Here is a 72,089-nt window from a genome sequence, read left to right on the forward strand (position 1 = left end):
ACACCACTCTTGTGTGCACTCTCATATGTACTCCTACACCACTCTTGTGTGCACTCTCAAATGTACTCCTACACCACTCTTGTGTGCACTCTCATATGTACTCCTACACCACTCTTGTGTGCACTCTCATATGTACTCCTACACCACTCCTGTGTGCACTCTCATATGTACTCCTACACCACTCTTGTGTGCACTCTCATATGTACTCCTACACCACTCTTGTGTGCACTCTCAAATGTACTCCTACACCACTCTTGTGTGCACTCTCATATGTACTCCTACACCACTCTTGTGTGCACTCTCATATGTACTCCTACACCACTCTTGTGTGCACTCTCAACTATACTCCTACACCACTCTTGTGTGCACTCTCATATGTACTCCTACACCACTCTTGTGTGCACTCTCATATGTACTCCTACACCACTCTTGTGTGCACTCTCATATGTACTCCTACACCACTCTTGTGTGCACTCTCAACTATACTCCTACACCACTCTTGTGTGCACTCTCATATGTACTCCTACACCACTCTTGTGTGCACTCTCATATGTACTCCTACACCACTCTTGTGTGCACTCTCAACTATACTCCTACACCACTCTTGTGTGCACTCTCAACTATACTCCTACACCACTCTTGTGTGCACTCTCAACTATACTCCTACACCACTCTTGTGTGCACTCTCAACTATACTCCTACACCACTCTTGTGTGCACTCTCATATGTACTCCTACACCACTCTTGTGTGCACTCTCAACTATACTCCTACACCACTCTTGTGTGCACTCTCAAATGTACTTTTATACCACTCTTGTGTGCACTCTCACCTATACTCCTACACCACTCTTGTGTGCACTCTCAAATGTACTTCTATTACCACTCTTGTGTGCACTCCCAACTGTACTCCTACACTACTCTTGTGTGCACTCTCAACTGAGCCTAAACATCACCCAGTTTCCCGAACATCCTCCGGCATCCCCCAGTATCCGTCATTATATCTCAGCATCCCGCAGTATCCCCCAGCATCCTCCAGCATCCCCCCAGCATCCCCTAGCATCCCCCAGCATCCTCAGTCATACCTCAGCATTCCGCAGTATCCCCCAGCTTCCCCCATTATACCTCAGAATCCCCCAGCATCCCACAGCATCCCCTGGCATTCCCTAGCATTCCCTAGCATTCCTCAGCATCCCGCAGTATCTTCGGGCATCCCCCAGCATCTTCCAGCATCCCCACATCATACCTCAGTATCCCGCAGCATCGATCCTCCAGCATTCCCTAGCATCCCCCAGCATCCCCCAACATACCTCAGCATCCCAACGCATCCCCCAGCATTGCCCAGCATCCCCAACGTACCTCAGCATCCCTAACGTACTTCAGCATCCCCCAGGATCCCCCCAGCATCCCCCATCATACCTCTTCATACCGCAGCATCCTCCAGCATCCCCCAAGATCCTCCATCATACCTCAACATCCCAAAGCATCCCCCACATCCCCCATCTTACCGTAGTATCCCGCAGCAACCGCCAGCATCCCCTATCATCCCATGCATCCCCCCATCATACTCCAGCTTCCCCCAGCCTCTCCCAGCATCTCCTATCATACCTCAGCATCCCCCAGCCTCCTCCAGAATCCCCCAGCATCCCCTAGCATGCCCTAGCATCCCCCAGCATCCCCCACCATATCTCAGCATCCCCTAGCATCCCCCAACATCCCCTAGCATCTCTCAACATCCCCCAGCATCCCTTAGCATCCCCAACATCCCCTAGCATCCCCCAACATCCCCCAGCATCCCCTAGCATCCCCCATCATACCTCAGCGTCCGGCAGTATCCTCCAGCATCCTCCAGCATCTTCCAGCATCCCCCAGCATCCCCTAGTATCCCTCAGTATCCCTCGTCATACCCCCAGCACCCCCCAGCATCCCCTAGTATCCCTCAGTATCCCTCGTCATACCCCCAGCATCCCCCTAGTATCCCTCAGTATCCGTCATCATACCCCCAGCATCCCCTATTATCCCTCAGTATCCCTCATCATACCCCCAGCATCCCCCAGCATCCCCCATCATACCCCAGCATCCGTCATCTTACCTCAGCATCCCGCAGTATCTCTCAGCATCCCCCAGCATTCCCCATCATACCAATAGCATCCCCAGCATCCACATCATCTCCCAGCATGCCCTAGTATCCCCTACCATCCCCCAGCATCCTCCATCATATCTCAGCATCCCAAAGCATCCCCCAACATCCCCTAGCATCCCCTAGCATCCCCCATCCAGCAGAATCCCCCAGCGTCAACCAGCATCTTCCAGCATCCCCCAGCATCTCCCATCATACCTCAGCAACTCCCAGCATCCCGCAGCATCCCCACATACTACCTCAGCATCCCGCAGCATCCTCCAGCATCCCCGATCATTCCTCAGCATCCCAAAGCATCTCCCAGCATACCCCATCATCCCCCAGTATTCCCCATCATACCTCTTCATCCCCCAGCATCCCCAAATATACCCCATCATCCCCCAGCATACCCCATCATCCCCCATCATACCCCCAGCATCCCCCATCATACCCCCAGCATCCTCATCATACCCCCAGCATCCCCATCATACCTCCAGCATTCCCCAGCATCCCCATCATACCCCCAGCATCCCCCAGCATCCCCATCATACCCCTAGCATCCCCCAGCATTCCCCATCACACTCCAGCATCCTCTCCCGCACACGGATGAACTGTCCCGTATATATACCACAGAAGAGCCCCAGTGCTTTATATATCACTGTCGAGTGCCAGAGTGGCACTCTCACCGCAACTGATTGGCACTCCTCCGGCCCTCCTACCTCTCTCTCTCTCTTACTTCCATTACTTTTCTTTGTTCTATTCCTGTTATTATTCTTGTATATATTCCTATTATAAGTCGTGTTCTTATTCCTATTATAAGTCGTGTTTTTATTCCTATTATACGTCGTGTTCAATTCCTATTATTATTCCAATTCTTTTATCGTCTAAATTTCAGAGTGAACCCATTATCCAGTAGAGTAACACAACGCTCTCGAGTTTGTATAGTATAGTGAGGAGTGAATATTGGAGCTGAGAATGTCTTGCACTCTCAGGGAGTGTCTTGCCACTCTCAGGGAGTGTCTTGCCACTCTCAGGGAGTGTCTTGCCACTCTCAGGGAATGTCTTGCCACTCTCAGGGAGTGTCTTGCCACTCTCAGGGAGTGTCTTGCCACTCTCAGGGAGTGTCTTGCCACTCACAGGGAGTGTCTTGCCACTCTCAGAGAGTGGCTTGCCATTCTCAGGGAGAGTCTTGCCACTCTCAGAGAGTGGCTTGCCACTCTCAGGGAGTGTCTTGCCACTCTCAGAGAGTGTCTTGCCACTCTCAGGGAGTGTCTTGCCACTCTCAGGGAGTGTCTTGCCACTCACAGGGAGTGTCTTGCCACTCTCAGAGAGTGGCTTGCCATTCTCAGGGAGAGTCTTGCCACTCTCAGAGAGTGGCTTGCCACTCTCAGGGAGTGTCTTGCCACTCTCAGAGAGTGTCTTGCCACTCAGGAAATGTCTTGCCACTCTCAGGGAATATCTTGCCACTCTCAGGGAATGTCTTGCCACTCACAGGGAATGTCTTGCCACTCAAGAAATGTCTTGCCACTCTCCGGGAATATCTTGCCACTCTCAGGGAATGTCTTGCCACTCACAGGGCATGTCTTGCCACTCTCAGGGAATATCTTGCCACTCTCAGCGAGTATCTTGCCTCTCAAGAAATGTCTTGCAACTCTCAGGGAATGTCTTGCCACTCAAGAAATGTCTTGCCACTCTCAGGGAATATCTTGCCACTCTCAGGGAATGTCTTGCCACTCACAGGGAATGTCTTGCCACTAAAGAAATGTCTTGCCACTCTCCGGGAATATCTTGCCACTCTCAGGGAATGTCTTGCCACTCTCAGGGAATGTCTTGCCTCTCTCAGGGAATGTCTTGCCACATTCAGCGAGTATCTTGCCTCTCAAGAAATGTCTTGCAACTCTCAGGGAATGTCTTGCCACTCTCAGGGAATATCTTGCCACACTCAGCGAGTATCTTGCCACTCAAGAAATGTCTTGCCACTCAAGAAATGTCTTGCCACTCAAGAAATGTCTTGCCACTCTCACGGAATGACTTGCCATTCAGGAAATGTCTTGCCACTCACAGGGAATGTCTTGCCACTCAAGAAATGTCTTGTCACTCTCAGGGAATGTCTTGCCACTCACAGGGAATGTCTTGCCACTCAAGAAATGTCTTGCCACTCTCAGGGAATGTCTTGCCACTCACAGGGAATGTCTTGCCACTCAAGAAATGTCTTGCCACTCACAGGGAGTGTATTGCCACTCATAGGGAGTGTCTTTCCACTCACAGGGAATGTCTTGCCACTCACAGGGAATGTCCTGCCACTCAGGGAATCTCTTGCCACTCACAGGGAGTGTCTTGCCACTCTCGGAGAATGTCTTGCCACTCCCAGGGAATGTCTTGCCACTCTCAGGGAATGTCTTGCCACTCTCAGGGAATGTCTGGCCACTCACAGGGAATGTCTTGCCACTCACAGGGAATGTCTTGCCACTCACAGGGAATGTCTTGTCACCCTCAGGGAATGTCTTGCCACCTACAGGGAATGTCTTGCCACTCAGGGAATGTCTTGCCACTCTCTGGGAATGTCTTGCCACTCTCAGGGAATGTCTTGCCACTCTCAGGGAATGTCTTGCCACTCTCAGGAAATGTCTTGCCACTCAGGGAATGTCTTGCCACTCCCAGGGAATGTCTTACCACTCACAGGGAATGTCTTGCCACTCTCAGGGAATGTCTTGCCATTCAGGAAATGTCTTGCCACTCTTAGGGAATGTCTTGCCACTCTTAGGGAATGTCTTGCCACTCAGGGAATGTCTTGCCACTCACAGGGAATGTCTTGCCACTCTCAGGGAATGTCTTGCCACTTACAGGGAAGGTCTTGCCACTCTCAGGGAATGTCTTGCCACTCACAGGGAATGTCTTGCCACTCACAGGGAATGTCTTGCCACTCACAGGGAATGTCTTGCCACTCACAGGGAATGTCTTGCCACTCTAATATCATCAGATGATAATAGCTTCTACCGTCTCCAACACTAACTCTTCACCGATCCCTCACACTGCTCCCTCACATCGCTCCCTCACACTGCTCCCTCACACTGCTCCCTCACACAGCTCACTCACTCTGCACCCTCACACTGCTCCTTCACACTGCTCCCTCACACTGCTCCCTCACTCTGCTCCCTCACACTGCTCCCTCACACTGCTCCCTCACACTGCTCCCTCTCACTGCTCCCTCACACTGCTCCCTCACACTGCTCTCTCTCACTGCTCCCTCACTCTGCTCCCTCACTCTGCTCCCTCACACTGCTCCTTAAAACTGCTCCCTCACACTGCTCCCTCACTCTGCTCCCTCACACTGCTCCCTCACTGTGCTCCCTCACACTGCGCCCTCACACTGCTCCCTCACTCTGCTCCCTCTCACTGCTCCCTCTCACTGCTCCCTCACACTGCTCCCTCTCACTGCTCCCTCACACTGCTCAATCACTCTGCTCCCTCACACTGCTCCCTCAAACTGCTCCCTCGAACTGCTCCCTCACATTGCTCCCTCACACTGCTCTCATACACTGCTCCCTCTCACTGCTCCATCACACTGCTCCCTCTCACTGCTCCCTCACACTACTCCCTCACACTGCTCCGTCACACTGCTCCCTCACGCTGCTCCCTCACACGGCTCCCCCACACGGCTCCCTCACACTGCTCCCTCACACTGCTCCCTCACAAAGCTCCCTCACACTGCTCCCTCACACTGCTCCCTCACAAAGCTCCCTCACACTGCTCCCTCACTCTGCTCCCTCACATTGCTTCCTCACACTGCTCCCTCACACTGCTCCCTCACAATGCTCACTCACAATGCTCACTCACACTGCTCCCTCACAGTGCTCCCTCAAACTGCTCCCTCACATTGCTTCCTCTCACTTCTCCCTCACATTGCTCCCTCACATTGCTCCCTCACACTTCTCCCTCACACTGCTCCCTCTCACTGCTCTCTCACATTGCTCCCTCTCACTGCTCCCTCACACTGCTCCCTCTCTCACTGCTCCCCTACACTGGTCCCCTCGTACTGCTCCCTGACACTGCTCGCTACCTCACACTTCTCCCTCACACTGCTCCCTTACGTTGCTCCCTCACACTGCTCCCTCACACTTCTCCATCACACTGCTCCATCACACTGCTCTCTCTCGCTGCTCCCTCACGCTGCTCCCTCACATTGCTCCCTCACACTGCTCACTCACTCTGCTCCCTCTCACTGCTCCCTCTCACTGCTCCCTTACACTGCTCCCTCACGTTGCTCCCTCACACTGCTCCCTCACACTGCTCCCTCACACAGCTCCCTCACACTGCTCCCTCACACTGCTCCCTCACACAGCTCTCTCTCGCTGCTCCCTCACGCTGCTCCCTCACATTGCTCCCTCACACTGCTCCCTCACACTGCTCCCTCACACTGCTCCCTCACACTGCTCCCTCACACTGCTCTCTGTCGCTGCTCCCTCACGCTGCTCCCTCACACTGCTCACTCACACTGCTCACTCACACTGCTCCCTTACAATGCTCACTCACTCTCCTCCCTCACACTGCTCCCTCTCACTGCTCCCTCACGCTGCTCCCTCACATTGCTCCCTCACGCTGCTCCCTCACATTGCTCCCTCACACTGCTCACTCACTCTTCTCCCTCACATTGCTCCCTCACACTGCTCACTCACACTGCTCACTCACTCTGGTCCCTCACACTGCTCCCTCACACTGCTCCCTCACACTGATCCCTCTCACTGATCCCTCTCACTGCTCTCTCACACTGCTTCCTCACACTGCTTCCTCACACTGCTCACTCACACTGCTCCCTCACACTGCTCACTCACACTGCTCACTCACACTGCTCCCTTACAATGCTCACTCACTCTCCTCCCTCACACTGCTCCCCCACACTGCTCCCTCACACTAATCCCTCTCACTGCTCCCTCACACTGCTCCCCTCACACTGCTTCCTCACACTGCTCCCTCACACTGCTCCCTCATACTGCTCCCTCAAACTGCTCCCTCACACTGCTTCCTTAAGCTGCTCCCTCACACTGCTCACTCTCTCTGCTCCCTCACACTGCTCCCTCACACTGCTCCCTCACACTGCTTCCTCACACTGCTCCCTCACACTGCTCCCTCACACTGCTCCCTCACACTGCTTCCTCACACTGCTCCCTCACACTGCTCCCTCACACTGCTCCCTCAAACTGCTCCCTCACACTGCTTCCTTAAGCTGCTCCCTTACATTGCTCACTCTCTCTGCTCCCTCACACTGCTCCCTCACACTGCTCCCTCACACTGCTCACTCACACTGCTCCCTCACACTGATTTCTCACACTGCTCCCTCACGCTGCTCCCTCACTCGGCTCCCTCACACTGCTCCTTCACGCTGCTCCATCACACAGCTGCCTCACACTGCTCCCTCACACTGCTCCCTCTCACTGCTCCCTCACAATGGTCCCTCACAATGGTCCCTCACACTGCTCCCTCACACTGCTCCCTCACACTGCTCTCCCTCACACTTCTCCCTCACACTTCTCCCTCACACTTCTCCCTCACACTTCTCCCTCACACTCCTCCCTCACTCTGCTTCTTCACACTGCTCACGTACACTGCTCCCACACACTGCTCCCGCACACTGCTCTCTCACGCTGCAACCTCATACTGCTTCCTCACGCTGTTCTCTCCCTCACACTTCTCCCTCACACAGCTCCCTCACTCTGCTACCTCACACTGCTCACGTACACTGCTCCCTCACGCAGCACCCTCATACTGCTCCCTCACAGTGCTCCCTCCCACTGCTCACTCACACTGCTCCCTCACATTGCTCCCTCACACTGCTCCCTCACACTGCTCCCTCACACTGCTCACTCACTCTGCTTCCTCAAACTGCTCCCTCACACTGCTCCCTCACACTGCTCCCTCACACTGCTCACTCACTCTGCTCCTTAACATTTCTCCCTCAAACTGCTCCCTCACACTGCTCCCTCACACTGCTTCCAAACATTGCTCCCTCACACTGCTCACTCACTCTGCTCCCTCACACTGCTCCCTCACACTGCTTCCAAACATTGCTCCCTCTCATTGCTCTCCTGCTGTACATACCCTCGCCACACTCCTGTACACACCCTCACAACACTCCTGTACATACCCTCGCCACACTCCTGTACATACCCTCGCCACACTCCTGTACATACCCTCGCCACACTCCTGTACACACCCTCGCCACACTCCTGTACATACCCTCGCCACACTCCTGTACATACCCTCGCCACACTCCTGTACATACCCTCGCCACACTCCTGTACATACCCTCGCCACACTCCTGTACATACCCTCGCCACACTCCTGTACATACCCTCGCCACACTCCTGTACATACCCTCGCCACACTCCTGTACATAACCTCGCCACACTCCTGTACATACCCTCGCCACACTCCTGTACATACCCTCGCCACACTACTGTACATACCCTCGCCACACTCCTGTACATACTCTCGCCACACTCCTGTACACACCCTCACAACACTCCTGTACATACCCTCGCCACACTCCTGTACATACCCTCGCCACACTCCTGTACATACCCTCGCCACACTCCTGTACACACCCTCGCCACACTCCTGTACATACCCTAGCCACACTCCTGTACATACCCTCGCCACACTCCTGTACATACCCTCGCCACACTCCTGTACATACCCTCGCCACACTCCTGTACACACCCTCGCCACACTCCTGTACACACCCTCGCCACACTCCTGTACATACCCTCGCCACACTCCTGTACATACCCTCGCCACACTCCTGTACATTCCCTCGCCACACTCCTGTACACACCCTCGCCACACTCCTGTACACACCCTCGCCACACTCCTGTACACACCCTCGTCACACTCCTGTACACACCCTCGCCACAGTCCTGTACACACCCTCGCCACACTCCTGTACATACCCTCGCCACACTCCTGTACATACCCTCGCCACACTCCTGTACATACCCTCGCCACACTCCTGTACACACCCTCGCCACACTCCTGTACACACCCTCGCCACACTCCTGTACACACTTTCGTCACACTCCTGTACACACCCTCGCCACACTCCTGTACACACCCTCGTCACACTCCTGTACACACCCTCGCCACACTCCTGTACACACCCTCGCCACACTCCTGTACAAACACTTGCAACACTGCTATACACACCCTCGCCACACTCCTGTACACACCCTCGCCACACTCCTGTACAAACACTTGCAACACTGCTATACACACCCTCGCCACACTCCTGTACACACCCTCGCCACACTCCTGTACAAACCCTCGCCACACTCCTGTACACACCCTCGTCACACTCCTGTACACACCCTCGCCACACTGCTATACACACCCTCGTCACACTCCTGTACACACCCTCGCCACACTCCTGTACACACCCTCGCCACACTCCTGTACACACCCTCGTCACACTCCTGTACAAACACTTGCAACACTGCTATACACACCCTCGCCACACTCCTGTACACACCCTCGCCACACTCCTGTGCACACACTCGCCACACTCCTGTACACACCCTCACAACACTCCTGTACATACCCTCGCCACACTCCTGTAAACACCCTCGCCACACTCCTGTACACACCCTCGCCACACTCCTGTACACACCCTCGTCACACTCCTGTACACACCCTCGCCACACTCCTGTACACACCCTCGTCACACTCCTGTACACACCCTCGCCACACTCCTGTACACACCCTCGCCACACTCCTGTACAAACACTTGCAACACTGCTATACACACCCTCGCCACACTCCTGTACACACCCTCGCCACACTCCTGTACACACCCTCGCCACACTCCTGTACACACCCTCGTCACACTCCTGTACAAACACTTGCAACACTGCTATACACACCCTCGCCACACTCCTGTACACACAATCGCCACACTCCTGTGCACACACTCGCCACACTCCTGTACACACCCTCGCCACACTCCTGTACACACACTCGCCACACTCCTGTGCACACCCTCGCCACACTCCTGTACACACACTCGCCACACTCCTGTACACACCCTCGCCACACTCCTGTACACACCCTCGCCACACTCCTGTACACACCCTCGCCACACTCCTGTACACACCCTCGCCACACTCCTGTACACACCCTCGCCACACTCCTGTGCACACCCTCGCCACACTCCTGTACACACAATCGCCACACTCCTGTACACACAATCGCCACACTCCTGTACACACCCTCGCCACACTCCTGTGCACACCCTCGCCACACTCCTGTACACACAATCGCCACACTCCTGTACACACAATCGCCACACTCCTGTACACACCCTCGCCACACTCCTGTGCACACCCTCGCCACACTCCTGTACAAACACTCGCCACACTCCTGTACACACCCTCGCCACCCTTCTATACACACCCTCGCCACACTCCTGTGCACACACTCGCCACACTCCTGTGCACACACTCGCCACACTCCTGTGCACACCCTCGCAACACTCCTGTACACACCCTCGCCACCCTTCTATACACACCCTCGCCACACTCCTGTACACACCCTCGCCACACTCCTGTACACACACTCGCCACACTCCTGTGCACACCCTCGCCACACTCCTGTACACACCCTCGCCACACTCCTGTGCACACCCTCGCCACACTCCTGTACACACACTCGCCACACTCCTGTACACACACTCGCCACACTCCTGTACACACCCTCGCCACACTCCTGTACACTCCCTCGCCACACTCCTGTGCACACACTCGCCACACTCCTGTGCACACCCTCGCCACACTCCTGTCCACACTCTCGCCACACTCCTGTACACACCCTCGCCACACTCCTGTACACACACTCGCCACACTCCTGTACACACACTCGCCACACTCCTGTACACTCCCTCGCCACACTCCTGTACACACCCTCGCCACCCTTCTATACACACCCTCGCCACACTCCTGTACACTCCCTCGCCACACTCCTGTACACACCTTCGCCACCCTTCTATACACACCCTCGCCACACTCCTGTACACACCCTCGCTACACTCCTGTACACACACTCGCCACACTCCTGTACACACACTCGCCACACTCCTGTACACACCCTCGCCACACTCCTGTACACACCCTCGCCACGCTCCTGTACACACCCTCGCCACACTCCTGTACACTCCCTCGCCACCCTTCTATACACACCCTCGCCACATTACTATACACACCCTCGCCACCCTGCTTTATACACCCTCGCAACACTGATATACACACACTCATAACACTCTTGTACACACTCTTTTGGGAGCCTGTCGGCAGAGCAGACAGCACGCTGGACTTGTGATTCTGTGGTCCCGTGTTCGATCCTGGGCGCCAGCGAGAAACAATGGGCAGAGTTTCATTCACCCTATGCCCCTGTTACCTAGCAATAAAATAGGTTCCTGGGTGTTAGTCAGCTGTCACGGGCTGCTTCCTGGGGGTTGAGGCCTGGTCGAGGACCGGGCCGCGGGGACACGAAAGCCCTGAAATCATCTCAAGATAACCTCAAGATAACCCTCGCCACACTCCTGTACACACCCTCGCCACACTCCTGTACACACCCTCGCCACACTCCTATACACACCCTCGCCACACTCCTGTACACACCCTCGTCACACTCCTGTATACACACTAGTTACACTCCCGAACACACCCTCGTCACACTCCTGTACACACCCTCGCCACACTCCTGTACACACCCTCGCCACACTCCTGTACACACCCTCGCCACACTCCTGTACACACCCTCGTCACACTCCTGTACACACCCTCGTCACACTGCTATAAACACCCTCGCCACACTCCTGTACACACCCTCGCCACACTCCTGTACACACCCTCCCCACATTCCTGTACACACCGTCGCCACACTCCTGTACACACCCTCGCCACACTGCTGTACACACCCTCGCCACACTGCTGTACACACCCTCGCCACACTGCTGTACACACCCTCGCCACACTCCTGTACACACCCTCGCCACACTGCTGTACACACCCTCGCCACACTGCTGTACACACCCTCGCCACACTGCTGTACACACCCTCGCCACACTGCTGTACACACCCTCGCCACACTGCTGTACACACCCTCGCCACACTCCTGTACACACTCTCGCTACACTCCTGTACACTCCCTCCCCACATTCCTGTACACACCCTCGTCACACTCCTGTACACACCCTCGCCACACTCCTGTACACACACTCGCCACACTCCTGTACACAGACTCGCCACACTCCTGTACACAGACTCGCCACACTCCTGTACACACCCTCGCCACACTGCTGTACACACCCTTGCCACACTCCTGTACACACCCTCGCCACACTGCTGTACACACCCTCGCCACACTGCTGTACACACCCTCGCCACACTCCTGTACACACCCTCGCTACACTCCTGTATACACACTCGTTACACTCCCGTACACACCCTCAGAACACTCCTGTACACACCCTCGCCCCAATCCTATACACACCCTCGCCACACTCCTGTACACTCCCTCGCCACATTCCTGTACACACCCTCGCCACACTCCTGTACACACCCTCCCCACATTCCTGTACACATCCACGCCACACTCCTGTACACACCCTCGCCAGAATCCTGTACACACATTCGCCACACTCCTGTACACACCCTCGCCAGAATCCTGTACACACATTCGCCACACTCCTGTACACACCCTCGCAATACTCCTACCTTGAGGTTACCTTGAGGTGCTTCCAGGGCTTAGCGTCCCCGCGGCCTGGTCGTCGACCAGGCCTCTGGTTGCTGGACTGATCAACCAGGCTGTTGGACCTGGCTGCTCGCAGCCTGACGTATGAGTCACAACCTGGTTGATCAGGTATCCTTTGGAGGTGCTTATCCAGTTCTCTCTTGAACACTGTGAGGGGTCGGCCAGTTATGCGCCTTATGAGTAGTGGAAGCGTGTTGAACAGTCGAGCATATGGTCGAGGTCGAGGGAGGGGGCAGACGTACCTTGTGCGCTCCGTTAAAATCGTGACATTAACCGTGATTCTTAGGACTACTGCTGCGGATTACTGATTACAGACATAACAAAGTGCATAGTGACCCGCTGGAAAATTGAAAATAGTCATTAACAATAGAACTTTGTGTTAAATAGAGAATAAACGGGAGACCACGTGTGAGCCAGTGAACGAGGCTTTGTGTACATGCGTGTATTAGGAAAAAAAAATAGTGAACGGTGATTCGTGGAACAGTGATGTAGAACGGGTATCACAACAACATATAAGTTGGAAGTGAATATTATAAATATAGAATACTAGAAATATAGAATAGTGGCAAGAGGCGGCATCAGTGGTTATAAATCGGGTAACTGGAAACTGGTAACATCAACCTGGGCCACAAGAGGTCACCTGTACTGACCGGGGACCAGCTTCGCTACCCTACGCTAAGTACCTGCCATAAAGTTTGAACAAAATAACGTACATAATATTACAAATATACGGTATACATATAATATTATAAATATTAAACATATAAATATATATACATATATATTGTTACAAATATACAATATACATATAATATTATAAGTATATAGATATATACAACAAAACAAGGCAAAATGGGAGTAAATAAACAAATTTGTGGCCACTGTAACAACTCCTTAAAGACGAAGGTAACGGGAATTGAATGTTATATCTGTAAGACTAGATTCCATTCGGCTTGTACAGGAGTGAGTAACACTACGGCACTGAGAGCTGGCCACTTGCTCTGGGTGTGTAAAAATGATCTTCCAGCTTGGAATATCCTAAAAAACCTTCTAGATAACATGACGCATGATCGGAAAACATCATTCATTGGAAGCCTACCAGCCATCCAGAAGGAGTGGGAAAGGAACAACAACAATTCTAATATACAAGGGGCGGAGGCTATAGTCAGGGATGAAACTGAGGCTGAAACTCAGGAAGTTGTAAACTCTGACTCAGTAGGCCAGGATGTAGATGACAGTAAACTAGAAAGTGTACCAGACAGCACTGACAGCTCGATAGGTACAGACACTACGACGGTTCCCGATAAAGCAATTCAGAACAGAAGGACAGACTTATGCAAATTTTATGCAAAGGGCATATGCAGACATAGATATGCTGGTAATAAGAAAGGATTAGAATGCAGTTACGAACATCCCAAAAAATGTTTAAATATGCTTAGGAAAGGTGAGTGTCGATTTGGATGAATATGTAGATTTTTCCATCCTGACATGTGCCAAACCTCACTGGAGGACAGAAAATGCTATGACCTCAGCTGCCCACACTTTCACGTGAAAGGCACGGAACGCTACATAAAGAGTGGCAAGCAGGATAATGAATTTGGAGAAAACTCTATAAATTTTTTATACCAGACCGGCAGAGAATTCAAAAGGAGCAGCATGGAGAGTGTATGGAACTGGATACCAGATCCACTTGCATTCCAGAATTACAGATACAATTACCCACCGAAAGGGAACTACAACTACGACAGACAACTGCCCTACAACAATCAGTACTGGTCAGAACAAACTCATTATGTCCACGAATAATGGGCTTGCCGAAAAAGTCTCCCATTCAAGCTATCACTAATAGAGTAACCTCATTCATCTTTGCCAACATACAAGGACTGAAAACAAGAACAAACAACAAAGTACAGTTCATAAATGGCCTCCTCACGGAGTCAAATGCAGTATTTGGAGCTTTCACAGAAACCCATGCAGGGGAATTGTTGGACAGTGAGATCTGGATTCCAGGATATAAGCTATACAGGTGTAATAGGAAAATTAGGTCACATGGAGGAGTGGGTCTGTATATTAGGGAAGACCTTGTATGCTCGGAGCTCCTAAACGTTACAAATGAGGTGGTAGAGGTACTGGGATTAAAAATAGAGAAAATAAATTTAGTGATTATACTAATATACAAACCGCCAGATGCAACGGCTGAGGAATTCACAGAACAGATAAGCAAAATTGAGAATAGCCTTGATAATTTGGAGAACCCGATACCTGATATTATCTTCCTAGGTGACTTCAACTTGCCTAGTCTCAGGTGGAGAACAGCAAACAATAATATTATACCAGGAAATCTATCAGGACCTAACCAACCACAGATTAGAGAACTACTTAGATTCTGTGACAAATTTTCACTCAATCAGCAGATATCGGAGCCAACGAGAAATGAAAATATTCTAGATCTGGTCTTTACGAACAATGAAGACATTATCAAAGACATTACGATATCAGATACCACATACTCAGATCACAAGCTCATTGAAGTGCAAACGACCATCAATACTCAGAATAGACCTAAAACGTTGATAAAGCGAGAGGGGCTATTCAGAAAATTAAATTTTAATAATAAAAGGATAGACTGGGAGATAATAAACAGGGAACTTACAAACATTCCATGGGGAACTGTTGTAAGTAATACAAGTCCTACAGAAGGAATAGAAAAACTGACTTCAGAAGCGTATCAAGTCTGTCTGAAACATGTTCCTTTGAGGAAAGCCAGAAAGAGATCTAACGTAGAAAGAGAACGCAGACGACACTATAAACGCAGGAAAAAAATAACGGAACTGCTTATGCAGACACGAATTTCCCGTGAAAGAAGGAATAATTTGTGAGAGTTTGTGACTTGTGAGAAGTTTTGGAATAAATTGAAATTGGTATAAGGAATTTTAGCTCGGAAAATTTCTAAGAATTTTCTTTATTCTTTAACCTTTATTCCTGTCGTGATATTCAACTAGGTCGCCTGAGGAAGGACTTGCTTAGCTAACACACCAGTGTAGTAAGCAGCTCATTCCTCACTTTGGGACCATGTATGAACAATTGACTAGGCGCGAGCAAACGCCGAGACCCCAATGAAAATTGAAATCCCCTCCACTAGGCCGCCGACCTTCGCCATTCGCCGAAGCGAATCTAACGAGTAGGTCACGGGCTCTCACAACAATAATTTATTGTTGTGTGGTGCCGTATATTTGATCCAAAGCTCAGAATTAGTCTCAATTTTATTAGTCGAGTGTGAAGAACATTTGCATAACAATAATAATGTGTGGAGGTGTAACGAAAAGAGTGTTAACCATAACAACTTAGTTTATTCAATAAAGTACTAACTACTACAACAAAACAAAAAGAAATGTCAATGACGTTACTCGAAATCCTTCCTGTGACACTATCAATGACAGCTAGACACCAGCCCCTCGGACTGCATAATGAACTAACTCGAACATAAGCGTGACCACAGAGGAATCAACAAGAAACAAGAACTAACAGATCTATAATTACAATTACAACAAATGACACAGTAGGTTCTGAAACACGTCTCAAGTAACCTAACTGTTCTACGCCTCAGTGCAGTCTACACCTGCAATGGCGGTTGCAATGCAATCAAATCAGTAGTCTTTCAATGACAACAATAACTAATAGGTTCACTGGCAACTCCAGCAACCCTTCCTCAAATTAATCCTTACGTTAACACTCCGTCCCACGGACGATCAACAATCAATAACAATTGATTTACTTTAATAACACAATAACATTTACGTTAATTAATAACTCTTACAACTGTCACTAGTAACGCGGAAATTACACAACACTCTACCCGTCGAGCATTCAGTGAGAAAATCCCATTAATATCTGTACTTCCAGACAGCTGATTAATCTCTTTACTAGTTACGTTAATTTACGTTAGTCGGTTACTAATCACTCAACGATGGTAAACTCTGATTTACAATGTCCAAAGTGCTAAGAGAACGGTAATCACTCGTGATTACCTTTAGAGTAATTAATTACTATCCTCAAGATCAATAATTAATCAATTAAAATACGCAACCTTTCACACTGGCTCAGCAATTTACATTAAGGTATGAATTCCGTCTAAGCCTTCCATACTCAGACCAATTCAGGTGGCTAATAACAGTAATTAGCACCACGTTTACGTTATTCTAAAATGACGCTATTCCTCCCACGAGTCAATCAAGTGCCGGTACTTCCGGGCAGATAAATAACGACGTTACGTTAATGGAACAATGTAGCCTTCGTGTGAGTCGATCAAACAAGGATCGAAGTTAATTACTTTGACTTCCTGAAACACGTCAATTACCCGGCCCACTGACCGTTAATTACGACAGACAATACTCTAATTCTTATCTGGCTGATGGCTAGGCTCCCTGAGACTACCGTAGCTGCTTGCAGGAAAGTAAATTAACCCAAACGTATTCTACGTTACTCAAATTGTCAAAGAACAAATTCTCTAATAGCAATGGGCGTTCCCTTGGTTACGTTATATTAATTGCCTAGCAATCACCTCACTGAATACTGGACTTCGATGTCCTACCAGATAACCAGGAGAATATATGTGTATCCAGATACTCGTCTACAGCCGAGTTCCCCCACGACAATGACAAATCACACTAACAAATCACAGTGATTTATGTAACAATCCGGTTGCAATGACAATACTGCAGAACCTAGTAAAATAACCTACAGGACATGAACCCTCTAGAACACTGCCCCACAATGGCTTACTGAACTGCAATCACATACGGTGATGCTCAACACTAGCAACAATCACCATCAAATAACAACCCCTTTGCAATAACACACACGGCAAGTACTCTACTTTCTAAATATTAGAATACTGCACACACTTACTTACTGTTGCAAATGACCCCAGTGCTCTCAATAACCCCTAGAACATAGGTCAATATATTTCAATCACCTCACAGTAAATAACACAATAACACTGGGCACCGTGACACTACGATTATATATATATATATATCACATGTAGCCTACTATCAAACTAGTAGGTTTATATTTATCACATGTAGCCTACTATCAAACAAGCTACTATCATGTAGCTATCAAACGTTATTGGGAACACTAAGGAGAATTCACTCTCCTTAAATCACATGGGTGAGTGATTTATCGAACTTGGTCTAGGGGTATGATTCTCGCTTCGGTGCGAGAGGTCCCGGGTTCAGCTCCCGGACAGGCCCCCACTTGTTATAAAAATAGATGTGGGGGCTATGGGGTACTGGTAATATTAAGGGGTAAGGGTAGTTAGAAGACAAGAGTATCAAATATGGGAGAGCTAAAAGGCCCGGCCCCCAAAATAAACTATCCACAGTAGTAATAACTTGCTACAAGACCATATATGTTAGTCTAAGGGTTGATCAATGCGCTCCCACACTGGAAGAAGAGATACTCTGTAATTCAGGTACTTATTTATTAACCCCTTAACAACCCCCCATATACACTCACACCAATAACAATAATAATAATAACTTTACCACACTATCTTACGTTAAAAGCCTTGGTCCACATAGGCAGGATACAAGGTTACACTAATAACAAGCTAGGGTAAAGTACTACTGGATAAGCACTGAAGCTGGATGCAGCTTAGGGTAGTGAGACCATGTGGTACCCTAATACAAAACACAACACTTAGGGGTAAACAAAACACTGGCAAATACTAACCCCAGGTCTCACCAATATTTACTACCAGAGTAGGTTCACTTAATAATGCCCCGTACTTAACTTAAGGATACAGGAACTTCAGGTAAGGGAAATAAGTAAGAGTAGAAGGGAGAAGAGTAGGGGTGCAGCCACAGAGTAGGTCTTATCCGCACGACACCAGCCAGAGAAGAGAGAGCTCCTCGCGACCACCTGGCCTCCCTCATGTCGTGGTGCCGGGAGGAGCCTAATTGATCGTGCAGCTAAGCACTTTAAAGATCTTCCCCTATGCAACGTATTGTTACTTTATGAATGATTAGAAAGTATTAGTAAGCAAAGTTGGTGCCTATGTTATTATTTAATAATCAACCCCCAGCTCAGTCTTTAAATGCTCTTTGAGAAACAATAATAGTCTTACGTCTGGCAGGGAAGATACAAACAATTGCCATTCGAGATGCACCAACTGTACTACTAGGAAGTTTAATAGCTCAATTTTGACCTCTGGTTTCCACTGGAGAACCCAGGGTCGTAACAATCACGCATGCTGATAAACACTCTTGAGAGTTACGTTACTCGACAGAGCGGTGGCGGTCTCTCCAGACAGCCTCGTCACTCACCAAATTCTACCAAAATTACGTTAATACATATATATATATATATATATAAATCACACTTGTCACGGCCCTGGGAACAATACAAGAAATTAAGACCACACTGTGGTACACTCCACAATAATCATTTCCAGGAATCACTGGCTCAGGTACATACCTGAGCGCTCAGTGTTGGAATTCCACACCTGCAAGACCACACATGGAAATGATATCACTCTGTCCCACGGACGATCAAAAATGATTACCACAATGAAATAATATAATTATTACATGGACATCCTCTCAGTCCTTGGCTAATTTATGTATACTCTGTTCCCGTGTGTACCCACACACACACACACACTGTACGTCTGTGTACACCAGACGTAAGTCCCTCTGGACTGACAAGATGTCAACACAGGTGATTATCTCCTCGTCTACACTCCACTCCACCTGAACAGGTGCTGCGTGACAATGTGACGGAACACTTGACCTCGAATTCAAGCTTTAGAGACTACTAATTACCAGAAATACACACATAGGTACTTACTCATTCACACTGCCGGCTACACACCATTCTCATACATCAGGCACCCCGCTATAGGTGGCTGGCTCGTTCCGGGTGGCATAGGCGGCGGTAGTACCTTACGTGGTATTTATTCGAAAAATTTGCGCACACTCGAACCCCTCCCACTCAACACACGGCTCGGCTCGCACCGTAGACCTACCAGTGAAGTGTAGCATTCGTACCCAGGTGACGCGCACAACGATAGCGTCTCACACAAACATGGGAAATCTGCCTTAACCCTGACACGAATTTCCCCGTTCCCATCGACTGCTACAGAGCACTAGCAAGTCTAATCAACACTGGTATGGGATCTACGAGTTCGTTACTGCTCGTATGCACATTCCCCACGATCCCAGATCACTGTACCTCTACCCACTGTACACAATGTCTTAAACCCCTCCAAGCGACGACTTCGGCCGGATTCTGTGACGACCGCTGTCGTAGGTGAAGCAGGAAGCATCAGCAGTTGAGTAGTCCAGCCACCACGGCGCCCTATACTTCAATTTGGCCGAATTGAGTACAGAGAGCGTCTTGACAAGGTGGCAGCTGGGTTCAGAATGATGCTCACACCGACAACTCCCGCATCCTTCTCGAAATAACCAATGAGAGGAAGGCATACAGCAGCCTACCCCTCTCATCCAATCAGCGACGGTGTAGCATAGCCCCTAGGGCAGCTCCAAGATGTTTACTAAGATGGCGGCTCAAGATGTTTACTAAGATGGCGGCTGTTTCCATGACAACGCCTCAAGTGGCCAGCAAGCGTGGGAGGCCCAGAGCTCACCCACGCCTGGGCCTAGCTGTTCCCGCGCAAAGTTGTCTCGCTCCATGCTATACAAGGAGATGATGCTATCAGCTCTAGCACTGTCCACAGACATGCCACCCCAGCCAGGGTAACATTTATGGACTGCTGATGACTGGGGCTCTCACATGAGCCCAAACACTAGATGTTTCGGTTGCTGGTTACCAAACTTAAGTCCGCCCACTTAACAAGTGCACTTAACAAGTGTACTGGCTCCCACAGGCATTAGAGCACTATTGTAAGTGAGCTGGTGAACCATCTCCTCACATAATTTAAATAGGGAGATTGAAGAAATCGAGCGGAAATTGAAACACTCATATGAAACTGAAGAAAGGCAGTTAGAACAGAAAGCAATTCAGGAAATAAAGAAAAATCCAAAATATTTCTTCTCATATGCGAAATCAAAAGCAAAAACCACTGCCAGTATTGGACCTATTCGTACAAGTGAAGGTTCATACACGGAGGATGACAAAGAAAATAGTGAAATCCTAAAAAAGCAGTATGAGGACATGTTTAGCACTCCAATAAACAACATGAAGGTGGTGGAAGATCCAGACAATTGCTTTATGCAGGATATTCAAACCCCTGTAAATATAACTGATATAAACACGAGCGCACTAAATTTTGTAAGAGAAATTGAAAACATGCCCATGCACTCGGCCCCAGGTCCAGACTCATGGAATTCAATATTTATAAAGAAATGCAAAGTGCCGGTAGCACAGGCACTCAGTATAGTGTGGAGGAAGAGCTTGGACACGGGGGAGATACCAGATGCACTTAAAGTAGCAGACATAGCCCTTCTACACAAGGGAGGGAGCAAAGCATTGGCAAAGAATTATAGACCAGTTGCACTAACATCGCACATCATAAAAGTATTTGAGAGAGTGATTAGGAGTCAGGTCACCAATTTCATGGAGACCAATGACCTTCACAACCCAGGCCAACATGGATTTCGAGCGGGAAGATCATGCCTCTCACAGCTACTTGAGCACTACAACAAAGTCACTGAGGCATAAGAAGAAAATCAGAATGCTGATGTGATATACACGGACTTCGCAAAGGCTTTCGATAAATGTGACCATGGCGTGATAGCACACAAAATGAAGTCAATGGGAATAACCGGTAAAGTAGGACGCTAGATACTCAGTTTTCTGTCAAACAGGACTCAGCGAGTAACGGTCAACCATATAAAATCTAGTCCAAGTGCAGTTAAAAGCTCTGTACCTCAGGGTACAGTTCTTGCACCGCTGCTTTTCCTTATTCTCATATCAGATATAGACAAAAATACAAGTCACAGCTTTGTATCATCCTTTGCAGATGACACAAAAATCAGTATGAAAATTACCTCGGCTGAAGACATTGAAAAACTTCAAGCTGATATTAATAAAGTTTTCGACTGGGCATCAGAAAATAACATGATGTTTAACAGTGATAAATTCCAGGTACTCAGGTACGGTAAAAATGAGGACCTTAAATATAATACAGAGTACAAAACACAATCAAATGTACCCATAGTAGGAAAACAGCATGTAAAGGATTTGGGAATAATAATGTCTGACGACCTAACGTTTAAGGAGCATAACCAAGCAAATATTGCGGCAGCCAGAAAAATGATAGGATGGATTACGAGAACTTTCAAATCCAGGGATCCCATCACAATGGTTGTACTCTTCAAGGCACTTGTGTTGTCCCGTCTTGAGTACTGCTCAGTACTCACTTCCCCCTTCAGAGCAGGAGAGATTGCTGAAATAGAGGGAATACAGAGAACATATACGGCACGCATAGACGCAATAAAGCACCTAAATTATTGGGATCGTCTCAAAGCCCTCCAAATGTACTCACTAGAAAGAAGACGAGAGAGATATCAAATAATATACACCTGGAAGATACTGGAGGGAAAAGTACCAAATCTACACAGAAAAATAACAACGTACTGGAGTAAACGATATGGAAGAAAATGTAGAATAGAACCAGTGAAGAGCAGAGGTGCCATAGGCACAATCAGAGAACACTATATAAACATCAGAGGTCCGCGGTTGTTCAACGTCCTCCCAGCAAGCATAAGAAATATTGCCGGAACAACCGTGGACATTTTCAAGAGGAAACTAGATTTATTCCTCCAAGGAGTGCCGGACCAACCGGGCTGTGGTGGGTATGTGGGCCCAACAGCCTAGTGGACCAAACTCTCACAAGTCAAGCCTGGCCTCAGGCCGGGCTTGGGGAGTAGAAGAACTCCCAGAACCCCATCAACCAAGTATCAACCAGTCTTGGGCCTCTGATGTTGATGGAGTTTTCTCTCAGAGTACCTGTTGCACCTCTTCTTTTCAACAAGGGGTATTCTGCACATCCTGCCATGTCTTCTGGTCTCATGTGATGTTATTTCTGTGTGCAGATTTGGGATCAGCCCCTCTAACAGTCTCCGTGGTGTAGTGGTAAGACACTCGCCTGGCGTTCCGCGAGCGCTATGTCATGGGTTCGTATCCTGGCCGGGGAGGATTTACTGGGCGCAATTCCTTAACTGTAGCCTCTGTTTAACGCAACAGTAAAATGTGTACTTGGATGAAAAAACGATTCTTCGCGGCAGGGGATCGTATTCCAGGGACCTGCCCGAAACGCTACGCGTACTAGTGGCTGTACAAGAATGTAACAACTCGTGTATATATCTCAAAAAAAAAAAAAAAAAAAAAAAAAATCAACGTGTAAATTATTATGTATCTCTCTCGCTTGCGCTCAAGGGAGTACAGTTTTAGGCTCTTTAGTCGATCCCAATAGTTTAGATGTTTTACTGAGTGGATTCTAGCAGTAAAGGATCTCTGCACGCTCTCCAGGTCAGCAATTTCTCCAGCTTTGAAAGGGGCTTTCATTGTGCAGCAGTACTCCACTCTAGAGAGCACAAGCGTTATGAAAAGTATCATCATCGGTATAGCATCTCTAGTGTGAAAAGTTCTTGTTATCCAACCTTGTTGTTCTTGTTATGTCATTTTTCTTGCAGTTGTGACGGCTACTTTATTGTGTTCTTTAAAGGTAAGGTCTTCCGACATGAGTACACCCAGATCCTTTACATTGCCTTTTCGTTCAATGTAATGATTTGCCTGAGTTTTGTACGTGGTTTCCGTTTTTATATTTTCATTTTTTCCGTAGCGCATGAACTGGAACTTATCTTCGTTAAACACCATATTATTTTCTGTTGCCCATAGAAAGACCTGATCTACATCTGATTGGAGGTTTGCCGTGTCCTCTATGTTGCCTACTCTCATGAAGATCCTAGTGTCATCTGCAAAGGATGATACAGTGCTATAGGTTGTGTTCTTGTCTATGTCCGAAATGAGAAAGAGAAAGAGTACTGGAGCAAGCACAGTACCCTGGGGGACTGAGCTCTTCACGGTTGATGGGCTGGATTTTACTTTGTTGACTATTACACATTGAGTTCTGTTAGTCAGGAAATTGTAGATCCATCTGCCTATTTTTCCGGTAATTCCTTTTGAACGCATTTTATGTGCATTAACACCATGGTCACATTTATTAAAAGCTTTTGCGAAATCTGTGTAAATTACATCAGCGTTTTGTTTTTCTTCCATAGCATTTAGTGCTATATCATAGTGGTCCAGCAACTGCGACAGGCGAGAGCGCCCTGTTCTGAAACCATGTTGTCCGGGGTTATGGAGATGCTGTAATTCCATGTATTTTGTGATCATACTTCTTAGCACTCTCTCAAAATTTTTTATGATGTGGTATGTTAGTGCTATCGGTCTGTAATTTTTTGCCTCTGCCTTATTTTCTCCTTTATGAAGTGGTGCTATCTCTGCTGTTTTTAGTATATCAGGAATAACACCAGTATCTAGGCTTTGTCTCCACAGAATGTGGAGGGCCTGCGATAGTGGTTTTTTACAGTTCTTGATGAATATGGAGTTCCAAGAATCCGGGCCTGGTGCAGAGTGCATAGGCATACTGTTTATGGCTTCTCCAAAATCCAGTGGGGATAGGGTGACGTCTGATATATGATTTGATGTTATCATATTCATGAAAAATTCATTTGGGTTATCAATCTTTAGTGTATTTAATGGCTCGCTGAAAACAGAGTCGTACTGCTTCCTCAGTAACTCGCTTATTTCTTTGTTGTCATCGGTGAAAGTTCCATCTCCCTTTCGCAGGGGCCCGATACAAGATGTGGTTTTTGATCTTGATTTTGCATAGGAGAAAAACAAATTTCGGATTTCTCTCTATTTCACTGATGTCTTTTTGTTCTCTTTGCCTCTCCTGGGTATTGTATGATTCTTGTAGCTTGAGTTCAATTGTTTCTATTTCTCTACCTAACCTTCTTCGCCGTTCTTGAGATAGGGTGCGACTCTCAAGTTGTTCCGTGATTCGTTTTCTTCGCCTACATAGGGAACGACGTTCCCGTTCCAATCTGCATCTCTTCCTCTTCTTTCTTTGGGGTATGCGGTTTGAACATATTTCTAGTGCTACTGAGCTTATTTTTTCCAGGCACTGGTTCAGGTTTGCATTTTCTAGCTGTTCTTTCCAGTTTATTTCTGTGAAGTCCTGGTATATTTGCTCCCAGATTATCTGTTTATTATTGAAGTTGAAGTACACCTGTGTACACCTGTACACACCCTCGCCACAATCCTGTACACACCCTTGCCACACTCCTGTACACACACTCGCCACACTCCTGTACACATCCTCACAACATTCCTGTACACACACTCGCCACATTCCTGTACACACACTCGCCACATTCCTGTACACACCCTCGCCACACTGCTGTACACACACTCGCCACACTGCTGTACACACCTGTACACACCCTCACAACACTCCTGTACACACACTCGCCACACTGATGTACACCCCCCGCCACACTGCTGTACACACCCTCGCCACACTCCTGTACACACTCTCACCACACTGCTGTACACACCCTCGCCACACTTCTGTACACACACTCGCCACACATCTGTACACACCCTCGCCACACTCCTGTACACACACTCGCCACATTCCAGTACACACCCTCGCCACACTACTGTACACACACTCTCCACACTCCTGTCCACACCTGTACACGCCCTCGCCACACTCCTGTCCACACCTGTACACGCCCTCGCCACACTCCTGTACACACACTCGCCACACTCCTGTACACACCCTCGCAACACTCCTGTACACACACTTGCAACACTGCTGTACACACACTCGCAACCGCAACACTGTTGAACACACCCTCGCCACACTCCTGTACACACACACTCGCCACACTGCTGTACACACCCTCGCCACACTCCTGTACACACACACTCGCCACACTCCTGTCCACACCTGTACACACCCTCGCCACACTCCTGTACACACACACTCGCCACACTGCTGTACACACCCTCGCCACACTCCTGTACACACCCTCGCCACACTGCTGTACACACCCTCGCCACACTCCTGTACACACACACTCGCCACACTCCTGTACACACACACTCGCCACACTCCTGTCCACACCTGTACACACCCTCGCCACACTCCTGTACACACACACTCGCCACACTGCTGTACACACCCTCGCCACACTCCTGTACACACACACTCTCCACACTCCTGTCCACACCTGTACACACACTCGCCACACTGCTGTACACACTCCCACCACACTGCTGAACACACCCTCGCCACACTCCTGTACACACCCTCGCCACACTCCTGTACACACACACTCGCCACACTCCTGTCCACACCTGTACACACACTCGCCACACTGCTGTACACACTCCCACCACACTGCTGAACACACCCTCGCCACACTGCTGAACACACCCTCACCACACTGCTGAACACACCCTCACCACACTGCTGAACACACCCTCACCACACTGCTGAACACACCCTCGCCCCACTGCTGAACACACCCTCACCACACTGCTGAACACACCCTCGCCACACTCCTGTACACACCCTCGCCACACTCCTGTACACACCCTCGTCACACTCCTGTACACACCCTCGCCACACTGCTATACACACCTTCACCACACTCCTGTACACACCCTCGCCACACTGCTGTACACACCCTCGTCACACTGCTGAACACACCCTCGCCACACTCCTGTACACACCCTCGCCACACTCCTGTGCACACCCTCGCCACACTGCAGTACACACCCTCGCCACACTCCTGTACACACCCTCGCCACACTGCTATACACACCTTCGCCACACTCCTGTACACACCCTCGTCATACTCCTGTATACACCCTCGCCACACTCTTGTACATAAACTCGCCATACTTTTGTACACACCCTCGTCACACTCTTGTATACACCCTCGCCACACTCTTGTACACACACTCGCCGCACTCCTGTACACACCGTTGCTGCACTCCTGTACACACCCTCGCTACACTGCTGTACATACACTCACCACACTCCTTTACACACTTTCGCAACACTACTGTACACACCCTCGCCACACTCTTGTACACACCCTCGCCACACCCCTGTGTACACCCTCGCCACACTGCTACACACTCATCCTCGCTACACCCCTGTATGCACCCTCGCCACACTGCTGTTCACACCCTGGCAATGATCTCGCTCGTACAAGAAAAATGGCTCTGGAACACCTTTCCACCAAGTGTATTTCCTCTTTTGTTTCCAAACAAATTATTTTCCGAACTTTTTTCTCCGATTGAGTATCCCTGGGATTGAGGGGTGAACCTGTTTATTGGCTTGTGTATTATATAACTGTGGTTGACGGAATATCTGGTTGGAGAGGAACAGGCCTATTCACTGCACTATATGTCTCTTGGACTAATCTATTTCAACGAAGAACTCCTTTTCTGCAGGTTATACCACTTAGAATATTTCCCGTTTTCTCTTATGTTTTATAATTTACATATTGGTGTGTATGATATACTTGATGCGTCAATGGCCACGCTGTTTGATGCGTCAATGGCCACGCTGTTTGATGCGTCAATGGCCACGCTGTTTGATGCCCCAATGGCCACGCTGTTTGATGCGTCAATGGCCACGCTGCTTGATGCGTCAATGACCAATCTGTTTGATGCCCCAATGGCCACGCTGCTTGATGCGTCAATGGCCACGCTGCTTGATGCCCCAATGGCCACGCTGCTTGATGCGTCAATGACCACGCTGTTTGATGCCCCAATGGCCACGCTGCTTGATGCGTCAATGGCCACGCTGCTTGATGCCCCAATGGCCACGCTGCTTGATGCGCCAATGGCCACGCTGCTTGATGCCCCAATGGCCACGCTGCTTGATGCGCCAATGGCCACGCTGTTTTATGCCCCAATGACCACGCTGCTTGATGCGCCAATGGCCACGCTGCTTGATGCGCCAATGGCCACGCTGCTTGATGCGCCAATGGCCGTTCTATCTGTTTGCCTATATGGCGTCCCGTTGAACTGTAGGAGGGTGTCTCTCATGACGTGGAGGATGTCTTCCTCCACTAGGTCTCTGTGAGGCGTCCTCCATACTCCTGCTTCTCTCAGCAGAATGGAGGACGCCTCACAGCTTCTGTGAGGCGTCCTGCTTCTGTTTTGTGCAGTTTTGGGCCGTCTAGGGCTTGCACCAAGGATGTCACTACTGTTTTGTGCAGTTGTGGACCGTCCAGGGCTTGCACCAAGGATGTCACTACTGTTTTGTGCAGTTGTGGACCGTCCAGGGCTTGCACCAAGGATGTCACTACTGTTTTGTGCAGTTGTGGACCGTCTAGGGCTTGCACCAAGGATGTCACTACTGTTTTGTGCAGTTGTGGACCGTCTAGGGCTTGCACCAAGGATGTCACTACTGTTTGTGCAGTTGTGGACCGTCTAGGGCTTGCACCAAGGATGTCACTACTGTTTTGTGCAGTTGTGGACCGTCTAGGGCTTGCACCAAGGATGTCACTACTGTTTGTGCAGTTATGGGTCGTCCAGGGCTTGCACCAAGGATGTCACTACTGTTTGTGCAGTTGTGGACCGTCTAGGGCTTGCACCAAGGATGTCACTACTGTTTTGTGCAGTTGTGGACCGTCTAGGGCTTGCACCAAGGATGTCACTACTGTTTGTGCAGTTGTGGACCGTCTAGGGCTTGCACCAAGGATGTCACTACTGTTTTGTGCAGTTGTGGACCGTCTAGGGCTTGCACCAAGGATGTCACTACTGTTTGTGCAGTTATGGGTCGTCCAGGGCTTGCACCAAGGATGTCACTACTGTTTGTGCAGTTATGGGTCGTCCAGGGCTTGCACCAAGGATGTCACTACTGTTTGTGCAGTTATGGGTCGTCCAGGGCTTGCACCAAGGATGTCACTACTGTTTGTGCAGTTATGGGTCGTCCAGGGCTTGCACCAAGGATGTCACTACTGTTTGTGCAGTTATGGGTCGTCCAGGGCTTGCACCAAGGATGTCACTACTGTTTGTGCAGTTATGGGTCGTCCAGGGCTTGCACCAAGGATGTCACTACTGTTTGTGCAGTTATGGGTCGTCCAGGGCTTGCACCAAGGATGTCACTACTGTTTGTGCAGTTATGGGTCGTCCAGGGCTTGCACCAAGGATGTCACTACTGTTTGTGCAGTTATGGGTCGTCCAGGGCTTGCACCAAGGATGTCACTACTGTTTGTGCAGTTATGGGTCGTCCAGGGCTTGCACCAAGGATGTCACTACTGTTTGTGCAGTTATGGGTCGTCCAGGGCTTGCACCAAGGATGTCACTACTGTTTGTGCAGTTATGGGTCGTCCAGGGCTTGCACCAAGGATGTCACTACTGTTTGTGCAGTTATGGGTCGTCCAGGGCTTGCACCAAGGATGTCACTACTGTTTGTGCAGTTATGGGTCGTCCAGGGCTTGCACCAAGGATGTCACTACTGTTTGTGCAGTTATGGGTCGTCCAGGGCTTGCACCAAGGATGTCACTACTGTTTGTGCAGTTATGGGTCGTCCAGGGCTTGTATTCAGGAAGCTAGTACTATTTTGAGCAGTTGTGTTCAGTTATGAGCTTGAACTGTGACGTCACAGGGTGTCTGCTGATAAAAAGTCTTACATATCAATAAAATTTTCATATCATTTAGTGGCTATGAGGATTTTTCTAATTAAAAGTTACTTAAGAAACGTTGGAAGCAAAATACGCAACAATATGTAAATTATTATACATATGAGAAAACGGGAAATATTATAACTGGTATAACCTGCAGATAAGGAGTTCTTCGTTTAAATAGATTAGTCCAGGAGATAAATGATGCAGTGAAGAGGCCTGTTCCTCTCCAACCAGTTATTCCGTCAACCACAGTTATATAATACACAAGCCAATAAACAGGTTCACCCCTCAACTCCAGAGATACTCAATCAGAGGAAAAAGTTCGGAATATAATTTGATTGAAATAGGAGAAGTAATACACTTCGTGGACATAATTTGTTTGAAACCAGAAAGTTAATACACTTGGTGGAAGGTGTTCCAGGGCCATTCTTCTTGTACGAGCGAGATCCTTGCCAGGGTGTTGCGAGGGTGTGAACAGCAGTATGGCGAGGGTGTATCCAGGAGTGTGGCGAGGGTGTGTACAGGAGTGTGGACAGGGTGTGTACAGGAGTGTGGACAGGGTGTGTACAGGAGTGTTGCGAGGGTGTGAACAGCAGTATGGCGAGGGTGTATCCAGGAATGTGGCGAGGGTGTGTACAGGAGTGTGGACAGGGTGTGAACAGCAGTATGGCGAGGGTGTATCCAGGAATGTGGCGAGGGTTTGTACGGGAGTGTACAGGAGTGTTACGAGGGTGTGTACAAGAGTGTGACGAGGGTGTGTACAGCAGTGTGACGAGGGTGTGTACAGGAGTGTGGCGAGGGTGTGTACAGGAGGGTGTGTACAGGAGTGTTGCGAGAGTGTGTAAAGGAGTTTGGCGAGGATCTGTACAGTAGTGTGGCGAGGGTATGTACAGCAGTGTGGCGAGGGTGTTTACAGGAGTGTACAGGAGTGTGGCGAGGGTGTGTACAGGAGTGTGGCGAGGGTGTGAACATGAGTGTGGCGAGGGTATGTACAGGAGTGTGGCGAGGGAGTGTATAGGAGTGTGGCGAGGGAGTGTATAGGAGTGTGGCGAGGGTGTGTACAGGAGTGTGGCGAGGGAGTGTTCAGGATTGTGGCGAGGGTGTGTACATGAGTGTGGCGAGGGTGTGTACAGGTGTGTGGCGAGTGTGTGTTCAGGTGTGTGGCAAGGGTGTGTACAGGTGTGTGGCGAGGGTGTGTACAGGTGTGTGGCGAGGGTGTGTACAGGTGTGTGGCGAGTGTGTGTTCAGGTGTGTGGCAAGGGTGTGTACAGGTGTGTGGCGAGGGTGTGTACAGGTGTGTGGCGAGGGTGTGTACAGGTGTGTGGCGAGGGTGTGTACAGGTGTGTGGCGAGTGTATGTTCAGGAGTGTGGCAAGGGTCCTCCCCCCCCCCCCAGAGAAGGAGTCCAAGGGGCAGTTAGAGGGGGATCTTTATGACACACATAATTGCACAAAACAATAGTGTCATCCCTTGTGCAAGTCCTGGACGACCCACCATGGCTTTAAACAGAACACACACACACACATTTGTGCCAACAGATAATGTGTCTGTCTTAAGATAATAAAGACAGACAAAGTTATTCAGCATTGGATATTGCAATATCTTTCTCGTCCACAGGAGTATGTCTGGGAATCTGTTAACATCTGTCAAGGATCTTTTTCGAGGCCTGACATCTCTTCACATGTTGTAAGTTTTAACTTTTCATTACGTTTCATCTCGAAGTTACTTATAGAGATTCTTTGACCAAATTTTAAGATTAATTGTATGGAACATCAGATAAATTTCCTGTATTGTGATTATTTGATTTAAATACAGAATTGGGATAAAGTTTAAAATATCATATTTTTGTTTATTATTAAGAATTTGTATGCATACTATACAAGTTTTAATTATTGAAAAATATTATTAATTTTTCGAAAATTAATTAGATGATATTTATAATCATGTTATACATTATATGATTTTTTTAAACAATTAATTGGATGATATTAATAATTATGTTATAGATTATAATATTACTTTGAGAAACGGTATTGTCTATTATCTTATGTTTATCTATTATAATAGTTAGGGGCCAGATTTTAATGTTAAAATTTGTGCTGGTGGACGGTGTTGTGTAGGTGGGTGGTGTTGTGTAGGTGGGTGGTGTTGTGCAGGTGGGTGGTGTTGTGCAGGTGGGTGGTGTTGTGTAGGTGGGTGGTGTTGTGTAGGTGGGTGGTGTTGTGCAGGTGGGTGGTGTTGTGTAGGTGGGTGGTGTTGTGTAGGTGGGTGGTGTTGTGTAGGTGGGTGGTGTTGTGCAGGTGGGTGGTGTTGTGTAGGTGGGTGGTGTTGTGCAGGTGGGTGGTGTTGTGCAGGTGGGTGGTGTTGTGTAGGTGGGTGGTGTTGTGTAGGTGGGTGGTGTTGTGTAGGTGGGTGGTGATGTGCAGGTGGGTGGTGTTGTGTAGGTGGGTGGTGTTGTGTAGGTGGGTGGTGTTGTGTAGGTGGGTGGTGTTGTGCTGGTGGGTGGTGTTGTGTAGGTAGGTGGTGTTGTGCAGGTGGGTGGTGTTGTGTAGGTGGGTGGTGTTGTGTAGGTGGACGGTGTTGTGCAGGTGGGTGGTGTTGTGCAGGTGGGTGGTGTTGTGTAGGTGGGTGGTGTTGTGTAGGTGGGTGGTGATGTGTAGGTGGGTGGTGATGTGTAGGTGGGTGGTGTTGTGCAGGTGGGTGGTGTTGTGTAGGTGGGTGGTGTTGTGCAGGTGGGTGGTGTTGTGTAGGTGGGTGGTGTTGTGCAGGTGGGTGGTGTTGTGTAGGTGGGTGGTGTTGTGTAGGTGGATGGTGTTGTGTAGGTGGGTGGTGTTGTGTAGGTGGGTGGTGTTGTGCAGGTGGGTGGTGTTGTGTAGGTGGGTGGTGTTGTGCAGGTGGGTGGTGTTGTGTAGGTGGGTGGTGTTGTGTAGGTGGGTGGTGATGTGTAGGTGGGTGTAGGTGGGTGGTGTTGTGCAGGTGGGTGGTGTTGTGTAGGTGGGTGGTGTTGTGCAGGTGGGTGGTGTTGTGTAGGTGGGTGGTGTTGTGCAGGTGGGTGGTGTTGTGCAGGTGGGTGGTGTTGTGCAGGTGGGTGGTGTTGTGTAGGTGGGTGGTGTTGTGCAGGTGGGTGGTGTTGTGCAGGTGGGTGGTGTTGTGCAGGTGGGTGGTGTTGTGTAGGTGGGTGGTGTTGTGCAGGTGGGTGGTGTTGTGCAGGTGGGTGGTGTTGTGCAGGTGGGTGGTGTTGTGCAGGTGGGTGGTGTTGTGCAGGTGGGTGGTGTTGTGCAGGTGGGTGGTGTTGTGTAGGTGGGTGGTGTTGTGCAGGTGGGTGGTGTTGTGCAGGTGGGTGGTGTTGTGTAGGTGGGTGGTGTTGTGCAGGTGGGTGGTGTTGTGCAGGTGGGTGGTGTTGTGCAGGTGGGTGGTGTTGTGTAGGTGGGTGGTGTTGTGTAGGTGGGTGGTGTTGTGTAGGTGGATGGTGTTGTGCAGGTGGGTGGTGTTGTGTAGGTGGGTGGTGTTGTGCAGGTGGGTGGTGTTGTGTAGGTGGGTGGTGTTGTGCAGGTGGGTGGTGTTGTGCAGGTGGGTGGTGTTGTGCAGGTGGGTGGTGTTGTGTAGGTGGGTGGTGTTGTGTAGGTGGGTGGTGTTGTGTAGGTGGGTGGTGATGTGCAGGTGGGTGGTGTTGTGTAGGTGGGTGGTGTTGTGTAGGTGGGTGGTGTTGTGTAGGTGGGTGGTGTTGTGCTGGTGGGTGGTGTTGTGTAGGTAGGTGGTGTTGTGCAGGTGGGTGGTGTTGTGTAGGTGGGTGGTGTTGTGTAGGTGGACGGTGTTGTGCAGGTGGGTGGTGTTGTGCAGGTGGGTGGTGTTGTGTAGGTGGGTGGTGTTGTGTAGGTGGGTGGTGATGTGTAGGTGGGTGGTGATTTGTAGGTGGGTGGTGTTGTGCAGGTGGGTGGTGTTGTGTAGGTGGGTGGTGTTGTGCAGGTGGGTGGTGTTGTGTAGGTGGGTGGTGTTGTGCAGGTGGGTGGTGTTGTGTAGGTGGGTGGTGTTGTGTAGGTGGATGGTGTTGTGTAGGTGGGTGGTGTTGTGTAGGTGGGTGGTGTTGTGCAGGTGGGTGGTGTTGTGTAGGTGGGTGGTGTTGTGCAGGTGGGTGGTGTTGTGTAGGTGGGTGGTGTTGTGTAGGTGGGTGGTGATGTGTAGGTGGGTGGTGATGTGTAGGTGGGTGGTGTTGTGCAGGTGGGTGGTGTTGTGTAGGTGGGTGGTGTTGTGCAGGTGGGTGGTGTTGTGTAGGTGGGTGGTGTTGTGCAGGTGGGTGGTGTTGTGCAGGTGGGTGGTGTTGTGCAGGTGGGTGGTGTTGTGTAGGTGGGTGGTGTTGTGCAGGTGGGTGGTGTTGTGCAGGTGGGTGGTGTTGTGCAGGTGGGTGGTGTTGTGTAGGTGGGTGGTGTTGTGCAGGTGGGTGGTGTTGTGCAGGTGGGTGGTGTTGTGCAGGTGGGTGGTGTTGTGCAGGTGGGTGGTGTTGTGCAGGTGGGTGGTGTTGTGCAGGTGGGTGGTGTTGTGTAGGTGGGTGGTGTTGTGCAGGTGGGTGGTGTTGTGCAGGTGGGTGGTGTTGTGTAGGTGGGTGGTGTTGTGCAGGTGGGTGGTGTTGTGCAGGTGGGTGGTGTTGTGCAGGTGGGTGGTGTTGTGTAGGTGGGTGGTGTTGTGTAGGTGGGTGGTGTTGTGTAGGTGGATGGTGTTGTGCAGGTGGGTGGTGTTGTGTAGGTGGGTGGTGTTGTGCAGGTGGGTGGTGTTGTGTAGGTGGGTGGTGTTGTGCAGGTGGGTGGTGTTGTGCAGGTGGGTGGTGTTGTGCAGGTGGGTGGTGTTGTGTAGGTGGGTGGTGTTGTGCAGGTGGGTGGTGTTGTGCAGGTGGGTGGTGTTGTGCAGGTGGGTGGTGTTGTGCAGGTGGGTGGTGTTGTGCAGGTGGGTGGTGTTGTGCAGGTGGGTGGTGTTGTGTAGGTGGGTGGTGTTGTGCAGGTGGGTGGTGTTGTGCAGGTGGGTGGTGTTGTGTAGGTGGGTGGTGTTGTGTAGGTGGGTGGTGTTGTGTAGGTGGGTGGTGTTGTGCAGGTGGGTGGTGTTGTGCAGGTGGGTGGTGTTGTGCAGGTGGGTGGTGTTGTGTAGGTGGGTGGTGTTGTGTAGGTGGGTGGTGTTGTGCAGGTGGGTGGTGTTGTGCAGGTGGGTGGTGTTGTGCAGGTGGGTGGTGTTGTGTAGGTGGGTGGTGTTGTGCAGGTGGGTGGTGTTGTGCAGGTGGGTGGTGTTGTGTAGGTGGGTGGTGTTGTGCAGGTGGGTGGTGTTGTGCAGGTGGGTGGTGTTGTGTAGGTGGGTGGTGTTGTGCAGGTGGGTGGTGTTGTGCAGGTGGGTGGTGTTGTGTAGGTGGGTGGTGTTGTGCAGGTGGGTGGTGTTGTGTAGGTGGGTGGTGTTGTGCAGGTGGGTGGTGTTGTGCAGGTGGGTGGTGTTGTGCAGGTGGGTGGTGTTGTGCAGGTGGGTGGTGTTGTGCAGGTGGGTGGTGTTGTGCAGGTGGGTGGTGTTGTGCAGGTGGGTGGTGTTGTGCAGGTGGGTGGTGTTGTGCAGGTGGGTGGTGTTGTGCAGGTGGGTGGTGTTGTGCAGGTGGGTGGTGTTGTGCAGGTGGGTGGTGTTGTGCAGGTGGGTGGTGTTGTGCAGGTGGGTGGTGTTGTGCAGGTGGGTGGTGTTGTGTAGGTGGGTGGTGTTGTGCAGGTGGGTGGTGTTGTGCAGGTGGGTGGTGTTGTGCAGGTGGGTGGTGTTGTGCAGGTGGGTGGTGTTGTGCAGGTGGGTGGTGTTGTGCAGGTGGGTGGTGTTGTGCAGGTGGGTGGTGTTGTGCAGGTGGGTGGTGTTGTGCATGTGGGTGGTGTTGTGCATGTGGGTGGTGTTGTGCAGGTGGAAGGTGTTGTGCAGGTTAATGGTGTTGTGAAGGTGGGTGGTGATGCGCAGATGGGTGTTGTATAGGAGGGTGTTGTGCAGGTGGGTGGTGGTGAGCAAGTTGGTGAAGATGTGCTGGTTTGTGGTGTTGTGCAGGTGGGTGGTGCTGTGCTGGTGTGTGTTGATGTGCACATTGGTGGTATTGTGGAAGTGACTGATGTTTTGCAGGTGGGTGGTGTTGTGCAGGTGAGTAGTGTTGTGCAGGTGGGTGGTGTTGTGCATGTAGGGGGTGTATTTTATAATGGTGGTGTTGTGCAGGTAGTTGATGAATTTTAGGATTGTAGTGGTATGCAGGTGAGTGGTATTGTGCAAGTGGAAAGTGTTCAGCAAGTTGGTGGTGTTTTGCCGGAGGGGTGTTGTCTAGGTGGTTGGTATTGTGCAGGTGGGTAATATTGTGTAGGTGTGTGGTGTTGTGCAAGTTAGTGTTATTGTGTAGGATGGTGGTGCTATGCTGATGGGTGGTGTTGTTCAAGTGGACACTGTGGTGCAGGTGGATGGTGTTGAGCAAGTTGGTGGCATTGTGCAGGTGGGTGGTGTTGTGAGTGTGGGTGGTGTATTTTAGGATGGAGGTGTTGTGCAGGTGGCTGGTGTGTTATATGATGTTGATGTTGAGCATTTGGATGGTGTATTTGTGTATTGTAGTGTTGTGCAGATGAGTGGTGTTGTGCCGGTGGGTGGTGTTGTGCAAGTTGGTGTTGTTGTGCAGGATGGTTGTGGTGTTGCGTAGGTGGGTGGTGTTATGCTGGTGGGTGGTGTTGTGCATGTAAGTGGTGTATTACAGAATGGTGGTGTTGTGCAGGTGGGTGGAGTATTTTAGGATGGTGGTGTTGTGCAGGTGGGTGGTGTTGTGCTGGTGGATGGCGTTGTGCAGGTGGGTGGTGTTCTGCAGGTGGGTGGTGTTGCGTAGGTGCGTGGTGTATTTTAGGATGGTGGTGTTGTGCAGGTTTGTGGTGTTGTACAGGTGGATGGTGGTGTGCAGGTGGGTGGTGTTATGCTGGTGGATGGCGTTGTGCAGGTGGGTGGTGTTCTGCAGGTGGGTGGTGTTGCGTAGGTGCGTGGTGTATTTTAGGATGGTGGTGTTGTGCAGGTTTGTGGTGTTGTACAGGTGGATGGTGGTGTGCAGGTGGGTGGTGTTATGCACGTGGGTTGTGTATTAAAGGATGTTTGTGTTGTTTAGGTTGGTGGAGTTGTGCTGGTGGTTGATGTTGTGCAGGTGGGTGGAAGTGTGCAAGTTGATGTTTTGCTGGTGGGTGGTGTTGTGCAGGTGGATAGTGTTGTGTAAGTGGGTAATGATGTGCAGGTGGGTGGTGAATTTTAGGATAGTGTTGTTGTTGTGCAGTAGGATTGTGTTGTGCAGGTGGGTGGTGGTGTGTATCTGGGTGACGTTGTGCAGGTGGGTGGTGTTGTGCAGGTGGGTGGTGTTGTGCAGGTGGGTGGTGTTGTGCAGGTGGGTGGTGTTGTGCATGTGGGTGGTGTTGTGCAGGTGGGTGGTGTTGTGCAGGTGGGTGGTGTTGTGCAGGTGGGTGGTGTTGTGCATGTGGGTGGTGTTGTGCAGGTGGGTGGTGTTGTGCAGGTGGGTGGTGTTGTGCAGGTGGGTGGTGTTGTGCAGGTGGGTGGTGTTCTGCAGGTGGGTGGTGTTGTGCAGGTGGGTGGTGTTCTGCAGGTGGGTGGTGTTGCGTAGGTGCGTGGTGTATTTTAGGATGGAGGTGTTGTGCAGGTTTGTGGTGTTGTACAGGTGGGTGGTGTTGTGCAGGTGGGTGGTGTTGTGCACATTGGTGGTGTTGTGCAGGTGGGTGGTGTTATGCCTGTTGGTAGTGTTGTGTAGGATGGTGGTGGTGTTGTGCTAGTGGGTAGTGGTGGGCATATCGGTGGTGTTGTGCAGGTGGGTGATGTTGTGCAGGTGGATGGTGTTTTGCAAGTGGGTGGTGTTGTGCAGGTGGATGGTGTTGTGTAGGAGGGTACTGTGCAGGTGGGTGATGTTGTGCAGGTGGTTGGTGTTGTGTAGGTGGGTGGTGTTGTGCAGGAGGGTGGTAATGTGTAGGAGGGTACTGTGCAGGTGTTTGGTATTGTGCAGGTAGGTGGTGTTGTGCAGGTTGGTGTTGTGCAGGATGGTGTTGTTGTGAAGGTGGGTGGTGCTGTGCAGATGGGTGGTGTTGTGCAGGTGGGTGGTTTTGTGAATGTGGGTGGTTTTGTGCAGGTGGGTGGTGTTGTGCAGGTGGGTGGTGTTGTGCAGGTGGGTAGTATTGTACCTGGGGGTTGTCATGTTGTGCTGGTGGGTTGTGTTGTGCAAATGGGAGTGTTGTGCAGGTGGGTTGTGTTGTGCAAATGGGAGTGTTGTGCAGGTGGGTTGTGCTGTGCAAGGGGGAGTGTTATGCAGGTGGGAAGTGTTGTGCAAGGGGGGAGTGTTGTGCAGGTGTGTGGTGTTGTGCAGGTGTGTGGTGTTGTGCAGGGAAGGGGTGTTGTGCAGGTGAGTTGGTAACAGTCGCGATTTGGCTTCTTAATTTTTATAATGGGGATTAAACAACTGTTATTTGGCCAAAATTAAATCGAATTTATCTCAATTTAAGTAAATTTCACTAAATTTACTCGAATTATAACACACAACAACTGAATTTAACTAAATATAAATAATCATTTTACAACCAAAGCTGAAATTTACCGTTAGTCTGTTAATGTCAAACAATTCCCAATATACAACCCACCCCTTGAATATTCATGATTTTGTAAATATATTTTTAGAATATGTAGTTACAAGGCCCATATTATACCTATTACCCCAACTTTACCATCTAGGGCCTAACCTTTAATACGACATATTCTTGTGAAAGTGTTAATTTCACAAGAATCTGACTTTTGCCTAACCAGCATGGATTTTTGTTGAATACTGCAACTTCATTGTTTAGAAATGGGTTGATTTTGGATTTAAACCTAAATTATCTGCACCTAACCTACTTGGATATTTGTTGAGTAATGTATCAATATTGTTAGAAAAGTGATTTTTTTTGGGTGGGGAGATGAACCTAACTGCCCCATCACTTAACCTGCGTGGATCTAAGTCCAATATTGTAACTATAATGATTGGGACAGTGTTTCGTTTATACATATTAACTCAGTCACCATGCACCTAACCTGCCTTGACTTAACGTCAATATACCGTAATTTTGGGGTGTTGTTTCTGCATCAACCCAACCACCCGGCACCTAACCTCTGATATCAGGATCTTGGTCCAATGTTACATCTTAGGCTTTACAATGTTTTTGTTTTTTGTTTTCACGTCAATACACACTAACCCACTACACAATACAAATAGAATTTTACAAGTGGAATTTTAGCTAGATTTAGTTCAATTTAGGTTCTAATAGAACGCATTTTCAGAGGATTTAGTCAATTTGATTAAATTAAGATAGATTTACTGACGTAACTAACCCAACCTGTCCTAACCTAACATAATTAAGGTTAAATTAAATTATACTGTGGAATGGTTTGCCTAAATATATATGGGTGACAAGACTGGAAAGTATGTAAGAAGGGTATTGAGGGTAGGTATTAAATATATAAAAAATATATATGTACATTAGGAAATATTGGTGACAGAACAGAATAGCATTAATGATGTTGAAACATTTACGGAATTATATATACGTTTATGAGGATTGTGCTTCTAAGATTTCAGATGTACGATTCATATATGTATAATGTTGATAGTGATATATTGCGAGAGCTGCACAGGTTGGTTGTGTTGTACTGGTTGGTAGTGCTGCACAGGTTGATTGTGTAGCACTGGATGGTAGTGCTGAACCGGAAGGTACTGCTGCACAGCATTGTAATGGTGCACAGGATGGTAGTGGTGCAAAGGCTGGCAATGCTGAACAGGTTGCTAGTGTTGCAAAGGTTGCTAGTGCTGCACAGGTTGCTAGTGCTGCACAGGTTGCTAGTGCTGCACAGGTTGCTAGTGCTGCAAAGGTTGCTAGTGCTGCACAGGTTGCTAGTGCTGCACAGGTTGCTAGTGCTGCACAGGTTGCTAGTGCTGCACAGGTTGCTAGTGCTGCACAGGTTGCTAGTGCTGCACAGGTTGCTAGTGCTGCACAGGTTGCTAGTGCTGCACAGGTTGCTAGTGCTGCACAGGTTGCTAGTGCTGCACAGGCTGCTAGTGCTGCACAGGTTGCTAGTGCTGCAAAGGTTGCTAGTGCTGCACAGGTTGCTAATGCTGCACAGGTTGCTAGTGCTGCACAGGTTGCTAGTGCTGCAAAGGTTGCTAGTGCTGCACAGGTTGCTAGTGCTGCACAGGTTGCTAGTGCTGCACAGGCTGCTAGTGCTGCACAGGTTGCTAGTGCTGCACAGGTTGCTAGTGCTGCACAGGTTGCTAGTGCTGCACAGGTTGCCAGTGCTGCACAGGTTGCTAGTGCTGCACATGTTGCTAGTGCTGCACAGGTTGCTAGTGCTGCACAGGATGCCAGTGCTGCACATGTTGCTAGTGCTGCACAGGTTGCTAGTGCTGCACAGGATGCTAGTGCTGCACAGGTTGCTAGTGCTGCACATGTTGCTAGTGCTGCACAGGTTGCTAGTGCTGTACAGGATGCTAGTGCTGCACAGGATGCCAGTGCTGCACATGTTGCTAGTGCTGCACAGGTTGCTAGTGCTGCACAGGATGCTAGTGCTGCACAGGTTGCTAGTGCTGCACATGTTGCTAGTGCTGCACAGGTTGCTAGTGCTGTACAGGATGCTAGTGCTGCACAGGATGCCAGTGCTGCACATGTTGCTAGTGCTGCACAGGTTGCTAGTGCTGCACAGGATGCCAGTGCTGCACATGTTGCTAGTGCTGCACAGGTTGCTAGTGCTGCACTGGTTGCTAGTGCTGCACATGTTGCTAGTGCTGCACAGGTTGCTAGTGCTGCACAGGATGCCAGTGCTGCACATGTTGCTAGTGCTGCACTGGTTGCTAGTGCTGCACAGGATGCTAGTGCTGCACAGGTGGTTAGTGCTGCACAGGTGGTTAGTGCTGCTCAGGTTGCTAGTGCTGCACATGTTGCTAGTGCTGCACTGGTTGCTAGTGCTGCACAGGTTGCTAGTGCTGCACAGGTGGTTAGTGCTGCACAGGTTGCTAGTGCTGCACAGGTTGCTAGTGCTGCACAGGTTGCCAGTGCTCACAGGTTGCTAGTGCTGCACAGGATGCCAGTGCTGCACAGGTTGCTAGTGCTGCACAGGTTGCTAGTGCTGCACAGGTTGCTAGTGCTGCACAGGATGCCAGTGCTGCACATGTTGCCAGTGCTGCACAGGTTGCTAGTGCTGCACAGGTTGCTAGTGCTGCACAGGTTGCTAGTGCTGCACAGGCTGCTAGTGCTGCACAGGTTGCTAGTGCTGCAAAGGTTGCTAGTGCTGCACAGGTTGCTAATGCTGCACAGGTTGCTAGTGCTGCACAGGTTGCTAGTGCTGCACAGGTTGCTAGTGCTGCACAGGTTGCAAGTGCTGCACAGGTTGCTAGTGCTGCACAGGCTGCTAGTGCTGCACAGGATGCCAGTGTTGCACATGTTGCTAGTGCTGCACAGGTTGCTAGTGCTGCACAGGATGCCAGTGCTGCACAGGTTGCTAGTGCTGCACATGTTGCTAGTGCTGCACAGGTTGCTAGTGCTGCACAGGATGCTAGTGCTGCACAGGATGCCAGTGCTGCACATGTTGCTAGTGCTGCACAGGTTGCTAGTGCTGCACAGGATGCCAGTGCTGCACATGTTGCTAGTGCTGCACTGGTTGCTAGTGCTGCACAGGATGCTAGTGCTGCACAGGTGGTTAGTGCTGCACAGGTGATTAGTGCTGCACAGGTTGCTAGTGCTGCACATGTTGCTAGTGCTGCACTGGTTGCTAGTGCTGCACAGGTTGCTAGTGCTGCACAGGTGGTTAGTGCTGCACAGGTTGCTAGTGCTGCAAAGGTTGCTAGTGCTGCACAGGTTGCCAGTGCTCACAGGTTGCTAGTGCTGCACAGGATGCCAGTGCTGCACAGGTTGCTAGTGCTGCACAGGTTGCTAGTGTTGCACAGGTTGCTAGTGCTGCACAGGATGCCAGTGCTGCACATGTTGCTAGTGCTGCACAGGATGCCAGTGCTGCACAGGTTGCTAGTGCTGCACAGGATGCCAGTGCTGCACATGTTGCTAGTGCTGCACAGGATGCCAGTGCTGCACAGGTTGCTAGTGCTGCACAGGATGCTAGTGCTGCACAGGTTGCTAGTGCTGCACAGGTTGCTAGTGCTGCACAGGTTGCTAGTGCTGCACAGGTTGCTAGTGCTGCACAGGTTGCTAGTGCTGCACAGGTTGCTAGTGCTGCACAGGTTGCTAGTGCTGCACAGGTGGTTAGTGTTGCACAGGTTGTTAGTGCTGCACAGGTTGCCAGTGCTCACAGGTTGCTAGTGCTGCACAGGTTGTTAGTGCTTCACAGGTTGCTAGTGCTGCACAGGATGCCAGTGCTGCACATGTTGCTAGTGCTGCACATGTTGCTAGTGCTGCACAGGTTGCTAGTGCTGCACATGTTGCTAGTGCTGCACAGGATGCTAGTGCTGCACATGTTGCTAGTGCTGCACAGGATGCCAGTGCTGCACAGGTTGCTAGTGCTGCACAGGATGCTAGTGCTGCACATGTTGCTAGTGCTGCACATGTTGCTAGTGCTGCACAGGATGCCAGTGCTGCACATGTTGCTAGTGCTGCACAGGATGCTAGTGCTGCACATGTTGCTAGTGCTGCACAGGATGCCAGTGCTGCACAGGTTGCCAGTGCTGCACAGGTTGCTAGTGCTGCACAGGATGCCAGTGCTGCACAGGTTGCTAGTGCTGCTGAATCTTGCATTTACATACGCTCTGGTTAGTCTACTGGCGTTGAGTAGTGTGTACAGTCTGGTTGAATTGCACAATCTGAGAGTACTACACAGGTTAAGGTTACTACACAGGCTGGAGATTAAACACAGGCTGGGGTTACTACACAGGCTGGGGTTACTGCACAGGCTGGGGTTACTGCACAGGCTGGGGATACTACACATGGCTGGGGTTACTACAGAGGCTGGGGTTACTACACAGACTGGGGTTTCTACAAAGGATGGGGTTACAACACAGGCTGAAGGTTACTAAACAGGTTGGGTTTACTACACAGGCTAGTGCTACTACACAGGCTAGTGCTACTACACAGGCTGGAGTTACTATACAGGCTGGAGGTTACTAAAAGGTCTAGGGTTACAACACAGGCTCGGGTTACGACAGAGGCTGAGGTTACGACACAGGCTGTGGTTACTAAACAGTCAGGGGTTACTACTCAGGCTGGGGTTACTACACAGGTCAGGGTTACTACTCAGGCTGGGGTTACTACACAGGTCAGGGTTACTACTCAGGCTGGGGTTACTACACAGGTCAGGGTCTCCACACAAGCTGGGAATACTGTACCGGTTGGGGTTACTACACTGGCTGGGGTTACTGAAAAGGCTCGAGTTGTTACGCAGGCTGGGGTTACTAAACAGTCTGGGGTTACTATACAGGCTGGGCTTACTACACAGGCAAGGGTATCCACACAAGCAGGAGATACAGCTCAGGCTGTGGTTACTCCACCGGCTTGCGTCTCCACACAGGCTGGGGTTACTACACAGGCTGGGGTTACTACACAGGCAGGGGTTACTACACAGGCTGGGGTTACTACACAGGCTGGGGTTACTACACAGGCTGGGGTTACTACACAGGCTGGGGTTACTACACAGGCAGGGGTTACTACACAGGCTGGAGTTACTACACAGGCTGGGGTTACTACACAGGCTGGGGTTACTACACAGGCTGGAGTTACTACACAGGCTGGGGTTACTACACAAGCTGGGGTTACTACACAGGCAGGGGTTACTACACAGGCTGGGGTTACTACACAGGCTGGAGTTACTACACAGGCAGGGGTTACTACACAGGCTGGGGTTACTACACAGGCTGGAGTTACTACACAGGCTGGGGTTACTACACAGGCTGGGGTTACTACACAGGCTGGAGTTACTACACAGGCTGGGGTTACTACACAAGCTGGGGTTACTACACAGGCAGGGGTTACTACACAGGCTGGGGTTACTACACAGGCTGGAGTTACTACACAGGCTGGGGTTACTACACAGGCTGGGGTTACTACACAGGCTGGAGTTACTACACAGGCTGGGGTTACTACACAAGCTGGGGTTACTACACAGGCTGGAGTTACTACACAGGCTGGAGTTACTACACAGGCTGGGGTTACTACACAGGCTGGAGTTACTACACAGGCTGGGGTTACTACGCAGGCTTGGGTTATTACACAGAATGGGGTTACTACACAAGCTGGGATTACTACACAGTCCAGGGTTACTACACAGGCTGGGACTACTACACTGGCTGGGGTTACTACTCAGTCTGGGGTTACTACACTGGCTGGGATCTCGACACAAGCTGGGCTTACTATACAGAATGGAGTTACTACACAGGCTGGGGTTACTACACAGGCTATGTTTACTACACAGGCTGGGGTTACTACACAGGCTAGGTTTACTACACAGGCTGGAGGTTACTACACAGGGTGGAGGTTACTACACAGGCTGGGGTTACTACACAAGCTGGAGGTTACTACATAGACTGGGGTTATTACACAGGCTGATGTTACTCCATAGGCTGGGGCTACTACGCAGTCTTGGTTTACCACACAGGCTGGGTTTACTACACAGGCTGGGGATACTACACAGGCTGGGGTTACTACACAGGCAGGGGTTACTACACATGCTGGGGTTACTACACTGGGAAGGGTTAATTCACAGGCTGGGGTTACTACACAGTCTTGGGTTACCACACAGGCTGGCGTTACTCTACCAGCTTGCGTCTCCACACAAGCTGGAGTTACTACACAGGCTGGGGTTACAACACAGGCTGGGGTTACTACACAGGCTGGGGTTACTACACAGGCTGGGGTTACTACACAGGCTGGGGTTACTACACAGGCTGGGGTTATTATGCAGGCTGGGGTTACTACACAGGCTGGGGTTACTACACAAGCTGGGGTTACTAAACAGGCTGGGGTTACTACACAGGCTGGGGTTACTACACAGGCTGGGGTTATTATGCAGGCTGGGGTTACTACACAGGCTGGGGTTACTACACAGGCTGGGGTTACTACACAGGCTGGGGTTACTACACAGGCTGGGGTTACTACGCAGGCTAGGGTTATTACACAGACTGGGGTTACTACACAGGCTGCTGTTACTACAAAGGCTAAAGTTACTACACAGGCTGAGGTTATATTACAGGCTGGGTTTACCACACATCCTCTGGTCTCATTACAGGCTAGGGTTACTACACAGGCCGGGGTTACTACACTGGCTGGGGTTATTACACTGGCTGGGGTTATTACACTGGCTGGGGTTACTACACAGGCTAGGGATACTACACTGGCTGGGGTTACTACACAGTCTGGCGTTAGTACACAGGCTATGGTTCCTACACAGGCTGGAGGTTACTACACATGCTGGGGCTACTTCACAGGCAGGGGTTATTACACAGGCTGGACGTTTCACACAGACTGGGGTTATTACATAGGCTGATGTTACTGCACAGGCTTGGGCTACTACACAGGCTTGGGTTACCACACAGGCTAGGGTTACTGCACAGACTGGGGTTACTACACAAGGTAGGGTTACTACAGAGGCTTGGGTTACCACACAGGCTGGGGTTACTGCACAGACTGGGGTTACTACACAAGGTAGGGTTACTACAGAGGCTTGGGTTACCACACAGGCTTGGGTTACTGCTCAGACTGTGGTTAGTACACAGGGTACGGTTACACAGGCTAGGGTTACTACACAGGCTGAAGTTACTAAACAAGCAGGGGTTACTTAACAGGCTGGGGTTACTACATAAGCTAGGGTTACTACACAGGCTGGGGTTACTTCACAGGCTGCTATATCTACACAAGCTTGGGTTACTACACAAGCTTGGGTTACTACACAGGCTTGAGGTTAGTATACAGGCTGGGCTTCCTACACAGGCTTGGGTTACAACACAGGCTGGGGTTACAACACAGGCTGGGGTTACTACACAGACTGGTGTTACTACACATGCTGGGATCTTCACACAGGCTGGGGTTCCGACACAGACAGGGGATACTACACAGGCTGGGGTTATTACACAGGCTGAGGTTACTACACAGCCTGGGCTTACTTCACAGGCTGGGCTTACTTCACAGGCTGGGCTTACTTCACAGGCTGGGGTTACCACACATCCTGGCGTCTCAAAACAGGCTAGGGTTACAACACAGGCTGGGGTTACTACACTGGCTGGAGTTACTACACTAGCTGGGGACTCCACACAAGGTTGGACTTCTGCACAGGCTGGGGTTACTAACAATTGCTGGGGTTACTACACAGTCTGTGGTTACTACACAGGCATGGGTTCCGATACAGGCTGGTGTTACTACACAGTCTGGGGTCTTCATACAAACTGAACTTACTACACAGGCTGGGGTTTCTACACAGTCTGGGGTTACTACACAGGCTGGGGTTCTACACAGTCTGGGGTTACTACACAGGCTTGGGTATCCACACAGGCTGGGGTACTACACAGTCTGGGGCTACTACACCTGCTGAGGTTACTACTAAGGCTAGGGTTATTAAACATGCTGTGGATACTACACAGGCTGGGTTTACTAAACAGGCTGGGGTTACTTCACAGGCTGGGGTTACTACACAGTCTGGGGTTACTTCACAGGCTGGGGTTACTTCACAGTCTGGGGTTACTTCACTGGCTGGGGTTACTACACAGGCTGGGGTTACTACACAGGCTGGGGTTACTTCACAGTCTGGGGTTACTTCACTGGCTGGGGTTACTACACAGGCTGGGGTTACTACATAGGCTGGGGTTACTTCACAGTCTGGGGTTACTTCACTGGCTGGGTTTACTACACAGGCTGGGGTTACTTCACAGGCTGGGGTTACTTCACAGGCTGGGGTTACTTCACAGTCTGGGGTTACTTCACTGGCTGGGTTTACTACATAGGCTGGGGTTACTTCACAGTCTGGGGTTACTTCACTGGCTGGGTTTACTACACAGGCTGGGGTTACTTCACAGGCTGGGGTTACTACACAGGCTGGGGTTACTTCACAGGCTGGGGTTACTTCACAGGCTGGGGTTGCTTCACAGTCTGGGGTTACTTCACTGGCTGGGTTTACTACACAGGCTGGGGTTACTTCACAGGCTGGGGTTACTACACAGGCTGGGGTTACTACACAGGCTGGGGTTACTACACAGGCTGGAGGTTACTACACAGGCTGGGGTTACTACACAGGCTGGGGTTACTACACAGGCTGGAGGTTACTACACAGGCTGGGGTTACTACACAGGCTGGGGTTACTACACAGGCTGGGGTTACTACACAGGCTGGGGTTACTACACAGGCTGGGGTTACTACACAGGCTGGGGTTACTACACAGGCTGGGGTTACTTCACAGGCTGGGGTTACTTCACAGTCTGGGGTTACTTCACTGGCTGGGGTTACTTCACTGGCTGGGGTTACTACACAGGCTGGGGTTACTACATTGGCTGGGGTTACTACACAGGCTGGGGGTTACTTCACAGGCTGAGGTTACTACACAGGCTGGGTTTACTACACAGGCTGGGGTTATTACGCTGCCTGGTGTTACTACACAGGCTGGGGTTACTACACAGGCTGATGTTACTTCACAGGCTGGGGTTACTACACAGGCTGATGTTACTTCACAGGCTGGGGTTACTACTCAGGCTGGGGTTACTACACTTGCAGGGGTAACTACGCAGGCTTGGGTTGCTACACAGGCTAAGGGTATTACACAGGCTTAGGGTTACTACACAGGCTGGAGGTTACTACACAGGCTGGAGGTTACTACACAGGCTGGAGGTTACTACACAGGCTGGAGGTTACTACACAGGCTGGAGGTTACTACACAGGCTGTGGTTACTACACAGGCTGGAGGTTACTACACAGGCTGGAGGTTACTACACAGGCTGGTGGTTACTACACAGGCTGGGGTTACTACACAGGCTGGGGTTACTACACAGGCTGGGGTTACTACACAGGCTGGGGTTACTACACAGGCTGGAGGTTACTACACAGGCTGGGGTTACTACACAGGCTGGGGTTACTACACAGGCTGGGGTTACTACTCAGGTTAGTGTTACTACACAGGCTGGGGTTACTACACAGGCTGGGGTTAGTACACAGGCTGGGGTTACTACACAGGCTGGGGTTACTACTCAGGTTAGTGTTACTACACAGGCTGGGGTTACTACACAGGCTGGGGTTACTACACAGGCTGGGGTTACTACTCAGGTTAGTGTTACTACACAGGCTGGAGGTTACTACACAGGCTGGGGTTACTACACAGGCTGGGGTTACTACACAGGCTGGAGGTTACTACACAGGCTGGGGTTACTACACAGGCTGGGGTTACTACACAGGCTGGGGTTACTACTCAGGTTAGTGTTACTACACAGGCTGGGGTTACTACACAGGCTGGGGTTACTACACAGGCTGGGGTTACTACACAGGCTCGGGTTACTACACAGGCTGGAGGTTACTACACAGGCTGGGGTTACTACACAGGCTGGGGTTACTACACAGGCTGGGGTTACTACTCAGGTTAGTGTTACTACACAGGCTGGGGTTACTACACAGGCTGGGGTTACTACACAGGCTGGGGTTACTACACAGGCTCGGGTTACTACACAGGCTGGAGGTTACTACACAGGCTCGGGTTACTACACAGGCTGGAGGTTACTACACAGGCTGGGGTTACTACACAGGCTGGGGTTACTACACAGGCTGGGGTTACTACACAGGCTGGAGGTTACTACACAGGCTGGCGGTTACTACACAGGCTGGGGTTACTACACAGGCTGGGGTTACTACACAGGCTGGGGTTACTACACAGGCTGGGGGTGGTACATGAGTCTGCGAGATGCATCACAATGCTGCTGAGACGGGTAGTGATGCACAGTCTGGGAGTATTGCACAGGCTTTTGGTTCTGCACAGGATAAGGGTTCAGGACTTTCCTGAGGGTACTGAGCGCCCCAATAGTGTGGCACTGGCCTGGGGTACTGCACAAGTCGGAAGTACTTTCTAGGCTGTGGGACGCACACTCGCACGCTTGTACAAGAAAGTGATGTACAAGAATTTGTGATTATTTACCGTAATGATATATTACAGGAACTTGGAGGAGCTAGAACTTCACGACATCAATGAAGCTCATTTTAACTTTCTCTCCAACCTCAAAATTGTGTAAGTTAATAACAAAAGCATGTAATTTTATAACAAAATTGTGAAACCTTATAAAAAGGTTTTAAATATATAAAAATATTAAGTTCATAATAATTATATAAATATAAAACAATTATAAAAACTAAATAAAATGCCTGAATATTCAAAATATCATCAACAAATTATAAAATCATAATGGCCTAATCTATATTATGAAATTGAATTGTGGTCCCTGGTAATATTACATAATATATTCAGAAGGTAATATGGAATGCCGGGAGGCAGAGTATTCCCTGCCCACCACAAGGTAAAAGGCCCGTTATAATACTGTGAGTCAGAGTATTCCCTGCCCACCACAAGGTAAAAGGCCCGTTATAATACTGTGAGTCAGAGTATTCCCTGCCCACCACAAGGTAAAAGGCCCGTTATAATACTGTGAGCCAGAGTATTCCCTGCCCACCACAAGGTAAAAGCCCCGTTATAATACTGTGAGGCAGAGTATTCCCTGCCCACCACAAGGTAAAAGGCCCGTTATAATACCGGGAGGCAGAGTATTCTCCGCCCGCCACATGGTATATGATCCCTGATATCTCTTCCTAGTTATTAATTCCTCCTTTATTCTCTCCTTCTTGTCAGCCTAATCATACGTCTTTATATAAGAACTTGTGTGTCATCTTGGGAATTTATCTGCGCTGTTATTTTGGTTGTTATTGTGAAGTTAATTGTAAGAGTTATCGTGATAGCTGTTGTGGAAAATATTTTGGTAATTATCTTGCACAAATTAGCAAATAAAATAAATTGCAACATTTCGTTGCAGGAATGCGAATGAAACTTGGTCTTGGAATACAATTAGTGACTGTGTGTTGACTAGCACTCAGATACACACAGTTGACGCTTCACTCAGTGTTCTCTGACACTCATATATGCACAGTTGACCCTTCACTCAGTGTTCTCTGACACTCAGATATGCACAGTTGATCCTTCACTCAGTGTTTTCTGACACTCAGATATGCACAGTTGATCCTTCACTCAGTGTTTTCTGACACTCAGATATGCACAGTTGATCCTTCACTCAGTGTTCTCTGACTCTCAGATATGCGCAGTTGATCCTTCACTCAGTGTTCTCTGACTCTCAGATATGCGCAGTTGATCCTTCACTCAGTGTTCTCTGACTCTCAGATATGCACAGTTGACCTATTCACTCAGCGTTCTTCAAAAAGTGTTCAATAATACTCAGATATACACTGTTAACCCGTCATTAACAGTTCACAGACACTCAGATGGTCAGATATACATATTTAACTCATCACTGAGTGTTCTCTGACACTCAGATACTCACAGATGACCCATAACCGATTGTTCTCTGACACTCAGATATAGTTGACCCATAACTTAAGTGTTCTCAGATACTCAGATACACACAGGGGGACGGTGACTGAGTGGATAGCACGCTGGACACGTAATCCTGTTGGCCGGTGTTCGATTTCCGGCGCCGGCGAGAAACAATGGGCAGTGTCTTTCACCCCTCATGCACCTGTTACCTAACAGTAAATAGGTACCTGGAAGATGACAGCAGTTACGGGCTGCTTCCTGTGTGTGTGTGTGGGTGTGTGTGTGTGTGTGTGTGTGTGTGTGTGTGTGTGTGTGTGTGTGTGTATGTGTGTGTGTGTGTGTGTGTGTTTGTGTGTGTGTGTGTGTGTACTCACCTAGTTGTACTCACCTAGTTGTGTTTGCGGGGGTTGAGCTCTGGCTCTTTGGTCCCGCCTCTCAACCGTCAATCAACAGGTGTCCTGAGCCTATTGGGCTCTATCATATCTACACTTGAAACTGTGTATGGAGTCAGCCTCCACCACATCACTTCCTAATGCATTCCATTTGTCAACCACTCTGACACTAAAAAAGTTCTTTCTAATATCTCTGTGGCTCATTTGGGCACTCAGTTTCCACCTGTGTCCCCTAGTGCGTGTTCCCCTTGTGTTAAATAGCCTGTCTTTATCTACCCTATCAATTCCCTTCAGAATCTTGAATGTGGTGATCATGTCCCCCCCTAACTCTTCTGTCTTCCAGCGAAGTGAGGTTTAATTCCCGTAGTCTCTCCTCGTAGCTCATACCTCTCAGCTCGGGTACTAGTCTGGTGGCAAACCTTTGAACCTTTTCCAGTTTAGTCGTATCCTTGACTAGATATGGACTCCATGCTGGGGCTGCATACTCCAGGATTGGCCTGACATATGTGGTATACAAAGTTCTGAATGATTCTTTACACAAGTTTCTGAATGCCGTTCGTATGTTGGCAAGCCTGGCATATGCCGCTGCTGTTATCCTCTTGATATGTGCTGCAGGAGACAGGTCTGGCGTGATATCAACCCCCAAGTATTTTTCTTTCTCTGACTCCTGAAGAATTTCCTCTCCCAGATGATACCTTGTATCTGGCCTCCTGCTTTCTACACTTATCTTCATTACATTACATTTGGTTGGGTTAAACTCTAACAACCATTTGTTCGACCATTCCTTCAGCTTGTCTAGGTCTTCTTGAAGCCTCAAACAGTCCTCTTCTGTTTTAATACTTCTCATAATTTTAGCATCGTCTGCAAATATTGAGAGAAATGAATCGATACCCTCCGGGAGATCATTTACATATATCAAAAACAAGATAGGACCGAGTACAGAGCCCTGTGGGACTCCACTGGTGACTTCACTCCAATCGGAGGTCACACCCCTCACCGTAATTCTCTGCTTCCTATTGCGTAGGTACTCCCTTATCCACTGGAGCACCTTACCAGCTACACGTGCCTGTCTCTCCAGCTTATGTACCAGCCTCTTATGCGGTACTGTGTCAAAGGCTTTCCGACAATCCAAGAAAATGCAGTCCGCCCAGCCCTCTCTTTCTTGCTTAATCTTTGTCACCTGATCGCAGAATTCTATTAAGCCTGTAAGGCAAGATTTACCCTCCTTGAACCCATGTTGGCGATTTGTCACGAAGTCCCTTCTCTCCAGATGTGTTACCAGGTTTTTTCTCACGATCTTCTCCATCACCTTGCATGGTATACAAGTCAAGGACACTGGCCTGTAGTTCAGTGCCTCTTGCCTGTCGCCCTTTTTGTATATTGGGACCACATTCGCCATCTTCCATATTTCTGGTAGGTCTCCCGTCTCCAGTGACCTACTATACACTATGGAGAGTGGCAAGCAAAGTGCCTCTGCATACTCTTTCATTATCCATGGTGAGATCCCGTCTGGACCAACAGCCTTTCTAACATCCAGATCCAGCAGGTGTCTCTTGACCTCCTTTCTCATAATTTCGAACTTGTCCAAGGCCGCCTGGTTTACCTCCCTTTCTCCTAGCACAGTGACCTCACTTTGTTCTATTGTGAAGACCTCCTGGAACCTCTTGTTGAGTTCTTCACACACCTCTCTGTCATTCTCTGTATACCTGTCCTCGCCTGTTCTAAGTTTCAATACCTGTTCTTTCACTGTTGTTTTCCTTCTGATGTGACTGTGGAGTAGCTTTGGTTCAGTCTTGGCTTTGTTTGCTATATCATTTTCAAAGCTTTCTTCTGCTTTTCTTCTCACCCTGACGTACTCATTCCTGGTTCTCTGGTATCTCTCTCTGCTTTCTGGTATTCTGTTATTCCGGAAGTTCCTCCATGCCCTTTTGTTCAGTTTCTTCGCTTCCATACATGCCCTATTATACCATGGATTCTTCTGTTGCTTCTCGGATTTTTCCCTTTGGGCCGGGATGAACCTGTTTACTGCCTCCTGACACTTTTGGGTAACATAGTCCATCATACCCTGTACAGACTTATCTCTGAGGTCTGTGTCCCAAGGTATTTCACTTAGGAAACTTCTCATCTGTTCATAATTCCCCTATCGGCATGCCAGCCTTTTGATTCCTAGTTCTTTTTGGGGGGAGATAATTCTTAGCTCTACCAGGTACTCAAAGTTCAATACACTGTGGTCACTCATTCCCAAGGGCGCTTCCATCTTAACTTCCCTTATATCCCACTCATTTAGGGTAAATATCAAATCAAGCATTGCTGGTTCATCTTCTCCTCTCATTCTTGTTGGTTCTTTGATGTACTGGCTTAGAAAGTTTCTTGTTGTCACGTCCAGCAGCTTAGCTCTCCATGTTTCTGGTCCTCCATGCGGGTCTCTGTTTTCCCAATCAATCTTTCAATGGTTGAAGTCTCCCATAATTAGTAGTCCAGATCCATTCCTGCTAGCAACAGAAGCTGCTCTTTCTATTATGTTAATGGTGGCCAAGTTGTTTCTATCATATTCCTGTCTAGGTCTTCTGTCATTTGGTGGTGGATTATATATGACTACGACTATAATTTTTTTTCCCTCCATTTGTTATGGTACCTGCTATGTAGTCACTGAAACCTTCACAGCCCTGAATAACCATCTCCTCAAAATTCCTGCCTTTTCTTCCCAGCAGAGCTACACCACCACCACCTCTTCCTTCCTTCTCTTTCCTCATAACATAATAGTCCTGTGGGAACACTGCGTTTGTTATCGTTTTCGTTAGCTTTGTTTCTGTGAGGGCTATTATGTCTGGGTTTTCCTCTAGTACCCGTTCTCCAAGCTCATTTGCTTTATTTGTAAGTCCATCTATGTTAGTGTACATTGCTTTGAGGCTCACTTTCTTCTGTCCCTTCTGTGTGTGTGTGTGTGTGCTTTTCTTTGAAAAACGCCGCCATCTGTTGGATGTAAGAGCAACACAAGCTGTAATCTCCGAAAGTTCTTCACCAATTGAATTGAAATTTTGACACAACGTTCCTTTCGAATTCGCGTGTGCTTTGATGTACCTACAATATAGATGCTACACCTGTGACAGGTAAAAACATTCTTTTCTTGAAAAACAGCGCTATCTGTTGCATGTAATAGCAACACAGGTTGTATAAATTATTTTACGATTCCATTTCAATGTTTCCGATTGCATTGATAAATTAAATTTTCATAGATTTCAATTTATTTTCATTTTGATTTAATTATTTTGTGTGTCATTGCATTGGAATTGAGCTGTGTTGTTTATCATACCTTTCATTTCGTGAGTATATTATATTTTTTATTTGTACATTGTTTTTCATTTCGTTTTTTTAACGGTTTTTTTTTTTCAGTGCAATTGGCGGTGGAATTAAGCTGTGTCAATTGATCTGCGTTTTAATTGAAATATTTTGTTAGTATTCTTTTTCTTTGTTTTCTTTTTTAAAACAAGAAAATGGACAACGCGTATTTTTCACAGCTGCAAATGTGCAACAAATAGCTATGAATCCACCGGCTACAACGTTAATTGCTTTCTTAACGTTATGTCAGAATGACGCATTTGCGAAAATACTACTGTATTCGGAAGTGCCTCCGTATTACACATGGAATGCGAGCAGAAAATCATTTGAACGACGCAGAAGAGGAGAGCGAGTCGACGGACAACTTGGCATAATCAAATTAACTACGATAAGCAGACATCCACCGTGCATCCCTATCAGGATGAATGCTTCTTCATTCGCCTGCTGTTGATAAATGTGCTCGGTCCAACGTCTTTCCAGCAATTGAGATTTATCAACGGCGTCAATTGAGATTTGTCAAGTGGCATGATTTGTCAACATGTCACTTCCCGTAGAGCATGTCAAGCTCTGAATTTATTGGACAACGATCAGCATTGGGATGTATTCATTAATGACGCGTCCAACACATCACATCCAAATCAAATTCGTGCATTGTTTGCAATCACATTGACCTCCTACTTTCCTTCATCTCAAACAGAGTTATGGGAGAAATATAAATCGTACTTAGCTTAAGATATTGTCCGTCGAATACGCAAGAAAAATTCATATATGAACATGGATTTCACAGCAGAAATCTACAGTGAAGCGTTGATAATGATTAAGGATTTGTGCTTAGAAATTGTGAACAAAGTTTTCAATCAATTGGAAATTCCATCATCGTATCGATCTGATGCTGATTCGTTCGATGTAGAATTGCGTCATGAACAAAATTAAAACACGGGTGATCTGTTGTCGCATGTGTAATCAAATATTCCTAAACTAACTCTTGAGCAAAAAGACATTTACGATTAAATAATTCAAATTGTCAATAACGGGCTTGGAGAAATTTTCTTCTTAGACGCGCCAGGAGGAACTGGTAAAACCTTTATAATTAGATTGATTTTGGCAGCAATTCGATCCCAAAATGACATAGCCTTAGCTCTTGCATCGTCCTGAATAGCTGCGACATTGCTACCAGGTGGAAGAACTGCTCATTCGGCTTTGAAATTTACATTGATCATGAAATTCATTGAAACTCCTACGTGCAACATTTCCAAAACATTCGGCATGGGAAAAGAATTGCAGAAATGCAAACTTATTGTTTGGGATGAATGCACAATAAACTACAAAAAATCGCTCGAGGCTCTTGATCGATCTTGATTGATTCTTTGGGGCACACGTGAGGAACACAAATGCGAACAAGCGTGAATGGTCCCCAGGACTATATGCAACTGAAAACTCACACCCAAGAAGTGACTTGAACCCATACTGCCAGGAGCAACGCAACTGGTATGTACAGGACACGTTAATCCACTCGACCATCACGACCGGACAAAAACGATGGTAGCCGAGAATTTGTCCATCAGCCCAACGGCACAAAAATTAAGAAAAATATATAAATTCAGGAACACTTGGCTTATTAGGCAAATCGGGCTTTGCATAATAAGCCGAGTACGACGTTCTGGCTACTAGGTACAACATATATATATATATATATATATATATATATATATATATATATATATATATATATATATATATATATATATATATATATATATATATATATATATACTAGCAGTACCCGGCCAGGCGTTGCTGAGCCACTGCAACATTCCCTGTCCCCAGTCCTCACCATTCCCACCACACTCGTCTCATCGGTCTCCCCACCATTCCCTACTACACTATCCCATCTTCCTTCCCACCATGCAACACTCCCCTGTCCCTTTGTCCTCCCCACCATTCCCTACTACACTATCCCATCTTCCTTCCCACCATGCAACACTCCCCTGTCCCTTTGTCCTCCCCACCATTCTCGATTCCCCTACCCCTCGTCCCCACAATCCCAAAATCCCACATCCCCTCCTCCTTCCCCACCATTAACCCCCTCCCTTGTCCCCTCGTCCTCCCCCACTATCTCTCACTTCCGTCCCCTTGTCACCCCCAGCATTCCCCACTGCCTCGTCTGATGTCTTCCCAAATGGTCTAATGTTACCATCAGAAAATTGGGAACATCAAGTGATCTTTTGTTCTCATCACTGATATATAAGAAAAACTGCTAAAAAATTTAATGAAAATATGAAAAAAAAACTATACACACGAAATGAACGGTATGGTAAACAACACAGCTCAATACCAATGCAATTCACACAAAATATTTAAAACATATATATATATATATATATATATATATATATATATATATATATATATATATATATATATATATATATATATATATATATATATATACATATATGTATATATATATATATATATATATAATAGAAGGGAGTACCACCTCTAGCTGGAAGAAGGGGGACCCATAGCCTCGGAGGAAACCACGCATAACGCATTAGAGGGAATGTTTAGATCCCCTCCAATACAGTTTCTGTGTGCTTTTCTCCTACCACCCCCTTCCTTGAATATTTTGTGTGCTTTATTATGCATTTGATGGTTACAAGATATACATGGGTTGATACAAAAATAATAATGCAAAAAGGTGCTTAAAGGTTATGGATCTCTTGAAGAACACAACAATGGGAAACATTGATGAATGTCACAGACGGGTTCGATCATTGTTGCAAGTCAAACACTTCTTCGAATTCCTCTGAAGTTGGACTAGTGCCCAAGACGCAACAGGCATTTCCCCTCTGAATCGCAACACTGAGGCGCTGGAACAAGAAACTTTTTGCTCTCTGGTCTTTTGTAGCGCTGATCAATTTGTCCCCCAATTCCTTCAGGAACTTCAATGCACATTTTCCCCACGAACCGAGGGTCTCCGAGCCGATCGGAACAAAGCTGTAGCAGTGTGCTAGACCTCTGTATTTAATAATTTTCTGCGATTCCCTGAAAGAAGCAGCACCACCGCTTTCACGTGTGCTGTAGTGGAGGTAGGTACTGGCCAGTGTGGCAGCGCACGTGTAGTCCCATACCACTTGCTTACCATCCTTCCAAGGTAGCAAGGTGACCCCATCAGGGCGCTTCTGAGGGTCGTTAGGTCTGGATAAGTGTGGTTCTCTTTGTGCCGGGCAGCGGGCTGTGGCGAGGCTCCTCTTGATGATGTCGTTGACTTCTTCATGTCTTGCAATTTTACCCTGTGATTTACGACATACCAGACCATGACGACCATATTGGTCTGCCATCGCAGTTCCGCAGATGCACCTATGTTCGGTGAGGATGGGGGCGGCAAGGCGAAGGGCAACTCCAATGCGGAGAGCGTCATGACTGAGGCGAGTTCCCAGGGCTGCATTGGGCACAGCAAATAAAAAATCCCCGGCGTGGGGTGCTGTTACCGCTAGGAGGCGGGCTTTGTTTTCAGCATCAGCGTTGTCAATCATTGCTGTGACAGTCTTTTCCATTATGGGGCTATCCCAGTGGGCCTGCTTGTGGTCTTTTGGGACTTGTGGTCGGGGTTGAGGGTGTGCAATGGTGTCCCATTGTCTGGCTGCTTCGATGAACGTTTGATCACGAGTTCCCGCTGTCTCTCTCATACGCTCTGGTAGGATCTGCCCTACCAATTCGTTGGCTGCTGTACATGAGGATAAGAATGCTGGAAGTGCTACCTCAGTTGCCTTTCGTATGCCTATCCCTCCAAATCTCACTGGTAGTGTTGCTTGGTCCCACTGACTGTCATCTAAATCTAGGTTGAGCGCCTTCCTGAATATTGACCTGAGGAGCTCATCATATTGATTTAGAAGTGGGTTGCCAAAAGTTGGTGCACACCTTAAGAAGTATGTTAGCCTGGGCAGGGTAAGGCACTTTGTGAGAAGGTAGAGGGCATCGTGGGAGTCCAAGTCCCCAATTCTCTCTTCCATCCTCTTTAGGTCTCTAAACTTTTCGTCAAGGACTGCAGCAATGGCATTGTGGCCCAGAGGTGCTCCGAGTAGTGTGCTGTCGGTAGGTTTAACGACTGAGGCTTCTGGTAGAACTGATTTCACTGCTCTAATGATTACTTCACTAGATGCAATAATTTCGCACTTGGAGGGGCTAAGAACGAGACCCATGGACTCCCCCCGTGTCTTCACCAGCTGTAAGTCTTCTAGCAGGGAATCTTGTGTGCCTGCCAGAGTGCCGTCATCCAGGAACCAGATGTTGAGCTCGCTGGACAGTCTGGTTGTAATTTCTCGAACCGCTATGCAAAAGAGGAACGGTGCAAGTGGGTCACCCTGTTGAATTCCCTCTGCTGAGGTGACTTCATGTATATATATATATATATATATATATATATATATATATATATATATATATATATATATATATATATATATATATATATATATATATATATATATCGTACCTAGCAGCCAGAACGCACTTCTCAGCCTTCTATGCAAGGCCCGATTTGCCTAATAGGCCAAGTTTTCCTGAATTAATATATTTTCTCTAATTTTTTTCTTATGAAATGATAAAGCTACCTATTTCATTATGCATGAGGTCATTTTTTTTTTATTGGAGTTATAATTAACGTAGATATATGACCGAACCTAACCAACCCTACCTAACCTAACCTAACCTATCTTTATTGGTTAGGTTAGGTTAGGTTAGGTTAGGTTAGGTTAGGTAGCCGAAAAAGTTAAGTTAGGTTAGGTTAGGTAGGTTAGGTAGTCGAAAAAATATTAATTCATGAAAACTTGGCTTATTAGGCAAATCGGGCCTGGCATAGTAGGCTGAGAAGTGCGTTCTGGCTAGTAGGTACGATATATATATATATATATATATATATATATATATATATATATATATATATATATATATATATATATATATATATATATATATATATATGTCGTACCTAGTAGCCAGAATGCACTTATCAGCCTACTATGCAAGGCCCAATTTGCCTAATAAGCCAAGTTTTCATGAATTAATATATTTTCTCTAATTTTTTTCTTATGAAATGATAAAGCTACCCATTTCATTATGTATGAGGTCAAATTTTTGTTATTGGAGTTAAAATTAACGTAGATATATGACCGAACCTAACAAACCCTACCTAACCTAACCTAACCTATCTTTATAGGTTAGGTTTGGTTAGGTAGCCGAAAATGTTAGGTTAGGTTAGGTTAGGTAGGTTAGGTAGTCGAAAAAGCATTAGTTCATGAAAACATGGCTTATTAGGCAAATCGGGCCTTGCATAGTAGGCTGAGAAGTGCGTTCTGGCTACTAGGTACGACATATATATATATATATATATATATATATATATATATATGCGTGTGTGTTTGTGTGTGTACTCACCTAGTTGTACTCACCTAGTTGTGCTTGCGGGGGTTGAGCTCTGGCTCTTTGGTCCCGCCTCTCAACTGTCAATCAATAGGTGTACAGGTTCCTGAGCCTATGGGGCTCTATCATATCTACACTTGAAACTGTGTATGGAGTCAGCCTCCACCACATCAATTTCTAATGCATTCCATTTGTCAACCACTCTGACACTAAAAAAGTTCTTTCTAATATCTCTGTGGCTCATTTGAGCACTCAGTTTCCACCTGTGTCCCCTTGTGCGTGTGCCCCTTGTGTTAAACAGCCTGTCTTTATCAACCCTCTCGATTCCCTTGAGGATCTTGAATGTGGTGATCATGTCCCCCCTAACTCTTCTGTCTTCCAACGAAGTGAGGTTTAATTCCCGTATTCTCTCCTCGTAGCTCATACCTCTCAGCTCGGGTACTAGTCTGGTGGCAAACCTTTGAACCTTTTCCATTTTAGTCTTATGCTTGATTAGATATGGACTTCATGCTGGTGCCGCATACTCCAGGATTGGTCTGACATATGTGGTATATAATGTTCTGAAAGATTACTTACACAAGTTTCTAAAGGCCGTTCTTATGTTAGCCAACCTGGCATATACTGCTGCTGTTATCCTCTTGATATGAGCTTCACGGGACAGGTCTGGCGTGATATCAACCCCCAGGTCTTTCTCTCTCTCTGACTCTTGAAGAATTTCATCTCCCAAGTGATACTTTGTACCTGGTCTCATGCTTCCTACCCCTATCTTCATTACATTACATTTGCTTGGATTAAAATCTAACAGCCATTTGTTCGACTATTCCTGCAGCTTGTCCAGGTCTTCTTGAAGCCTCAAGCTGTCCTCCTCTGTCTTAATCCTTCTCATAATTTTGGCGTCGTCAGCAAACATTGAGAGGATTGAGTATATACGCTCTGGGAGATCATTTACGTATATCAGAAACAGGATTTCCAAGTACAGAGCCCGGTGGGACTCCACTGGTGACTTCACGCCAGTCTGAGGTCTCACCCCTCACTGTAACTCTCTGCTTCCTATTGTTTAGGTACTCCCTTATCCACTGGAGCGCCCTACCAGTTACTCCTGCCTGTTTCTCTAGCTTATGCATCAACCTTTTATGGGGTACTGTGTCAAAGGCTTTCCGACAGTCCAAAAAAATGCAGTCCGCCCACCATTCTCTTTCTTGTTTAATCTTTGTCACCTGATCGTAGAATTATATCAAGCCTGTAAGGCAAGATTTACCCTCCCTGAACCCATGTTGATGGGTTGTCACGAAGTCTCTTCTCTCCAGATGTGTTACTAGGTTTTTTCTCACAATCTTCTCCATCACCTTGCATGGTATACAAGTTAAGGACACTGGCCTGTAGTTCAGTGCCTCTTGTCTGTCACCCTTTTAGGATATTGGTACTACATTAGCAGTCTTCCATATTTCTGGTAGGTCTCGCGTTTCCAGTGACCTACTATACACTATGGAGAGTGGTAGGCAAAGTGCTCCTGCACACTCTTTCAATACCCATGGCGAGATTCCATCCGGCCCAACAGCTGTGTGTGTGTGTGTGTGTGTGTGTGTGTGTGTATCAAGAAAATTAACACGTGATTAAAAATGTGACAGTGTCAGACCACGGAGGAAAATTGAAACAGGAATTTCCTTAAGTACTTTCGTGTATTAATACATCTTCAGAAGGAGTCTTCAGAAGGGACTCCTTCTGAAGATGTATTAATATACGAAAGTACTTAAGGAAATTCCTGTTTCAATTTGTTTCCGTGGTCTGACACTGTCATATATATATATATATATATATATATATATATATATATATATATATATATATATATATATATATATATATATATATATATATATATATATATATATACATATATATATATATATATATATATATACATATATATATATATATATATATATATATATATATATATATATATATATATATATATATACATATATATATATATATATATATATATATATATATATATATATATATATATATATATATATATATATATATACATATATACATATAGTCCTCTTAATGTTAATTTTTGTATAAAATCAGATATGTAACTGTATAACCTTGCATAATAAAGTGTACACCATAAAAAAGGGGGGTGGTAGGAGAAGCGAACACTCTTACGTATTCAGAGTTAAATGGCAAGTTTTTCCCTGAATGCTCTGTGTTCCCTTCTCTGAGGCTGTGGGTCCCTATAATTGCATCAGAGGTGGTACCCCCATATATATATATATATATATATATATATATATATATATATATATATATATATATATATATATATATATATATATATGTCGTACCTAGTAGCCAGAACTCACTTCTCAGCCTACTATGCAAGGCCCGATTTGCCTAATAAGCCAAGTTTTCATGAAATAATGTTTTTTCGTCTACCAAACCTACCTAACCTAACCTAGCTTTTTTGGCTACCTAACCTAACCTTACCTATACATATAGGTTAGGTTAGGTTAGGTAGGGTTGGTTAGGTTCGGTCATATATCTACGTTAATTTTAACTCCAATAAAAAAAATTGACCTCATGCATAGTGAAAAGGGTAGCTTTATCATTTCATAAGAAAAAAATTATAGTAAATATATTAATTCATGAAAACTTGGCTTATTAGGCAAATCGGGCCTTGAATAGTAGGCTGAGAAGTGAGTTCTGGCTACTAGGTACGACATATATATATATATATATATATATATATATATATATATATATATACATATATATATATATATATATATATATATATATACATATATATATATATATATATATATATATATATATATATATACATATATACATATATATATATATATATATATACATATATATATATATATATATATATATACATATATATATATATATATATATATATATATATATATATATATATATATATATATATATATATATATATATATATATATATATATACATATATATATATATATATATATATATATATATATATATATATATATATATATATATATATACATATATATATATATATATATATATATATATATATATATATATATATATATATATATACATATATATATATATATATATATATATATATATATATATATATATATATATATATATATATATATATATATATGTCGTACCTAGTAGCCAGAACGCACTTCTCGGCCTATTATGCAAGGCCCGATTTGCCTAATAAGCCAAGTTTTCATGAATTAATGATTTTTCGACCACCTAACCTACCTAACCTAACCTAACCTAACTTTTTCTGTTACCTAACCTAACCTAACCTTTAAAGATAGGCTAGGTTAGGTTAGGTAGGGTTGGTTAGGTTCGGTCAAATATCTATGTTAATTTTAATTCCAATAATATTTTTTTACCTTATACGTAATGAAATGGGTAGCTTTGTCATCTCATAAGAAAAAAATTAGAGAAAATATATTAATTCAGGAAAACTTGGCTTATTAGGCAAATCGGGCCTTGCATAGTAGGCTGAGAAGTGCGTTCTGGCTACTAGGTACGACATATATATATATATATATATATATATATATATATATATATATATATATATATATATATATATATATATACATATATTTTTAGGGGTACCACCACTGGTTTAATTAAAGGGACCCACATCCTCGAAGAAGAAAATAAATAGTGTTCAGAGAAGACTTTGTGGATTCTCACTGAATACTTTAATCTTTTCCTCTCCTACCACCCCTATTATTTTTTTTACTATATATATATATATATATATATATATATATATATATATATATATATATATATATATATATATATATATATATATATGTAGACTATATATATATATATATATATATATATATATATAACTGAAAACTCACACCCCAGAAGTGACTCGAACCCATACTCCCAGGAGCAACGCAACTGGTATGTACAAGACGCCTTAATCCACTTGACCATCACGACCGGACATAATGAGGTGATAGCCGAGGCTATTTGAACCACCCCACCGCCGGCACTCGGATAGTAATCTTGGGCATAGCATTTTACCAAATCACCTCATTCTTTGGGGCACACGTGAGGAACACAAATGCAAACAAGCCTGAATGGTCCCCAGGACAATATGCAACTGAAAACTCACACCCCAGAAGTGACTCGAACCCATACTCCCAGGAGCAACGCAACTGGTATGTACAAGACGCCTTAATCCACTTGACCATCACGACCGGACATAATGAGGTGATAGCCGAGGCTATTTGAACCACCCCACTGCCGGCACTCGGATAGTAATCTTGGGCATAGCATTTTACCAAATCACCTCATTCTTTGGGGCACACGTGAGGAACACAAATGCGAACAAGCCTGAATGGTCCCCAGGACAATATGCAACTGAAAACTCACACCCCAGAAGTGACTCGAACCTAGGGACCATTCAGGCTTGTTCGCATTTGTGTTCCTCACGTGTGCCCCAAAGAATGAGGTGATTTGGTAAAATGCTATGCCCAAGATTACTATCCGAGTGCCGGCGGTGGGGTGGTTCAAATAGCCTCGGCTATCACCTCATTATGTCCGGTCGTGATGGTCAAGTGGATTAAGGCGTCTTGTACATATCAGTTGTGTTGCTCCTGGGAGTATGGGTTCGAGTCACTTCTGGGGTGTGAGTTTTCAGTTGCATATTGTCCTGGGGACCATTCAGGCTTGTTCGCATATATATATATATATATATATATATATATATATATATATATATATATATATATATATATATATATATATGTCGTACCTAATAGCCAGAACGCACTTCTCAGCCTACTATTCAAGGCCCGATTTGCCTAATAAGCCAAGTTTTCATGAATTAATGTTTTTTCGTCTACCTAACCTACCTAACCTAACCTAACCTAGCTTTTTTTGGCTACCTAACCTAACCTTACATATAAATATAGGTTAGGTTAGGTTAGGTAGGGTTGGTTAGGTTCGGTCATATATCTACGTTAATTTTAACTCCAATAAAAAAAAATTGACCTCATACATAGAGAAAAGGGTAGCTTTATCATTTCATAAGAAAAAAATTATAGTAAATATATTAATTCAGGAAAACTTGGCTTTTTAGGCAAATCGGGCCTTGAATAGTAGGCTGAGAAGTGAGTTCTGGCTACTAGGTACGACATATATATATATGTATATATATATATATATATATATATATATATATATATATATATATATATATATATATATATATATATATATATATATATATATATATATGTTGTACCTAGTAGCCAGAACGCACTACTCGGCCTACTATGCAAGACACGATTTGCCTATTAAGCCAAGTTTTCTTGAATTTAATAAAAAAAAATCCTTTTTTTGTTATGAAATGATAAATCTATCTATTTCATTGTGAAAGAACTATTTTTTTTTATATTGAGTTAAACCTAATGTAGATATATGGTGTAAACCTACCCAACCCGACCTAACCTAACCTAACCTAACCTAACCTAAACCTACCCAACCCTACCTAACCTAATCTAACCTAACCTAACCTAAACCTACCCAACTCTACCTAACCTAACCTAACCTAACCTAACCTACCCAACCCTACCTAACCTAACCTAAACCTACCCAACCCTACCTAACCTAACCTAACCTATTTTAACCTAATCTAACATAGTTAAGTCAATAATTTATGTCCCTAATATTATATAATAATAATAATTCAAATAAACAAATAGGAAACAATTTATTGAAAATAAAGAAAATCACTCGGCCTATTAAGCAAATCGGGCCTTGCATAGTAGGCCTACTATGCAGGGCCCGATTTGCCTAACAAGCCAAGTTTTCATGAAATAATTGTTTTTCGACTACCTAACCTACCTAACCTGACCTAACCTAACTTTTTCGGCTACCCAACCTAACCTAACCTATAAAGATAGGTTAGGTTAGGTTAGGTAGGGTTGGTTAGGTTCGGTCATATATCTACGTTAATTTTAACTTCAATAGAAAAAATTGACCTCATACATAATGAAAATGGGTAGCTTTATCATTTCATGAGAAAAAATAGAGAAAATATACTAATTCATGAAAACTTGGTTTATTAGGCAAATCGGGCCTTGCATAGCAGGCCGAGTACGACGTTCTGGCTACTAGGTACAACATATATATATAATAATTATATATATATATATATATATATATATATATATATATATATATATATATATATATATATATATATATATATATATATATATATATATATATGTCGTACCTAGTAGCCAGAACGCACTTCTCAGCGTAATATGCAAGGCCCGATTTGCCTAATAAGCCAAGTTTTCCTGAATATATATATTTTCTCAAATTTTTTTCTTATGAAATGATAAAGCTACCCATTTCATTATGTATGAGGTCAATTTTTTTTTATTGGAGTTAAAATTAACGTAGATATATGACCGAACCTAACCAACCCTACCTAACCTAACCTAACCTATCTTCATAGGTTAGGTTAGGTTAGGTAGCCGAAAACGTTAGGTTAGGTAGGTTAGGTAGTCGAAAAACAATTAATTCAGGAAAACTTGGCTTATTAGGCAAATCGGGCCTTGCATAGTAGGCTGAGAAGTGCGTTCTGGCTACTAGGTACGACATATATATATATATATATATATATATATATATATATATATATATATATATATATATATATATATATATATATATATATATATATATATATATATATATATATATATATATATCGGGCTAATAACGTGGAACATAGGTTTATCCTCGTGAAACATCGTGAAAACTTTGTAGTTAAAGAACTCTTCATTTGGCCATGTTGTGTTAAAAATTGTTTCTAATTAAACCTTAAATACACCCTTTCTGTTAGTTATATTTTGTTATTTGGCAACTGCTGGAGCCTCGATAAATAATATTAATGAAAAGAATTCTCATCATGATTACTTATAATAAGTGAGTGTCTGAATATTGTAAACTTGTTGTATATTATGTATACATGTTGTGCTCTGTGATGAAAATGTTTTTTTTTTATTAAATCATGGACTAGACATCTAGTCTAGTATGCATGGACTATAGTCATTACCGTAGTCAGACTCACCATCACAGTAGTCAGACTCACCATCACAGTAGTCAGACTCACCATCACAGTAGTCAGACTCACCATCACAGTAGTCAGACTCACCATCACAGTAGTCAGACTCACCATCACAGTAGTCAGACTCACCATCACAGTAGTCAGACTCACCATCACAGTAGTCAGACTCACCATCACAGTAGTCAGACTCACCATCACAGTAGTCAGACTCACCATCACAGTAGTCAGACTCACCATAACTGTAGTCAGACTCACCATAACTGTAGTCAAGCTCATCACTACTGTAGTCAGACTCATTATTACTGTAGTCAGACTCACCATCACTGTAGTCAGACTCACCATCACTGTAGTCTGATTCACCTTTACTGTAGTCAGACTCATTATTATTGAAGTCAGACTCACCATCACAGCAGTCAGACTCATCAGTACTGTAGTCAGACTCACCATCATAGTAGTCAGACTCACCATCATAGCAGTCAGACTCACCGTAACAGTAGTCAGACTCATCAGTACTGTAATCAGACTCATCACTACTGTAGTCAGACTCATCATTACTGTAGTCAGAATCACCATAACAGTAGTCAGACTCATCATTACTGTAGTCAGACTCTTCAGTACTGTAGTCAGACTCTTCAGTACTGTAGTCAGACTCACCATCATAGTAGTCAGACTCACCGTAACAGTAGTCAGACTCATCAGTACTGTAATCAGACTCATCATTACTGTAGTCAGATTCACCATCACAGTATTCAGACTCACCATAACAGTAGTCAGACTCATCATTACTGTAGTCAGACTCATCATTACTGTAGTCAGACTCATCATTACTGTAGTCAGACTCATCATTACTGTAGTCAGACTCACCATCACAGTAGTCAGACTCATCATTACTGTAGTCAGACTCACCATCACAGTATTCAGACTCACCATAACAGTAGTCACACTCATCAGTACTGTAATCACTCATCATTACTTTAGTCAGACTCACCATCACAGTAGTCAGACTCATCATTACTGCAGTCAGACTCACCATCACAGTAGTCAGACTCACCATTACTGTTTTCAGACTCATCATTACTGTAGTCAGACTCATCATTACTGTTTTCAGACTCATCATTTCTGTTTTCAGACTCATCATTATTGAAGTCAGACTCATCATTACTGTAGTCAGACTCATCATTACTATAGTCAGACTCACCATTACTGTAGTCAGACTCATCATTACTGTAGTCAGACTCATCATTACTATAGTCAGACTCACCATTACTATAGTCAGACTCACCATTACTGTAGTCAGACTCATCATTACTATAGTCAGACTCACCATTACTATAGTCAGACTCATCATTACTATAGTCAGACTCATCATTACTGTAGTCAGACTCATCATTACTATAGTCAGACTCATCATTACTGTAGTCAGACTCACCATTACTGTAGTCAGACTCATCATTACTGTAGTCAGACTCACCATTACTGTAGTCAGACACCATTACTATAGTCAGACTCACCATTACTCTAGTCAGACTCACCATTACTGTAGTCAGACACCATTACTCTAGTCAGACTCACCATTACTATAGTCAGACTCACCGTGACAGTATTTATCCCCAGTAATAATACAAATGTATATTTTCCAGGTATTTCCAGACCTTCCGGTACTGCAGCTACGTCCCGGCGGTGCCCAAGTGTCTCCCCAACTTTGACGGTGAGTTGTCTCCTCACAATATGTCTGGTACTTTGATGAAGACATGTTGATGGGTGATACGGAACATTTATTATAGAGATGCCTGAGAAGCAGGAGCTGCCACCGGCAATCAGGAGGTCCCACTGGCAAGCAGGTGCTGCCACCGGCAAGCAGGAGGTCCCACTGGCAAGCAGGTGCTGCCACCGGCAAGCAGGAGGTCCCACTGGCAAGCAGGAGCTGCCACCGGCAAGCAGGAACTGCCACCGGCAAGTAGGCAACCCGTCCTCTTAAAAAATAACGTCACTTTTGGCTCGTATGAGCGATATGGCTAAATTTCGACGTAATTTGAAATGAAATCGACTCACAAAAGTGACGTTCTGTTACGTTTTCTGTTTGAGTCGTCCGGCGTACGCGCAGAGGTTATGAGAGGACACTTTAAATTAACGTTTTTCATAACGCTTTGAAACTTTATGAGAATTTCCTGCCCACCTAACCTATCAGAGGACCCTTAACTTACTGTTGTTGAAAAAAAATCCCAAATTTATTTTCATTTTTTTCATTTTCAAATTACGTTCAAATTCGGCCATACTGGGAAACGGCCAAAAGCGACGTTCTTTTTACGAGGACAGGTTGCAGAAGGAGCTGCCACTGGCAAGCAGGAGCTGCCACGGGCAAGCTGGAGCTGCCACTGGCAAGCAGGAGCTGCCACGGGCAAGCTGGAGCTGCCACTGGCAAGCAGGAGCTGCCACAGGCAAGCAGGAGCTGCCACGGGCAAGCTGGAGCTGCCACTGGCAAGCAGGATCTGCCACTGGCCAGCAGGATCTGCCACTGGCAAGCAGGATCTGCCACTGGCAAGCAGGATCTGCCACTGGCAAGCAGGATCTGCCACTGGCAAGCAGGATCTGCCACTGGCAAGCAGGAGCTGCTAACCAAGAAGGAAGCTGCTTCTGGAGTTGTGTAAAGTACGCCTACGAGCAATCAACTTTGGGTTTCTTAGTGCTTGCTTGTAGGCGTACTTTTGTCTATGTGTCCATAAGAAACGATTGCTTGTAGGTGTACCTATTTTACAATAAAAATTTGGTGATGACTGGCTTCATCGACAAATATTTTTTTTCTGTGAAACTCAGTACTTCGTTTTAATGATTTGTAATTTTCAATGACCATTTATCCTCAAAGAAATCTCCACTCATATATTTTTTTATTTTCCAAATACTGTTCAGTGACTTCAAAGATTGCTCACTTGTGCCAAAAATATTTGTATATCAATGAATGCTTATTTGTATCAAATAATTTATTCAGAGAGTAGTAAAATATTTAAGATAAGCATGATGGAAAAACTGCAGACTGCATGTCCTTATCTAAACACAGCCTTGCTTAATGCTCCCTTTTCAGTATTAAATTCAAATTATTAACCCAACCAAACCTAACCTCAACAAAAGTATACGGAACAAACAAACAAACACCTAGATCCATTATATTTAATGGAATTAATTTGGAACCATTATTAAGCAAAACTGAAACCTAGAAGATAGCATATAAATTTATTTTCAAGTCTTGGACGGAGAGACTGTCTAATACAATCTCAAAATGTGTATAGAGAACAAGCAAACACATTTTACTAGAACATCATGTTACCCAAATGTCGTTCAACAATTAAAACAGTTGTCAGTTTTATCTTTTTATCAGATGTCTGAGTTCATCTGACAACTCAGGTGGACAGTACCCACATTATCTGTTCATATCGTTGACATGTTCATATGGTAGACATGTTCATATGGTTGACATGTTCATATGGTAGACATGTTCATATGGTAGACATGTTCATATGGTAGACATGTTCATATGGTTGACATGTTCATATGGTTGACATGTTCATATGGTAGACATGTTCATATGATAGACATCTTCATATGGTAGACATTCCCCGACCTCGAAAATTACAATAAATCCTAATATAATCCACAAATCAGTTACCGTTTATAAACCATCAGTCATGTAAGCAAAGACATATATATACATATTCTCAACATCCCATACATATCTTTTTTGAATATATATATATATATATATATATATATATATATATATATATATATATATATATATATATATATATATATATATATATATATATATATACATACAAGACTTATTACATTGTTGTAAAGCCACTAACACGCATAGCGTTTTGGGAAGGTCGTTAATCCTAATTTTGCCTGGAATACAACCCATTAAATCTTTAAAAACCAGGTACCCAATTCACTGCTGAGTGAACAGATGTTAGAGTTAAGGACTGGCACCTAGTCAATCCTCACCGGACGAGATATGAACCGAGGCCAAAGTGCTCGCGATGCGTCGGACGAGTGCTTTACCACTGCGCCACAGGGACACCTAGTATGTTATCCCTAGTAGTTAGATATAACAGTAGGCCCTGGAAAGTGAGTGTGGGTCTGGAACTGAAAGGGAGGAGCAGGATGTGTTAGGAACTGACAGGAGTTGCCAGAGAGAGGCAGGATGTGCTAGGGACTGACAGGAGTTGCTAGGGAGAGGCAGGATGTGCTAAGGACTGACAGGAGTTGCTAGGGAGAAACAGGATGTGCTAGGGACAGAAATGAGTTGCTAGGGAGAGACAGGATGTGCTAAGGACTGACAGGCGTTGCTAGGGAGAGACAGGATGTGCTAAGGACTGACAGGAGTTGCCAGAGAGAGGCAGGATGTGCTAGGGACAGAAATGAGTTGCTAGGGAGAGACAGGATGTGCTAAGGACTGACAGGAGTTGCTAGGGAGAAACAGGATGTGCTAGGGACTGACAGGAGTTGCTAGGGAGAGGCAGGATGTGCTAAGGACTGTCATGAGTTGCTAGGGAAAGGCAGGATGTGCTAAGAACTGTCAGGAGTTGCTTGGGAGAGGCAGGATGTGCTAAGAACTGTCAGGAGTTGTTAGGGAGAGGTAGGATGTGCTAAGGACTGGCAGCAACTATTAGGGAGAGGCAGCAGCTGCTTGGGAGAGGCACGTAATACCTTCCGGTGTTCCAACAGGTGTGTCCAGCGCTCACGACCTGGTGGGTTGGTGGGTGCTGAGGGTGGGCGTGTGGGTGGTGGCCGGCCTCACTCTCTGTGGTAACCTTCTGGTTATCTGCTGCAGAGCCATCTCCAGGAACGACAACAAGATTCTCAAGCTGTTCATCAAGAACCTGGCAGGTGAGTGTGTGGTTGTTACGTTTCGGCCTTAAGAGAAACAATCTTCTTCCACTCCTGTCTTATTCTCAACAACAACAATCACGTCTCAGGTATACGTTACATAACTTACTATTTACAAGATTATAAACAAAAGATTATCTGCTCAAAACCTGCTACACTTAACGTCTGTTGTACTTAATCCAAACATTCCTCCCCTTTAATTAAACTCTACCCCTACAGGTTAAGTCTCTCAGGCGGTTGTATGACTCTTCCTGATTTTCTCAACTGGGGGTCAAGACTTATTACTTTTGGGGAACATTTTTCTGAATTATTAACTGCAGAGTCCATAGGGTTAACTATATCCCCATTATCCTCTGTTGCCCTTTGTTCTGCCTCCCGGTCTCCTGCAGGTGCTGCTATCCCTTCATTATTAGGATGGGTATCACTAGTTACCCCACCCACACCTGAAGGGTCTTCAAAATTCCCTGTGAACCTTGGCATGAGTTGATCAGCATACCCTATCCAATTAATGTTCCCAAAAATTTCCCGGTGAAATTCCTGCATCCCAAGACTTCTCTAATTTACCCTTCTACCCAAGGTTTCCCAATTCCAAAATTCCTTGCATATACTGCATCCCCCTCGTTAAACAATTCCTCTCTCTGAGCCAACTGACTGGCCAAGCAAGTTACCGATTTATCTTTATCTGGATCTGTCTTTACTGCTTCCATGTGCACTTTAAAGTGCCTATTAAACAGTAAT

General features: G+C 46.7%; 3 protein-coding genes across 3 annotated transcripts; 1 reads left to right on the forward strand and 2 right to left on the reverse strand.

The window, feature by feature from the left end:
* The first annotated feature begins 27,503 nt into the window (after positions 1-27,503).
* On the forward strand, positions 27,504-42,407 carry LOC138371678 (streptococcal hemagglutinin-like). The gene is made up of 5 exons (XM_069336681.1): positions 27,504-28,002; positions 39,280-40,640; positions 40,709-41,449; positions 41,518-41,898; positions 41,949-42,407. Exons 1-5 carry the CDS (start codon positions 27,504-27,506, stop codon positions 42,405-42,407), a joined length of 3,441 nt encoding a protein of 1,146 aa, XP_069192782.1.
* Positions 42,408-66,420: 24,013 nt separating this feature from the next.
* Positions 66,421-67,431, reverse strand: LOC138371679 (dentin sialophosphoprotein-like). Its single transcript, XM_069336682.1, has one exon. The coding sequence runs from the start codon at positions 67,429-67,431 to the stop codon at positions 66,421-66,423; it is 1,011 nt and encodes a 336-aa protein (XP_069192783.1).
* Positions 67,432-67,438: 7 nt separating this feature from the next.
* LOC123756224 (dentin sialophosphoprotein-like) lies at positions 67,439-67,978 on the reverse strand. The gene has a single exon (XM_069336683.1). It carries the CDS (start codon positions 67,976-67,978, stop codon positions 67,439-67,441), a length of 540 nt encoding a protein of 179 aa, XP_069192784.1.
* Between the last annotated feature and the right edge of the window lie 4,111 nt (positions 67,979-72,089).

This window comes from Procambarus clarkii, chromosome 36 (assembly GCF_040958095.1).
Source record: "Procambarus clarkii isolate CNS0578487 chromosome 36, FALCON_Pclarkii_2.0, whole genome shotgun sequence".
In the NCBI taxonomy this organism is placed as follows: Eukaryota; Metazoa; Arthropoda; class Malacostraca; order Decapoda; family Cambaridae; genus Procambarus; species Procambarus clarkii.

Coding starts and splice junctions, on each gene's coding strand:
- LOC138371678 (XM_069336681.1), top strand. CDS start 27,504: ATGGCCACGCTGTTTGATGCGTCAATGGCCACGCTGTTTGATGCGTCA. Junction 28,003..39,279: donor ATATGGCGTCCCGTTGAACT/GTAGGAGGGTGT, acceptor ATATTGCGAGAG/CTGCACAGGTTGGTTGTGTT. Junction 41,450..41,517: donor TTGCTAGTGCTGCACAGGTG/GTTAGTGCTGCA, acceptor CAGTGCTCACAG/GTTGCTAGTGCTGCACAGGA.
- LOC138371679 (XM_069336682.1), bottom strand. CDS start 67,431: ATGAGTGATTACAGTACTGATGAGTGTGACTACTGTTATGGTGAGTCT.
- LOC123756224 (XM_069336683.1), bottom strand. CDS start 67,978: ATGGTGAGTCTGACTATAGTAATGGTGTCTGACTACAGTAATGGTGAG.